Genomic DNA, 72,089 nt, shown 5'->3' on the forward strand with positions numbered 1-72,089 from the left:
GAGAGTCGTACTAGTGGAGTGGTATGAAGAAAGACATTACTGAGTATGTAGCCCAGTGTTTGACGTGCCAACAGGTAAAAGCTGAGCACCAGAGGCCAGCGGGTCAGTTACAGCCGTTATTTATCCCAGAGTGGAAGTGGAATCATATATCCATGGACTTCGTTTCAAGGCTGCTGACGACGTTACATGGCTAGAATGCGATTTGGGTGATTGTAGACCGATTGACTAAGACCACCCACTTTTTACCTATCAAGATTAGCTACTCCCTTAACCATTTAGAAGATATTTACATTCAGGAGATAGTTCATTCTCATGGGGTGTCAGTATCGATTGTATCAGATAGAGACCCGAGTTTTACATCATGTTTCTGGTGGAGCTTGCAGGAAGCTCTAGGGTCTCAGTTTTTGTTTAGCACGACATTCCATCCTCAGTTAGAAAACAAAGTCTCCCTACAGTTCTATCCACAAAGCCACCTTGAGATAACACTAATCTCCTTGTAGTTCTGTCCATGAGAATCTTCAAACCAAGACCCTTCTTGGTCGTACCCAAAACCTTCATGTTAAATACCCATGACAACAAAGTTCCCAACTGATTAGCTTTAGTCAAAGCCTTCCCAGCCAATAACATGTCATTCATAAATAACAGATACATCATTCCCTTGCAACCTATCACCCTCTTCCCCATTGGAAGTCTCACCAACTCTGATACCTAGCTCTTATGGAATATTTTTATTTCCTCCACCATAACACTCGTCCATCTATTTTTCCCTTTGTTGTGCAGTATAACTTGAAAACTAATAGGAACCTTGTTTCTAGTAGTAATGAATGCATAAAACACCCAAATGCCAAATTTATACCCAAGTGGTGGTTTGATAGTACACATGGGCCCAACTTTTTACAATATAAACAGTGTCATCTCTGCCCTGAGTCTGTAACTCCACCTGCATCATATGCCCATTTCTGCTGCAATTTATACTATGATACTGTTGATTAGAGATAAAACTCCCTGTAATTCTGCCTTGAGTATCTAACTCCACCAGAACAACATGCTTATTGTTGCTGTTGCAGTTTTCTGGCATTTGTTTCTCTTCCTTTACTTGAGTACGCTGTCCCATGGCTTTCTCACCAAAAGTCATGTCTCTACTAATCACCACCTTGTTTGCCACAGGATCACCCAGCTTGAACCCACCTTTCTTATAACTCAAAAAAGATGTATTGTCTGGAAATAATACTAAGCCTAAATCAAACATAGCTAGAAACGTGCATCTGTGGACATTCACTCAAAATCGAGTAATCTACTACAAAAACTAACCGTAATTCTCTTGCAACTCTCCCATCTAGTGATACCTTTGGTAATTGGTCAAACGAGAAACGTATCATACTCACTGAATTTACCAAGAAGCTCCCTGCAAGTCCTGTATATAACCAGCCCTGCTCACAAAACTCCTTGAACTAAACTCGCGTACTCAGTCCCAATGTTTGACCTGAGGATCTCTCTTTCGGTTTGGTTCTCCACCTCAACCACAAGTTAAACCTAACAAACAGCTCAAACTTGTGCCACATGAGATACACCAAGACCTTTCGTGATAAACCCATGAAATACATATGTCTACCCCGTGATGTTATCCTCATCGATTCCCAAACATCTGAATACATGTAGCCATCCATATACCTTAAATGCACATGTCATAGAACATCAGACTCAAATTCTACAGTTATAGCTTCACCTACAACTGTATTACCCTGCAGTCCATAGATATTTTCCGCTACCTTTTATCCTTTCATCACCATCAAGTAGCCTTCACACACTTTCATTACCACACTTTCATATTTGTAACTATATCTGTCACAATCTAAAGTGCCCAAAGAAATTACATTCCTCCTTAGAACCAGTAAATATCTTACATCACATAAGGTCTCACAATACCATCAAATATTTTGATTTTGACATTTCCAATGTCAATTATTTTGCATGAAATATGATTTTTCATCAAAACAGAACCAGTATTAATGGACCTGTAGGTGTTGAACCATTTTCTATTTGCTATCATGCGATAAAAGCATTTGAAATCTAGGATCTAAGAATTCGTGAAGCACTCCAAACCCGATGAAACATATAGCATATCACCATTATGGTTCAACCCGATGAAACATATAGCATATCACCATCATGGTTCCCTAAGTCTCCTTCTACTACATTTGCAGATTTTGAAGGACCCTCTTGATTTTTCAGCATTCCCTTTCTTCCACTCCGGACATTCCGGTCTTATGTGCCCAATTTTTCCACACCTAAAACACTTTATGTCGTTCTTCTTGTCGGACTGCAACTGAGATCCGCTCTAGGACTTACGTCTTCCACGTTCTTGGTTACTCTTCACCACAAGCCCTTCACTATGTGAAATGTCATCACTGGCCATTTTTATTTGATGAAAACCAAGCAATGCGCTTGTTACCTCTTCCAAATTTAGGCTTTCTTTGCCCCATGTCAGAGTGGTAACTAAATTTTCATACGTGTGAGACGTAGGTAAGGAATTAAATAGCATCAACACCTTGTCTTCCTCCTTGAACTTTACATTAATACGCATCAAATCACTCACAATCTAATTGAATGTATTGATATGTTGGTTCAAATACAAGCCCTCCACCATCTTAAGTCAATATAACTTTTTCTTAAGAAACAATTTGTTCGATGAAGACTTAGACGTATACCGGCTTTCCAGTTTCCTCCAAACTGCTGCTGGAGAATCCTCATTAACGACGTGATACAACATGTCATCAGCCAAACAAAGTCAGATGGTTGATACTGTCGTTACTTCTAATTCATTCCAACTTGCTTCATCCATGCTTTCCGGTTCAATTCCGCATAAGGCCTTCACCATGCCTTGGTGGAATAAGAGATCTTTCACCCTTCTCTATCACAAAATGAAATATTTGATTCCATCAAACTTGACAACGTCAAATTTCGCAAATGAAGATCTAGAAACCATTACAACAATGCTCTGATACCAATTTGTTGTATAAATTGAATCCACAACGAAATTTGCAATCATACAAATGCAACAGTTAATGGTAAAATATACAGAAATAACATTCACACTGACTGTAAATGAAAGCAATAGATACAATAACATAAGGAATTACATGGTTCGGTAATGCCTACATCAATGGGAGTAAATGACAAAGATTCACTATCTTCTTATTTGAATTACATGAAGAATACATCAACTCTCTCAACCCACTCAACCAACCTTACATATACATCTAAGACAACATATATATAAAGTTCTCAGAGGTTTTCCCTCCAAGCCCCAACCAAATTAACGTCCCCTTATTCAAAATTCAAAAATCTGCACTGGGTTCCCGAGCCAAATCGTCAACGGTTTCAGACATAATGAAATTGTCTGAAATTGGGGTGTCAAATTGTCGATAATTATTGTGAATCCATCGATGGTTTCCCTAATGTTTTCCAGTACTTTGATTTTCTACCATGTTTTCTCCTTTGTACATGCATCATATTCAATATATGAGCTGTACATCATAATAAAATTGACCCAACAAAAAACAATCGACACTTTCCTAGAATCTCCTTATTCTTGAATCGAACCAAAAATCGAGTTCCTCTAGTTTTTCCTTCAACTATAGTGAAACAATGCCTAATCGAGTCAATTCAACCAGTAAAAATGACTTGTAACTTTGGTGATCACAAAGTCACGAATTCAATTATTCCTTAAGGTATTACCTCGTTGAATTATTAGGGATGCGTTAACAGGCGGATGACTATCACTTTCACAAATTTGACGTCACATCATAATATTCAAAGTGACGCGATGAAAACTTGAAGCAATGAACCATCCGTCGCGACTTTGACTTACAAAATGCTTAAAAAAAGAAGGAACAAAAAGAATTCCAAGAATTAATCGATGTTATGCACATGCATGGCGAGAATTCATTTGGCTTTGGGCCACGCGCTTCGAAGGCGCTGCAGCCAATGTTTCAGCCAATTTTTCGAAGTGAAAATGGGGAAAGTTGGTGGGGGAAGTTGGTGGGAGCAACTCGCAGGGACGGTTGGAGGGACTGCAGCACTCCAATGTTTACGATCTTTTTATTTACCATAGCCTAAACTGTCTCGGGTCAGAGCGAAAATGACGTCGGCTCGTTGGGAGTCGGTGAAGTGGGACCCTATGGAGTAGGTGAAGTGGGGTCCACGCATTCCCGGCGTTTAGTTGGTAGCACCAAATTTCCTACGCATTCACACACTTGTAAAATGTCTCAACCAACGGAAAGATTTAAAATGCAATTCTAAAAAAATTCTGCATATTTTATTAAAATATTTTAAAATAAATATAATATATCAATATTATATATTACCAAAAAAAATATATTAAGAATATATATTATTTATTAATATTAGTAGTACGTACGCACATGTATTAAACTGTGAAAAATGAATTTAAAAATCAATCGTGAAACCAAGGCCTTCATCATGGAGAAAATTGTTTTTTGTATTACACTCAATTTTTTTAATATTAAATTTTTTAAAAAAATACTTAATTCACATAAATATAATAACTTATAATATTGATTTAACTACTACACTAGAGTAGTCAGATTTTTTTTTTTTTTTTGTCCACGCTTTAATTTAGGGGTGAACATTCGATCCGTTCAGTGAATTCAATTAATATATATATATATATATATAATAAATAAATATAAATAGCATATATATAATTTTAATATATAAAATATATAAAAAATAAATAAAATTTTAGTATATATAATATATAAAATATTTTAATATATATATACATATATAATTATTTATTATTAATTTTTACTATTTAGTTAATTCGGTTAACCGAATTAACCGAACCCAAAAACTAAACCAAAAATCGAAATTCAATGAAAATGAAAATCGAACCAAACCGAATAATTTTTTTTTTTTCATTTCTAAGATATCATACAAATTTCTAGAATTTGAGTGTGGGCTCCATATGTTAATTTTCAACGGGGGCCAATTTTAAAAATTTATATAACCATTTCATTTACACATATAAGTTGAAAAGAGAAATTTTAAATATGAGTGGGGGCAATCATCCTCACTCATCTATATGTATCTCCACTTATGTAAAATATAAGTGATAATAAGAACAAATTTAAAACAAGAACAATCAAAATATAATGAATTAACATTTTAATACTTTAAATTCCAACTTTAAGACAATATATAGTGGATTTGTTCTAAAGTTTAGGAAGTGTTTTATGAATCTAAACTACAATTATTATTTTTTTTAACAAAAAATATACCATTCAAAATTGTATCAAATTAAAATATAATTAGTCATAACTGACATACTTCCAATCTATAAAAAGAATTTTAATATCTATAAAACTTATTTTATTTTATTTTATTTTACTTCTGTATTTAGAAAAAAATATGAAAAATTTAAAAACCAAAACCATCAACCCACAAAAATTTAAATCTTAATATTGTAATCCAAAATTCTAAACTCCGACCTATAAAAAATGAAAATAAAAATATAATATATTAAAAAAAATGACCTATGACATCGAAGGCTAGACTCTCCATACCAACAAATTCGCATGTCCTTCTTACTACTAAAATATAATCGTCTAGCCTTTAAAATATATATATATATATATATATATATATATATATATATATATATATATATATCGACTTAGGGAAAAAAATGACATGAACTTTACAAAGAAAAAGAACAAAGAGAACCCAAAAGTGCCCCCAACTCACCCTCCCCTCAAAACTTGAATTTGCTTGCCACCATCTTAACTTGGATGAAAAAATTTTCATCAATAGTTTCAAAATACCGATTGTTGTGGGCTATCGTAAAAAAAAAAAAAAAATTGTTCAAAAGGATTCTCGATACACGATGTATCTTCTTAAAGGTTGATGGATATACCATACATGATATTCATATTTCTACATTTATGTGGCGGGACAAATTAAAATTATATTAAAATATTTTAAAGTAAACATATAAATAGGTTATTAATAAACAATAAAGATAAGAATAAATTTATTATAAATGTGTAGAGATACATTTATCTAAATGTAGCATGATATGCCATAGTTTGAATAATTATAAATACTTAATTACAATTTAATTAACAATAATACTTAACGTCACAAAACATAAGGTTTAATAATAACAATATTTTAAGAAATCAATATATTTAGTTAGTTTATAATCATTATAAACCAATGATAATTTTTTTTTTTTGCTAACTCCATCATGTACCATGATCTTGCAAATCATATACCTGTAAGAAAACAAATTATAAGATGCTAGCCTTGAAAAAGAAATTTAAAAGAAAGTATATATACAATGTAAAAGTCTAGTTGATTGGTTTGATTAAGAAGATGTTATATTTATGTTACAATGACGATTACAACTATTCAAGTTAACATAAAAGGTAGCACACAAATGCATGTTTAATATGTTTGCCAGTGTATTTAATTTAGTTTGGTATTAAGAGAAAGAAAAAGAAAAAGCAAACGATCAAGTAAGAAATAAAATCCAACTCCTCATATTATAAGAATAGTACGATGCTTTTAGAAAGCTTTTTTTTTGGTTTTGTTAGGCATGATTTCATATGGTTGAAAAAAAAGTAGATATAATTAATCCAAGCAATAGAATTATTAAAAGAATAATTAACTCTTAAAAATTAGTCCTTCTCCCATCCCATTCTTCCATGAATGTCCCTACCTTGATTTAAGGTATGATTTAAGATGTAGGTAATAGGCACGTACAAGAGATGTAGTTCTAGTTCTAATTGAGTCTAATCCTTCTTATATACTAAATACGTACTTAAAAAACACTTTTAGCCACCTAATGTTCGTAAAAGGAACAATAATCGCTAATAATTATTAATTAATAACATCTTATCTTAATCAACTTAATTAACAAATTATACTAATTTTGTTATTTGTTTGAGGTAGTAACATCTATCGATCATAAGGAATTCTTCTTCAAGCATAATAAGGATGATCCATCATTTATTTCCAAATAATAAATTAACTTTAATAACTTTAAAAGGGCTAAAATAGTGATCAACCCTCACCAACTGAGAATAATGGTGTGGCTCTGCAAGTGGCTTCATTTACAATCCCTCATGGTGAATCATTAACGCTCATTGAACATGACATCACAACACAACCATTGCCCATGACATTAGAAAACAAAAATTTGAGAGAAATGAGAGAAAAAAAAAAAAATAATAATAATAAAAGGGGTTAGTGAGGGAAATACTCCACAAAGAAGAAAATTTGTTGACCCAATTGATCATACCCGATTTCGATTATAACAAATACTCAGGTACTTAATTTCTATCAAGTTTGTGTGGAGGTTCATATTAGTAAGATAATTTGATGACATATGAAAACTTGAAGAATAAAGGCCTAGAAGATTCATTTATTGTAATTTATATTATTTTCATTTCAGGTCTGTAATAATAATATAGGAAATGTTTATAATAATCAGCATATCATGCATGTAGGATCTACAAGCTCAAAGGCCTTAGAACGACCCTAGGTCCCTACACATCACTTGAAAATCGAAAGACTCTAGACAAGACTTTGGTTGACCGACACCGGGTTTTTTAGGCTAAGTTAAAATGCTTAAAACCTTATGAATGACCCTAGGTCCTTGCACACGTAAGATAGTCCCTAAAATCACATATACTATCAGGTGAATCAACTGAATTAAATCAGGACTTAAAAGGCTAAATCACAAGGGTTTCGTGCAACTGAACTAGGCAAGTTAAATTGCCTCAGGCAAACAAGTCGTTGAAAGGTCAAATAGTTGACCAGACTTCGAGCAACCGAATCGAAAAGGGCACCACCATCCTCGATCAACCGAATGTGCACCACCAACTCGGTAGCCCGAACTCTCATGTTCAAAACTGCCTCGGGCTACCGAATGTTCAAGTTCGGTAAACCAAACTTGATATCGGGCGACTGAACCGCAGTCTTTTGGAAAATCACCTAAGTTCAAAAAATTGTCCTCTTTCATAGGCACCCGAACTTCAAAAACGTATTTTTTATCATGTGTTTGTTTGGGCTACCGAACCTCAGGTCAGCCACCTAAAACTCTCGGATTGTTCAATTTTTTATCTCAATTAAGAGGGGTAAAACAGAGTTAATTTTCCTAAACATTTTTTAAACAAATTTAATAATACCCTATGTGTCCCCGACGGTTATAACATTGGGCATGTCTATATATAGGGGCTTGATCATTTGCTATAATTAGGAAGTAATTAGCACATTGATTAAGGAAAAAATTCTCTGAAATTTCTTAAGCCCTATTTCTTCATACACACCTTATACACTCATATACTACGATTCTTTTCAGAAATCAAGCCTTGTGAGTGTTTATTAATTGTTCTAGTGTGATAAAAACCCTCTTTGATTTATTGCATATTTGATTTTCGGATTGAGGGGTTTAGCTAGGTTTTTTCACGATTTTATTTAATAAATCTATGTGTGGGAAAACCTTATAACTAAGTGAGTCTTTGCATTATTAATGCAAGACTCATTGTGCTTGTATTTTTTAAGTGTGCAAAAATATTTTTACAAGCCTATTTTTGAATATCTTTTTGTGCTTTGATATTGAGAAAATATTTTTGAGATATTCTAATTATTCTTGATACAAATCTTTGAAACCCTAAAACTGTGATTAAAATTTTTTTCTTTACATAATTTCAAAGATTAGCTTGTAGATACACTTTTGTGCTTGATTTGAGATAATCATTATTCTGAGTATTTATTGCACACATACACCATTGAATTTATAGTTCTTACATTATTGGTGTGCATTGATTATACTGTACTGAATTGTTGTACAAATCTGCTTGTGTTAGAAGCACTTTTCATTGTACTAAAAAGTTTATCTAATTGTATTTCAGGCGTGGCCTAAGGGGGTTTGATTTAGCCCATAAGGATCATGTTGGGGTCAGCCCTGTGAATTTGACTTAGGGTCTTCTCCGCCCTGTAAGGAGAGTTTGTAAAGGTTGAGGTTAAATGCAACACCCCAACCCCGAAGGGTCTGGGATATTTACTTTTTACTAGTGATTTACAGCGGAAGCAAATAAACTCAATTTTTATTAAACCAGAGCGCTAATTATCCATATAACAATTATTTATTTCAAAAGAAGAAAAATTACATAGGCATAAATATCTGGCATCATACTAATATTTCTAATCAATCTTTAATTTTTCTAATCCCCACCCGCATGCTTGTTAAGACTGATTTCCGACATGCCCTTCAGAGTCATTTGAAATAAAAATATGATTGGAGTGAGACGACGCTCAGTAAGTAAATAAGATTATTATTAGTGTGTGGCCAAAATGAGTTTTTTTAAAAATTTCGTAAAACAATATTTAATACTATAACTTTGAAACTGCTTCTAGAATAAATATAAATTTAAAAATTACTACATAAAACTTTTACCATCAATTATAATAGTAGAATTTTTTAAACTTTTAACTTTAAAACTGTAAAAATATTTAATGATAAGCATACATATACTTTTCCTTATACTTTTTCCTTAGATTCTCATTTAAGTACCATAATGATCATTTTCATGTAAATTTACATTTTTCCTTCAAATCATCAGTAACTTTGTATACGTAATTAATTATGTATAAACATATATTGTAAAAACCACCCTTAGACTTATTTGCCGTAAGTCATGTGTACCCCCATAACTGGGTTATGCAGTCCGAAAACTGGACTTAGCTGACTGGCCGACCAAACTAAATAAACGTACATAAACTTTAAGTGAGATTTTCTTTATTAAGTCCTGGTCCGGAACCAGGCGTGCACTCAGGAGAAATCCACTAACATAAATAACCACTCTATAAATAGTGTGGGTGCACTCTGATCCGTTTAAACTTTAAGCTGCGGTATCGAGCATCTGTAACTTTGAACTTTCGTTGTCATAAGGGATTTTAAAATCATCTTATTATAATTTATACAATTTAAAATAATAGCGTGAAAATCTCATCTTTACTCATATTTTCATAAACACATGCAACGTAAAAATAAACTCATGCCACACAATTTTTGTGGTAAAAATATTTATTTATTTATTTTTGAATAGAAAGAAATGCTGAAAATTACCCGAGTGGTTAGAATATTTCTTAACCAAAAAAAAATAAATGCAAGAATATTAAAATTAAAACTGGTATAATTAAATATGCGTAAGAATAAACTCATGGAAATTTTACAAAACTAAGTAACAAAAACGAAATTTACTTACAAATAAAGTTGGGTATAAATTTTGAATAAAAATACTAATATAATCAAATTTACTTACCTTCTTCTTTTATCTTATGCTACAAACACAATAGCTATCTCTAAGAAATGAGATCAGAAAGAGTGGGTGAGTGAGAATTTACTCAGAAATTCTCTCTCCACCACAAATTCTTTCACTCACTAATCATTCTTTTCCTTGGAAAATTGTTGTGAAAAATGAATGTTTAGAGCTTCCTATTTATAGGAAAATTTTGGAGAAGAAATTGAATTTATAAAAGTGTGGGGAGATGGGTGAAATTATAACTTTTTTAAAATAAAAGAATGGACAAGGGATGGGTAAGGAATGGGTTGAGTATGGGATGGGGATGGAGGCCATGTGGGAGTGCTTGCCACCATTCCCAATAAATAAATTTTTAATTAATTACTTACCTAATTAATTGATCAATTAGTTAATTAATTATTTTATTATTTTTCTTAATCATTATTATAATTATTATTCTTATTGTTATTACTTTTAAACTATTTTTAGTATTCATTTATTTTATTATTTATTTTTGAATAAGAATTAAATTTAAATTTTGAAAACTCATGTAGGTCCCACACAACTTCGAGACCCAAATGGATCCTACGTAACTCGAATAATCTTCATACGATTTTATGCGTCCTACATAGCTTTGAGACTCGTGTAAACCTCTACATGGCTTCGGGACTCATGTGGGCCCCATAGAGTATTGTGGGCCCCGTATAGGATACTTAAATTATTATTATTTTATCATATATTTCTACAGATTATGTCAGTCAAAACATTATTTTATGTACTTATTTACGTATATAAACAGTGTCTACCCTGTTTTATCCTATGAAATTTCATTTTGACCAAGCCGACCTCCAGGGAGCGACTTAGTCGCAATGGTCTCTAAGCACTCGTTTAGTCAAGGTCTTTCTTAGGTATCAAACATGGAATCAAGAATCCTAACAGAGAAACACTTTCGTATTGATATTAACTTAATGACCATTTTTATTATTTTATTATTATTATTATTATTATTATTATTATTATTATTATTATTATTATTATTGTGCTTTAATCGTATATATATTTTTGGGTCATCACATTAGCCTTGTGAATTTGACCTGGATATAATCGGTGTTGCTCCACTCGTTAAGTGAGCAATAGTGATAATCCTCGGACTTATGAGCTAAGGCGAGAACGTAGGCAGTTGGCCGAACCCCGATAACATATCGTGTGTGCACTTTACATTTCCGCAATTCATTTAGTGCACGTGTATGTTATATTATGAATGTTGCACATGATTTTATTTCCGCATCTTACATTTATCTGCGTGTTTGGGTTTATGTGTATATAGATAGACCCTAAGTTGAGTATTACTACTGCTAATTTGGATATACCTAGGAATAAATTTTAAATACCCAATTCACCCCCCTCTTAGGAATACATCAAAGTCAACAAAATCATCAAGCCTACAATAGTCCCTCATTACCCACCATGTTTACATGCCAAGCTAATTTGTAAAATTACTTCTAAATTTTATAGCACACAAAAAGAAATCACATTGGACTATAAGTTTAGTTTGTGGTTGTAACGACCCGAAGAATAATGGTATTTAAATAATAAAAGAAAGGGAAAATGGAAACAGGAGCAGAAGGAGGCAGCCGATGAAGCGTTCGTCGACAACATTGCATTTTGGATAACATAATCCCAAGAAATTCTCTAGGCCTCGTTGACGAACACAGGAGTTTTGTCGATAAGGGTTCTTTAGGATCTCGTCGACGAAGTTTCGTATCGTCGACGAGAAGATGCCGAGAGAGGATTTTTGGAAGCCTAAAATTCGTTGGTGAGGGTTGAAGTTCGTCGACGAACTTTCTACAGGACTCGTCAACGAGGTGACGTGGCTCGTCGACGAATCCCATAGTATAAATAGGGTTAAACGTGATTTTTTAGTTCATTTTCTGCGCAGAACCTCTCTTTCTCTCTCATCCTTTGGTTTCTCTTCCTTCTCTCTAAGTTTTTGGGCCATATTTCTGCCAGTTCGACGATCTAAAGCACCACGATGCTTCTGGGGAAGTTCTCTGTAAATTTGCCGAAGCGAATTGTTGGTGGGGCTGAGTTGGAAACCATCCCAATTCCAGGGTAAGACTTTTTACTCAGTATTTGGTTATTTGAAAGTTGTAGGAAGTGTTGTACGCATAGTAATACTGAACTTTAGTTCTGGGGAATGTTGTTTTCAAGGTGTTGAACAGGGAACCCTGCAGGTGAAGGAGTAGTTCTCTTAAGGGTTTTTTAGGACTCTGGTAAGGGGATAAACTAAACTAATATTTTATGAAAAGTATGTATAATATTATAACATTTGATTTCAGGGAAATAAATCTATTTATATTTGATTTATACTTGAAAAAATACTGTTAAAAATGATGGTATGTTAAATATACAAAAAATCTGTTTAGTGTGGCATGAGTAGAAATTGTTATGAAATACTATTTTCTTGGAATGTGTTAATGATACGAATTTTTATAATGAAAAAAAACCAGCATTCGGGTAGAGATTTTTACATATGTTTGCCGGCATACAGGCCGAGCTATGTGTATGATTTGTTGACGTACGGACCAAGCTATAAAAATGATTTGCCAGTGTATGAGTTGTGCTATGGATATGATTTGTAAGCATACGAGCTGTGCTATGGATATGATTTTTTGGCGTATGGGCCGAGCTATGGAAATGATTTGCCAGTGTACAGGCTGTGCTATGGATATGATTTGTCGGCGTATGAGTCGAGTTATGGTAAAATGTGAAATACCGGCGTACAGGCCGATGATTTTCATGATATACGTATATATATGCAAAATGATATGATTGATTTGATAATTAATGATATGAGATATCCATGTATCACAGTTTCAGTATATGTTATATGATATCAGAACCTAGTTGGCTTGGTCTAAGCTAGCACTTGCACGGTACCGCTGCTATGTGTCCATGGTCATCATGATCATGATATTTGTGTTAACGTTATTGTATGAAGTGGTGTGAAATTGGATGGTCGATGTGGTTTTTAAGAAGTGTGTGAGCGCCCCTGGTGTATGGACCAGGTTTGGTAGACCCATCAGGCTTACAGACTGTACTTTTGACTTAGCAGTGGTCGGTCAACCATTATCAAGTCCCGCCTTCGGGCCACACATCCTAATTATGTGGGGGTAATACATGACAACAGCCAGCTAACCTACCAGGATTGTTTTTGTATTATTATTTATATGAGATGAATTATGCTATGGAAATTATTATATTCTGTCATGTCTTGATTATACATGTTTTTCCCAGAAATGATATATATATAAACAGTTTTAGTGGTTATATTTAAAATTATATGTATATCACAGAAATGCTCATGTTGTCACACACTAGTGTTAGTTTATATTCCTGACTGAGAGGTGTCTCACCCCAAATTTCATAAACATTTCAGGAGTCCCTGATAAGAGAGCGGGTAAAGCCCTGCTGATGTAGTACTGTTGATCTGCCTTTCCTAAAGGGTAAGTGTTTTGATAAGGTCGGATGTATTTTGTGGGATGGCCCTAAGATATCTTTTGGGTTGTGTATTGTGTGTATATAAATGCAATGGATGTAGTAACTCTGGTATTGTGATGGTTAGGTTGTGTTTATGAAATATTGATTTATGTTTCCTGCTGCTTAGGCTTCCGTTATGTGTTTTGATGTATCCCTAGTACCCCATAGGTCTAGGTGGACTATGGTCTACTGAGTTTTGTGATATTGATTTTATTATATTATGGGAAAAAAATGTGGAAATTAAGAAGGTCGTCACGGTGGTTTTGCATATAATGTATGCCTGTGTTTTCATAGGATGTTGATGTTCATTTTTTAATATATGGAATATAAATTTCTTTGAATGAATAATATCATCTAGGGATCTTAGAGTGTGATTGATGTAAATTCATGAAAATTTTGTTCAAAAATTACATGAAAATTGCTTCATTTATTTTTTTTAAGTGGGCATCTAGATGATCGACCGACCTGCAGTCATGATCGACCAACCCTTGGTATTGAAAAGTAGTCGTTGGCTACAAGTCAACAATCAACTAACTGTTGGCTTTTTGAGTTTGATCCTATTTTGATTATGACAAACCACTCATATCTCATGTGTGCAATTTAGTGTTTGAACAGGTTTATGATTCAGCACACACATAAGGTAAAAGAGAAATGGAAGCTCGAAGAACTTAAAGAATACATTGTCCGACATATTCCTTGAAGAATCAAACGAGTAAAGAAGAATAATATATATATATATATATATATATATATTCATATCTTTTAATTTTTAAATTGAATTTAGTCTATATTCGATCTGTAATAATGTTGCTCCACGTGATATGATGCTAAGCTCAAATTGACTATAAACTGACTTAGGGACCTAAATTTTCATAAAAAACTCCCTAACCAAAATGTCATACTCATAAAAGGATAAAATGTTTAAAGTCAAAATCAGGGCAAAAACTCAAATGTTCAAGTATCTCGGTCGACTGACCTATACTCGGTCTAAATGCATTAGTCGACTAACCTTAAATATTTGGCCCATTAAGTAAATGTCTTGGCCGACTAGCCAAATTATCTCTTGATATGGTCAGCCGACCGGCCATTAATGTAACAACCTGGAAAATTTTAACTATTTAAAATAATAAGGAAGATAATAAAAGGAAAAAGGAGAAATAGAAGAAAAGGGAAAAAAACTTTTTAAAGGGTAATAAGTGGGTGCTCGTCTACGAGCTGGAATTTTCTAATCGACGAACAATCTTCTGAGCCTCGTCATCGAGTATGCATGTCTCATCGACGAGGGTTTACAGAGAGAGGTTCTCACATTCTGAATTTCATCGACGAGATCCCGATCTCATCCACGAGTGATGTTCTTGGGCTCATCGACGAGTCCAGATGTCTCATCGACAAGGCCACGTGGCAAGTTGCTTATAAATATGGAAAAATCGGATTTTAGTGGAGGAATTTTATTTTTCTTCTGTTTCTCTCTCTAACCATGGATCCTCTGCTTTCTCTCTTCGATTCCGGGATGGTTTTGACTCGGTTTGACAATCCGGAACCACCACGGGTTTCGTAGGATCGTTCTCTGCAAAGCTGCGGGAGCTGATCGTTGATTTGAAAGGTTAGGGAAACATCCCAAAATCAGGGTAAGTGAGTTATTTTGGAGTTTTCTTAACAAATATTGTTATTTGGAGCCTAGGAAGTATTAGATGAGTATTTTTCTAAGATTTGAGTAAGTTGGAATTTTTGGAATACAGGGTCTTGTTTTGTTGATCTTAGGCCGAATCCCGACGAGCGGGTATGGGGAAATACTTTATAACAGTATTTTTATTAATTTTAAACTAGCTAATTTTGGGTATAATTTCTACATATTTAGGTATAATATTCTGAACCATGCTGGTATTGAAAATACTGTTTTTAAATATATAATACATTGGGAAAAATTGTGTGGCATGAAAATAGCTTTGAAAATTTAATGGTTGCGAGTACTGTGGAGTGATAATTTATGGTGATTGTGAATAATATTTGGTTGTAATTTCTAGTTGGTTGCTAATACTGTTGTTGTGTATACTGTGTGAAATTAGGAATAGCTTCCCAAGAGGGGGGGGGGGGGTGAATTGGAATCTTTTTGATTTTTGATAATTTTTGATCTTTTGCTTAAGATACTAAAGAAAGCACAACTGATAACTGATAATCACACTTTAGAATACTTGTAATTTAAATGAATAAGCCAATCAATAAAGTCAAAACAATTCAATCACTCAATCAAGAATATTTTTGCTTTTGTTGATTTCCCTGTGGATGTTTTATCACCTTCATTGAATAAGCTTTTAGTATGCACTTCTCTTGATCAAGATTTCCGCAGATTAACCAACGTACTCCCTTTTGGGTTTCCGCAAATGGTTAATCAAAACATACTTTCTAAATACCAAGAGTCTTTGTTTCTTTCTCTTTAAAACTTGCGACCTGCACTTTTTAAATCATACAACACAGCAAGTACAATATGTAAAGCAGAGAGAAAGACACAAGATTTTTTACGAGGTTCGGCTTCAACACAGCCTACGTCCTCGCCTTTGGCAAAACACGGAAGGGTTCCACTATAGCAGTTCCGTTATCGGGTGGAACAACACCTGTTTACAATCACTCCTTAGTTAAGGCTAGAGCCTGCCTTCTCCAAACAATATGCCCTTGTTTGGTCAACGATCCAACAGCCTGGAATTGTCTAAAATCTATAAGAGAAATATCAAAGTCTGATGTACAAGAGAAGCTCACACAAAGAGCAGATTAGTACAAATCAAAACTATGTACTTCAAAAGATAAAATATCAAGAATGAAATAAACTTTTGAAGCTTTTCAAAGAATTCACCAAAATCCTTTTCTCCAGATGAGAAATCAGTAATTCTTCAGGATTTGATAAATAAGAATATTAGAACAATCAGTACTTTCAGCTTTGCAAGAGATTGATCAAAAGATATTTTGAGAGCAAGAGAGCTTTGAGAGAATTTCAATGCTTGATGTATTTTTTATTCTCAAAATACATGTATTTGTAGACTCCCAAGTAAGTTTCCTTGTTGCAAAAGTTTCCTTAAAGAGTTTCCCAAGATATTGTAAAATTTGGGGTTCAAACGACTATAATTTAAAAAAATAAGATTTTTAAAATTTTACCCGTTGAACAGTGTTCAGACGTGAAAGGATTCGAGGTCAGACATCTGAAGTTCCTGAAACCCCTTTAAAATAGAACTAAATATAGGGTTAGATGTCTGAAGTGTGAGTTTAGACGTCTGATGTTCCAGGTTCAAATGTCTGAAGTCGTGAGTTGAGACGTCTGAATTGCTACTTCCATTTTCTATCTTGTTCCATAAATTCTTCAGACGTATGCACTTAATCTTCAGACATCTGAAGTAATTCTTCAGATGTCTGAACTTAAAGTTCAATCATCTGAATTCTCTACTTCAGTCACCTGAGCTATTAAAATCCTGTTTTATAAAATATCTTTCTTTAAAACTGTTTTGCTCTCTGATGATCTTTATTAAAACTTAATTCAATATACTTAAATAGATCCTTAAATCTCTATAATCTCTTGAAAAAGCTTCAACGTATATTTCAAATGATATTTTAACTTTTGAAATACTTACAAATATGTTTCCTAAACTTTCATAAAACATGCTTGAGTTCTCTTTCATGCTTTGCTCTTGATGTTCTTTGAAAAATTTGCTTGAGCTTCAAATATATTAGATTCTCTTTGTTTCATTTGAGTAGTTGTCCCATACTTTATTTATACTTGATCTTCTCTTGAACCATACTTGAGCTATACTTGAACTTTGGTTAAACCACACTTGATCCATATTTCCTGAAACACAAAACTCAATCTTTTCAAGTTAAATAGTCCTTTGTTTGTTAACATCAAAACTGATTGAAAGACCTTGTTAGGCCAACACTGTGGTAGAGCTGTGGATGTGTTGAGTGATTGGTTTTGTTATTGATTTGCATTGTGGTTCATGTAAATTGCGATATAGCATTGGCAATGGCATAAGGAGGTCGTCATATCGTACCTAGCATATCTGTCATATAACGTTGGCAGTGGTATGAGGAGGTCGTTATATGGGCATTTATATTGGGAGGTAAACATTGGCAGTGGTATGAGGAGGTTGTTTACCTATTTACCATGAATAGGGTGTTTATCTTGTAATATGTGTGGTTTGAATAGTCCTGTGTGGACATGTATTTTTTGTATGGATGAAAGTCATGTGTGGACGTTGTCTTCTGTGTGTTTTTGGACCCTATGTGGATATGATTGAAGATTGTGTGGATTATCCTGTGTGGGTTGATTGTGGTATGCATATACATGTGGAACACTGTGTGGGATGATTGGAATTGGTTGTGAGTAACTTTAATTAAGTATTTATGGTAAAGTAGATTACTCCACTCGAGGGGTTGCTGAGGAAGGTGAGTACTCTGGTAATTATTTGTGGATACCAAAGTAGAGGGAAGCCACTTGTAAGGGAGGGTGACCTTCCCTATTCTTGGAGACTTTACTTGGATACATAATCCGAGGGCTTACTGAGAAAGGTGAGTGCCCTGGTGTTAGCACTAGAGCAAAAGGAGTCTACTTGTATGGGGAGGTAAACTTCCCTATTCTTGGGAATTATTAGTTAAAATAATCATATATGTAGGCAAGTGATTGAGTGATAGAGATGTTGATTATGTTTTGTGATTATGAACGTGTTATCTTGGCTTCTATTGAATTATGAATGCGTCTATATGAATATTTTAATCATATATTAAACACTTTAGCCGCACACAGTTGCAAATTATTTCTTCCTTACTGAGAGGTCTCTCACCCCGTCGATGATTTAATCTTTTCAGATTATCCAAGTGATCGAGCTTAGATAGCTCAAGTGCGGGGTAGTTTTTGTGAGTTGAATATATCTGAATGGATATGTATCTAGTTTTATGTTTAATATATTTTAAATTTTGGTTTTGTATTATGAAGAATGAGATTGTAATTATATGGATCTACATCTGTAATATAGAACACTTGTAATGACCTGCTTATCTTAATATATAATAAAACATAATAAATAAAATAATCAACCTGAACCCATGGGTAGTGGGGACACCTGTCTTGCACAGCAAAACCTAGACAGCAATAAATGTAAATCACATTCATCAACCATAAATTACATAATACCAGAGTCTACTATATACCCAAAGATACTGTATCCATATACAATCTCCAAAACATCAAAATAAACTTAGGATCTTACAACAAAAATGTCTTGATCCTAGACCAAAACTTACCTTTCTAGCAGGGAAGTTCAACACACTCAGCGGCAGCCTTGACCCGCCGGTCTCTCTGGGTTTCCTAAAAATCATTTAATGTTCAAGGGTGAGATACTTCTCAGTAAGGGAAAATAAACTAAATATGGCTATGTGGCAACATGAATACTTAATGATAATATAGATATACAGTACAATCTTCATACCAGAAAACATTCATCATTTAATAACTGCAAAAATGTATACTTTCATATTTCTAATAAATCATACTAATCATAACTATCTGGTATAGCTAATAATACTGAAAACATACCCAAGATGAATAGCTAGCTAGTGTAATGTATTACCCCCCATGACAGGTTGTGTAGCTTGAAGGTGGGACCCAACAATGGCTGGCCGACCACTGCGGAGTCAAAAATGTCTATAAGAACGATGAACCCACCACACCCTGGTCCGAACTGCCAAGTGGATGTCTACAACTCTACACTGAAAGCCACATCGACTATCCATCTCCCACCCCCTCGTGGGGTGGGTAGCACCAATCTGAACATGGATATCTGATCTATAAGTTACGGTACCGTGCTCCTGAATTGAACTAAACTAACATCCGGGTTCTTATAACATATAATACATGATAATATAGCGTTTAACATAAATAGATTGATAGCATTTTAAATAATTTCATAAATACGGCCTTGCACCAAACATTTTATAAATACGGCCTCGCGCCAAACATTTTATAAATACAACCTCGAGCTGAACATTTCATAAATATGGCCTCATGCCGAAATCATATGTAAAACACAGCCTCGCGCCGACTATCAATCACGGTCGTGCGCCAAATATCTCATACATATCATTCTAAATAATAAATCAATTATCATGTATTTTCAACATCATTATGTACTATATTATTTCATATTCCTGAAAACATGCTTTACTCGTAAAATTGCAATATCATAATACTTTTCATGAAAAATAATATTCATGCCACACAAAACTGAGTAAATTCGTACATTTCATTCTAAAATTACATTTCCTATATAACAACAGTATTTTCCCCAAATATGTATTTTCTTAATAATATTCAAATATAATACATGTTTCCCTAAAAATTAATTTACTGATTAAAAATAACAACACACATGAAAAATCACTGCTTTAGTTTATTCCCTTACCAGGCAACAGAAAAGCTCTTCTATAATACTGGTCTAACACCCGTAGGAAAACCTTGAGCAACACCCTGAAAATGATAACTCCCAGAACTAAACATCAATATTTATTTGAGTACATAATTTCCTTCAACTGTGGAAAGACCAAATTTCGAATAAAAAGTCTTACTTCAACTCAAGGATAAATTTCAACTTGCTTCCACTAACGATCCGCTCTGGCAGATTTGGAGAGAACTTCCCTAGGAGCGTCGTGGTGGCCTCAGATCATCGATCCAGCGAACGACGAAGCCGAAATCAAAGAGAGAGGAGGAGAAACCGTAGGGAGAGAGAGAGAGATTTTTGATCTTCTGCGTTAAAAATATGAGTTTTTGTTATTTATAGGGCCGGATTCGTCGACGATACACGTCACCTCTTCGACGAGACACGTCACCTCTTCGACGAGTCCTGTAGAAAGTTCATCGATGAACCTGCACAATCGTCGACGAATTTTAGACTTCCAAAAATCCTCTCTCGGTATCTTCTCATCGACGAAACTTGTCTTCGTCGACGAGGCCCTTTTGTACCCTCGTCGACGAATCCCTTGTGTTCGTCGATAAGGACCTAATAAATTTCCTTGGATCATTGCATCCCAAAGTGCAATGTCGTCGAATGCCTCCTTCCATTACTATTTCCATTTCCCTCCCTCTTTATTATTTAAATACCATTATTCTTCGGGTCATTACAACTCTAGTATATTTTGTTTGAGGTTATTTTATTAGTTTCGTTGCATAAGTGGTATTAGAGACACGTGTTGGTCTCATAACACCCCGAGCCCCATGTTCGGGTCTGGGGCGTTACAATTAATTCTCGGCCTATTTTATTCCTTGGACGAACGACCTAAATAAACTAAGGAGAGCCCCAGTCGATCAAACCTATGAAAGGTTGGTTTTCTTGTTCGGCTCAGTCGACCGGTACTTGCCTAACCGACCGAGCCTTGCAAAATTTTGAATAAAACAGAAAGGCCAACCAACTGGCATTTTGCCCAGTCGACTGACCCTCTTGGGAAGGCTGGGATTTTCATGTAGCCAGTTGACCAGCACATGCTTTAGTCGACCGACCGTCTCATGTTGCTCAAAATTTCAGCGCTAAACATGCTTAATTTTTTAATTAAACAATTTTAAAATGATGACCGTGTCCCTTAATGGTTAGATTTTCAGAAAATCTATAAATAGCCCATTCATAACTTTAATTAAGTACTTTGAGTTAGCCAAAAATCCTCCCAAATATTTTGGGCATTTTAAATCAAAATCAAAATCTCCACTCCATCCTTTCATTGCCAATATTTTTTGGAGTGCATCAAATATAGTTTTTCTCCTATACTTTGTTTTCGAAAATACTCATCGGAGAAAACATTTTTATTTGAGCTTAGATTATTTAAAGGAGCTTTCATTGCATAAAATTGTTCTCACTCATCCTTCCAAAAACAAGAGTATATTTACACTCTTCTATATCTCATATCCTGTTTTACAAAATCTTTTTGGGTTGTTTTTAAAAGGCTTAAACACATATTTACCCTTATATATATAGTGCCAAAAAAGCCTTATTGCATTTGACCTTTCATATATAAATCTTATGTTTGCAAAAATAATTTGAAAGCATACCCTAGGTTGTCCTATATTTTTATTGAAAATTATTCTTTGGAGAAATATTTATTAGAGTTGAATCTATGAAGCTTTTATTATATATATATATATATATATATATATATATATATATATATCTCAGTCAAAGATCAAAAAAATTATTTTGAGGAAAATACCCATACTCACTTGAGCTTCAATTCATATCTTGTGTGAGTGCATTTTAGAGCTTCAAATGTGTACATCTCCACTTATTTTCAAAAACATTTATTTGTATAAAAATTTATATCTTTGTATTCCTGGCGTGTGGTATCATCGGAAGAGGAATACACCATCCTATAAGGTGTACCGATTTGGCTCTAGTCTGGTTAGGTGAGTTGAGGAGACTCCACCTCGTAAGAAGAAATCAGTTGTGGCTCAGCCCTGTAATTGAGTTGAGGAGATTCCACCTCGTAATAAGAAATTGGTTGTGGCTCAGCCCTATAATTGAGCTGGGGAGACTCCACCCCGTAAGGAGAACTGGTTGTGGCTCAGCTCGTAATTGAGCTAGGGAGACTCTGCCCCGTAAGGAGAAAAGGTGTTGGCTCTACCTAGTAAGTGAGTTGGGGAGACTCCACCCCGTAAGGAGATGTGTAAATGGTTTCTACTTAATTCGTTAAATGAGCAGGGTTAGTGGAATCCTTGGGGGGTTTGCCCAAGGCGAGGACATAGGTTGGTTCAGCTGAACCTCAATAACAAATCACGTCTCTCTCTCTTTCTCAATCTCTCTATCTTATTTATTTTTTGCACTTTAATTTCCATATGTGTATGCTTGTTTATTTAATGTTACAATTATTTGCATACACATATTTAATTTAAATAAGATATGTTGTACACGTGTATGTTCGCATTCATTGCTTATTTATTTTACATATGCACTTATATTGTGAATGGGATATGATCTGTGGTGAATCGATAAATGTTTAAATTAGTGAAATATTTTTAAATATCCAATTCACCCTCTCTTTTGGGATCACACCATTTATATCAATTGGTATTAGAGTCTGGTTGCAATTAACTTAACTGCTTGTTGTATAAAGATTGCAATGGCTCAGTTTTGGTGTATCCCTGTTTTGAGGGTAAATCCTTTACAAATCCTCCACTTGTCTTATCATGTAGATTTTACCATTTGAAAATTGAAAATGAGTATTTGTGTAATATCAATTGATTGGAGGTTTTGTAAAGTGATTATTAAAGGAAATTTTATCCCAATGAAAATATTTTCAAAATGCATAATTTCCCAAAATTTTGAAAATAAAATGAATTAAGGATATCAATTTGAGTGTCATGGATTTTTATATTGTGCCTTAGTTTTAATGTTTTTAAAAAGATCATATCTTGTTCTAAGTGCTAAGGAATTTTGGGAACCATAAGAGATATGAAGAAACCAAGAGAAAGCATGACATGTTTTTAATGCATATCAATTTGATTCATGTGATATTTTTTGTTGAATCTTTTATGAATCGTGACGTGTTTAGTAATAATTGCATGCTATCTTATGAGGAGCTCAAAAAGGATTTTTTATTTTATTTTATATACTCATAAGATGTTAGAATTTATCATAAAAGGGGCAATAAAGTTTAAATGCTTAGATAGTACTTAAAATTCCAAACCTTAGTATACTATACATGTTATACTAAGAACATTAGGATTAAGCCAATGTGAGAATTTTCAAGTAATGTATCCAATCTAAACTTTATATACATACATATATATATATATATATATATATATATCATTATGATTTGATAATATTTGAATGTGTTGGCAATAGCATACTTAAATTTGTGAATCCCCTTTTCATGGACAAAGGAGCTCTATTAGTTGAATAACCTTTAATGCTATATGTACTTCAGTATAAATATCTTAAATATAGCATATTGTTTTGTCCATCACATTGAATAGAGTTTTAGGAAATTAAATTTGTACTATATATCATATTTTCCTAAACTCAATATAAAAAGCCAAAGTCGTGTCATTGAAAACTAAGTAATCTTGGCTAAAATTTTGAAGAATGAAAAGATGAAAAATACATAAGATGGTTGAGCGCATAACTGAGGAGGAGCATCTCTCTTTCATGACTATATAAATAAAATGCTCTCATAATTATATTTTGTACCCATATGCCTTTTGAGATCAGCATTGCAGCATACTATCCATAGTGTAGTAAATGCTTAAATTATTTTTTTTGATGGATGATAATTATATTTTAATCTTGATTATCACATGAACTACCTTGGGCTATTCTAAACTGCTATTGAAAATTCTAAATTGATTATATTGAATTGCTTGCTTGAACTGGAACGCCACCTGCATGGCTGATGCAGTGATGTGTATTGCATGTTGGTAGTTAATTTTAGGAGTGCATGCTATTTGTATGGAACGCCATCTGCATGGTTGTTGCAGAACTTTGTGAACTGCATGTTGATAGTGGACTTGGTTGTTGTGTGCTTAATATGAATTATTTGTTGAAAACAACTAAATTTCAGGTGCATGCTGTAACGCCCTGATTTTCTACTAATTTTTTTTTTCATATATATATATATATATATATATATAATAAACCTACTCTGATATAAGAATAATACTATCATCATGACAACTCTGATACCAGATTGTAATAACCTGTGTAAAATTCTATACATAATTCCTATAGCAAATGCACTATAGAAACCTGTGTTGCCTAAAGTGGCACCAGGTACAACAGTCCTCAAATAGTCTTATAACTCAGCGGAAGCATCTATATACATACAAATCCAATAGCAATACTAGAGTTCTGACCATCATCATGTTTCTACATAAGTCCCCAAGAACTATTCAGCCATATACATCCCAAAATCATACACATACTTTTCTATACAATATGGTGTCTCACTATTACTTACCCTGAATAGTACTCTTAATCTCTACTCTATAGTGTTGACTCTATGAGTCCAATCCAGTTTTTGATAATGACAAATCACTTGATATTTGATTTGTGCATTGAGTTTGTGAACAAGACTTACACTGAGCATGCACGGAAAGATAACGGGTCATGGACGCCATAAAGTAAAGCTGATACATATTAGAAAGTACCATGGAACTCAAAGAGTATGAGAATCAAAATGCAAGCAGCAAAGTTCAAGAATGTCTTGGGAATGGGTATTTAGAACTCATGTACCTACATTTTCGTATGATTTATCTTGAGGCTCAATACAACTTAGAATGATTTTAGGATTCATGCATTTCATGTACATCATTAGAGTACTTACATGGGCTTAGAAATGTGTTTAAAATCATGGAAAACTTGTTTTATAAAAGACCCAAGCAAAGAATTAAAGTAGAATTTTAAACTGGAAATGAATGTGTGTGAAAGAGGGGACTTCGGTAGCTTGAAGTTATCCTCAAGTGCCTGAAGAATTTCTTCGGTAGCCTGAAGATTAAGTTCGGTAGCCTGAAGAATTAAATGGAAAAGACAAAACCAAGCAGAGGTACCTTGGTCGCCTGACATTGGAACCTCAGGTGCTTGAAGTCGAGTTCGGTTGTCTGAACTCGCGGGAAAGCCTAAAAATCAGTTCTTTATTAAAAAGACACGCGAGGTATCTTGTTGATCCAACGGCTGAGATCAATCCTAAGGATAATATACTATATATTATGAATATCTAAAACTTAGAATAAGAGGGAGACATACAAGAAAGAGAAGAACACACCTTGTTGCAAGTTTGTTGATTATCTACTTTTAATGTTATTCGTTTGCCTATACATCAATCTCATATCTTCAAGCTTGGGCAAATCAATTCAGATTTTCAAACGGAACTTGGTTACTCTACTGTACTTCAATCTAGTATTGAGGTTTGATCTTTCAAGTTATTAGTCTTGTGATTTTTACATATCATCTCATTGGTTGTTCTTGACTAGTATTGAAAAGTATTGCTCTTGAGTGTGCCTTTCGTACAAAAATTAATTTTCTAAGAGATCATGACTTGAGAAAGTTTATCTAACTTGGTAGATTAAATTTTGGTTCAAGAGCATATAAATATACATATATTTTCTCAAAGGGCTTCTTATTGAAAAACCTAGTTTTGATTAAAAGAGTGATCTTGAAAGTATTTTTATATATACCAAGCTATTTTAAACAAGATCATTATTTGTTTTATGGTGTGTGACTTATTGAAAGGTTTGATTCAAGTGTGTGGTTTCTAAAAGGATCTATCTTTAGATACATTAGAACTTGATTTAATATCCTTGACACTTATAACTATAATTTTAATTGAGGGATATTTTTCTGCAAATTAATATACTCAGTTTTGTGGTTGAGTACTTGAAATAAAACTTTGTGATTTTGATTGAGTGTATATTCAAGACAAAGTTTTTGCCAACAAGTTCACTTCAATTATATAAGTGTGCATTTTTGCAAAGTGAACCAAGAACCCTAGATTATTCCAAAACGTTTTGAATTCATCTTTACTTGAAAGTTTTGGTTAAAAAGGGATTTGTGTGTTGAGGCATATCATACATAAAATGATTTTATCATTTTCATTCATTCCCGAGCTTCAAGTTATATCATATGTCAATGTTTTAGGAATTTGAATTGTACTCACCAGATTTTGTTAGAAGCATTGTTTTTTAGTGTATTTTTCAGATTCTATTGTATACACGGTTCGGCGTGTGAACTGGTGTGAGAGGAGAGAGCTGTATCTCTTGTAAGCAGTAGAGTAGGAGGAAGTTGTGCCTCTTGTAAGCAGCGGATTGTAACGGAAGCTTCGTCCCACTTTAAGGAGCAGGGTTAGTGAATCCTTGAGTGGTTGCTCAAGGCGAGGACGTAGGCCAAGTAGGCTGAACCTCGTAAAATTGTGGTTGCATTCTCTCTTCCCTTATCTTTATATTTTCCACATCGTATTTCAATTTCCAGCTTGCTTGTGTATGTTGAATAATTTCACACCAACTTGATAAGTGACTAGTTAAACTTAGATATAGGGATTGATTGGTAAATAGGTTTCAAATAATTTTTTAAAATACCCAATTCACCCCCCTCTTGGTACACCTTAATCAACATATAGAACTCTAAGCCTGTCTACCTGGATTTCCTGAAATTATGAAATTATAAAAGTGAGACACCTCTCGGTAAGATGGAACAGATTATTATCAGTGTGTGGTAATATGAGTTTTAATGTTTCAAATACACTTTCATAGTCTATCTTTTTCTTACTCTGTGAACTCATATATAGAACTGTATGTGTACCGATAAAAATACTTTTCAGTTTACATATCTTTCTATCAAATTATGCTATAATTAAAATAAGTATCTCAAACCTTTCTCTGTATAAAACAAATATCTCAAATCATACTCTGTATAAAATAAATATCTGAAATCATTCTTTGTATAAAATAAATATCTCCAGTTATGCTCTGCATGAAATAAGTATCTCAAAGCATGCTCTGTTTAAACTATGCATCACTACTTATACTTTATATAATAGAATAGAATTTCTGCATAAGTAAATGCGCATATAAGTATAGAAGAACTACCCTAGATGGACAATACTGTAACATCATGAATTAATCCCGCATGATTCGAATTGTGCGGCCTAAAGGCAGGACCTAGCCATGGTTGGTCTACTAGACTAGATCAACTATGTCTATATATGTAACTATATTTGTAACTATGAGTACGATTCACCTAGCCAACTGGTCCGGACTCCAGGGGGTAACTCTACACTTTAATGGCATAATCGACTATGCCACCAACACCTTATCAAAGAAGTGTGGTTGCACTGGCAACTATGGGACTACAGTACTGTGCCTAACTATGGTCCATCAGGGTTCTTAAACCATATAATGCGATTTCCAAAAACAATATATACATGATATTATTAACACATTCTGTTAAAAACTGTCATACTATATACATCTGTAGAAAAACATTGTAACTCTATATAAAAATATTATACTATAGTTCCTTAAGGAACGCCGTTTCTCTGTATAAAATTTCTGTGTTGTAGTTCCACTTAGGGAACGTTGTAGTTCCACTTAGGGAACGTTGTAGTTCCATAAGGAATTTTGTAGTTCCAATTAGGGAACGATGTATCTCTGTATAAATATCTGTACTATAGTTCCTTAAGGAACGCTATTGTAACGACCTGCTTAATTAAATGGGTTTATTTTTTTTTAAATACTGTAGCAATTAATATACTTTAATACCACAATATTAACCTAAGCAGCGAGAAGCAGAATCATATAAACATAACCATAGCTATTATATACAATATAGAACCAATATCACTCAATACCAGAGTACTACATGTTTTCCCCATATACACATATATCTGAATTTCCCAAAATACCCTCAACTAGCTAGGGTAATACAAAAATCCTCCCAAAACATACTCACTTTGCTGACAGGGCACTACAGACACCCCTCTATTTGCGAGCCTGATCTACTCGCCTACCTGGATCACCTGAAAAATGTTTCAACACTAGGATGAGCCAACGCTCAGTAAGAAGAAATATGCTATTACTAGTGTGTGGCAAATGAACATATATATATATATATATATATATATATATATATATATCATGAAATCTGTTTCATATAAACATGAATAACTGAGTACAAAAGTATATCACAAATAATAAAGTACACCACCCCTTTTTCCTATTACTTGACATATCAGTATATAGTGTATATAGTAGGATCCCCGTTTTTGTAAATCAATACATAAGTAATAGTAACTGAAACTATTCCCTGTGGCTATCTGTGTCATTACATGCCCCTCATGACGAGGTTGTACGGCCCATAGGCTAGATTTACCATGGCTGGCCAACCAGGAATAAATCACTGAACTCCGTCAGTCAACCTGCCCACCTCAACCCATATCTGGATGAGGAGCCTAACCTCTTCAAAGGCCTAGGTGGTAAACTTTATCACGTATATCTGAATAGGTGGTTGTACTCGTAAAGTAACATAGTATCTGTAGCAACGGTACCGTGCTCTGTAGCTGCAAGTCCAATAGGGTCTGATATCATATAATATATTTCTATACATATTTATCTGATTTACCATGATTCTGAAGTAATCATAATAACCATGATGCTGCAAGACGTACTAAAATTTGAATAATCATAACATGGAACTGCATATTCGTAATACTGGAATTCGTATAATCATGGTACTGAGATTCGTATAATCATGGTACTAAAATCCGTAAAATCATGGTACTGAAGTTCACATAATCATAGTACTTAAATCCATAAAATCATGGTACTGAAGTTCACATAATCATAGTACTTAAATCCGTAAAATCATGGTACTGAAATTCATAAAAATCATGAAACTACAATTCGTAAAACATATCCCCGTACTACATACATATTCACAAGCCACACCATACTTTAATACATAATTTTCGTAAACAAATAAACAGTATCATATTTAGAAATTTCCTAGCATAGCATATTTCCCTTACCTGACTACTATAAAGTCCCTAGGGAATACAAGTCTAACACCCGCAGGGCCTCCTACAAAACACCCTGAAACCAACATATGTCAGAACAAAATATCAGCATTTTTCCGTTTATATCATTTCCTATAACTGCCAAAAAGCCAAAAACTAGTTAAAAAGCCTTACCCTAAATTTGGGATAAAATCCAACTTCGATTTTCTGACGATCCGCTCCGGCAGTCTTGCAGAGAACTCCACTAGGAGCGTCGTAGTAGCTTCGGATCGTCGATCCAGTGACTGGTGGGGCCGAAAATGAAGAGAGAAGGGAGAGAGAGCTGTAGGAGAGAGAGAGGCACGGTGAAAATGAGAAATATCCCGATTTTTAGCTATTTATAGGGCCAGGTCCATCGATGAGACACGTCACCTCGTCGACGAGCCCTTCAAAAAATTCGTCGACGAGACCCTGTGTTCATCGATGAAATTCAGAGCAGCCCGAACCATCTCTTAGTATTTTCTCGTCGACGAAGCCCTGTGTTCATCGACGAAATTCTGAAGACCTTCATTGACGAGACCCCGTGTTCTTCGACGAAGCTGGGCAATTTCTGGAATTTATGATTATTTAATATTATCTCCAAAATGCAATGTCATCGACGAACGCTCCGTCTACGGCCTCCTTTTGTTTCTATTTTCTCTCCCTCTTATTATTAAAATATTATTATTCTTTGGGTCACTACAGCTATAGTTCTATATAGAACACTATATTACTGTATAAAACTTTGTACTATAGTTCTATATAGTACACTATATCTTTGTATAAAATTTGTATAAAACTTTGTATAAATTCGGTTACACTGTAGTTTTATAAAAAGCACCGTCATACTATGGTACTGTATAAAAATCATATCTTTGTCTATATATATACTTTTCCATAAACTATTAAAGTTATTTATGCATAATATTTAACTCATGCGACATATTTTCCTTGATAATTTGAACTTTAATATATTGCTGAAAATATTGATATAATTATCTCTAGGGTTTTACTCAACCCAACCTAACTTACACAAAGTGTATATCATTTCAAAACTCCCATCTCATACATTTGTGTACCCAAGAAAACTTAAATATCATTTCTGAAAGCACCTACTATAATTTTAGCAGTTAACTTCATAAAAACGCCTCACATAATCTATTCTCCTTACCTGATTTCTGGAGAAATACCTGTAAGGATCCTAAAGCAGTGTCTGTGGTATTTGCACAAATCTCTATATTCATATATTTTAGCTTAATCAGCTAAATCCCAAAATAATTATTATCCTAACATCCCTAGGCTTATATGCTCCCATTAACCAGTTAAATTCCAACAAAAATGTAGGTAAGATCCACTTCCCATATTTAAATTTAATTTCTAACATATTAAAAACACCAATATGATCAAATTCCCACAGTTTAATCTAATTCCAAAATACTCCCAAAAAATCTAATTTAATAAAATCCCTGCAGTTTAACTTAATTTTAAAATATTCCAATAATTATATAACATGATTTAACCAAGTGAATTTCTAAAATAACAGACATAATTTGTACTCCTCATCTTAGCCTTGGAGTGGTGCCTAGGATCCCCAAATAAAAAATCTACTCCGAATAACTTGCTAGGAATCAAAGTTGAGACCTCGTGGTGGTGTTCGTTTTTCGATTTGGCTTATGGATAGAAAAATAATCTAAAGAGAGAGTGGGAGAGCGTGAGAGGAGAGAGAGAGAGAGAGAGAGAGAGAGAGAGAGAGAGAGAGAGAGAGAGAGAGAGTTGCTCATGGGTTGGGGGAGAAGGAAATGCTCTCTCTGTAATTTGGAAATCCTTTAGGAAGCTTATATCTTAAGCTTTCATATATATATATATATATATATATATATATATATAATATTATTATATACATATTCCATTAACATTATATACCTATATACACATTACTTTTACCCTTATATATATATAACATTATTTATTTATTTAATTCAATTTAATAATATTTATTTATTTAATATATATGTATATATATATATATATATATATATATTAGTATCATTCCACTAATCTTGTATAACTATTTTTGAGGTCGTTACATTCTTCACTTCTTATAAATTTTGTTCTCGAAATTTGCTAACCTACTCTTATCCCAACCTCCTTTGGGAATCACTGAAATATTTATCTGACTCTAAGAAGAGCCGATAGTCACCCACATAGCGACCCCGTCCCAATTTCTTAGCAACCCTCACTTATGACGTATCTCCTCTTCTAATTCCCATGAGGCTTCCTCAACTACATGATTTCTCTAAAGTACTTCTATTAATGGAATTTTCTTAGTATGAAATTCTTGCTCTTTCTGATCTAAGATCTGAACTGGCAATTCATGAAGTCTAACTATCTCTTGAATGTACAACTCTACCAATCGATTCATGGAGTAGTTAGTCCTAATTGAAAGAAAGTGAGCAGTTTTTGTCAGTCGGTCTACTACTATCCAACTAGCATTTTGCCCATGCAGTGCTGGTGGCATCCCTATGACGAAGTTCATAGAAATATGCTCCCACCTCCATTCGAGAATGTGAAGTGGTTGAAATAGTTCTGCCGGTCTCTGGTGCTTAGCCTTTATCTGCTGACATGTTAAACACTGCTCCACATAGTGGGCAACATCTCTCTTCATATTACTCTACCAAAAGGATTCTCTCATATCCCTATACATTTTAGTGCTTCTTGGGTGCATTGTATAGAGGGAATGATGTGTCTTATCCAAAATAGTTCTTTTAATCTCAACGTCGTCAGGTACACATAACCTGGTATGAAATCTTAAAACTTCATCATCTGAGATAAAAACTAAGGTGTAGTCCCAAGGGAGGGGGGTGAATTGGATTTGTAAAAGTTTCTTTTAAATCTTGTTACAAATTCACAACCTTTTGAAAACCTAGCAAACACACAATAATGATTTTTTAATACTTAATTATACCAACTAAAATCCACACTTAATATTAACACAAGTCAATGATTCTCAATGAGATGCTTTCAATAATGTTTATCGATCATTTAATCAATCACATGATACTTAACCAATTATATAAGTTGCAGCACTTCCTTAATTTAGCGTTTGCAAAGCTCAACTTAGAGTTTAAATAAAGCCTTGTATATATGAATATTGGTGCACTTCCTTTTGACCAAGATTTCCGCAAACGATTAATCAACGTACTCCCTTTAAAGTTTTTGCAAAAGATCAATCAACATACTTGTTGACTCCATGAGTCCAATCCGATTTTGATAATGACAAATTACTTGGTATTTGATATGTGCATTAAGATTGTAAACAGGAACAATATTTAGCTTGCACGAAAGGATAGAAAGTCATGGAAGCCATGAAGACTAAAGTATATACATCTTGGCAAAATCCATGAAACTAAAAGAGTTGAAGAATGAAGATGCAAGCGGCAAGTTCAAGATCGTCATGGGAATGGGTATTTAGAACTGAATGTATTTACATATTTCATATGATTTAATTTGAGGCTCAAAATATACCATAGACTGACCTTAGGACTCATGCATCTCATCAACATCTTTAGGGGATATTTATGGACTTAGAGAATTTTTTCAAAACCCCAAAAATATTTTATAAAAGAGCAAAGAAAGGGAGCATAAACATATTTTTGAAAATAAAAAGAAAATCTAGAAAATGTTCAGTCAAGAAAACTAAACTTCCTGACTAGTCGTTTGAAGATTCAATTTCAGAAGACCGAAGTTAAGCTCAGTCGTTTGAAGAATTTCTTTAGAAGACTGAAGATTAAGTTCAGTCACCTAAAGAATTGTTGGAGAAACACATGAACAAGTAGAAGCACACCAAAAGACTGAACCTTGACTTCAGTCATCTAAACCTGCAACTTCAGAAGTCTGAACCCAAACTTCAGACGTCAAACCCTATGTCCAGGTTAATTTTTTGAAGTTGTAAGGAACTTTAGTCGTCTGAGTTCTAATCCTCAGTCGTTTGAACTTACGGGAAGATTAAAAATTTGATTTTTAATGAGAGAACACGGGAGTTATTTTCACAATCAAGTTTATCCAACGGTTATAAATCATCCTAAGGGCAAGGTGACCTATATAATCAACATCTAAACCTTAGTGCCCCCAAGAAAAATGAACCTTTGGCATACAATTGAGGATATTGTACGTTTAGCACTACTTGAGATAACTTTGAACACATTGTTGAAGTTTTTGCTTGGGATTTCAAAGTTTATACGTCAATTTGAGCTAAGGCTATCTTGATCTTCAAAAGGCAATCTAGCAATCGTTGTGCTTTCATTTTGGTATTGAGGTTTGGTAAATCGATTTGCTTGTTAATGTTCAATCTTATAGAGCTTTTCATCTAAATCGATTTGCTTGTTTATATTTATTCTTATAGAGTTTTTCATCTCAAAACCCATTATTGAATACTGATTGAGAGATTGGTCTTGAGTGTGCTTATATTAAATTGTTTTGACAAGATCACTACTTGAGAAAAGTTTTCGTCATTGGTTAAACGGTTTTGATTCAAGTGTGTATTCAATTAAAGACTCTATATTTTTGATATTACAAAACTACTTGATTAAATATCCATAGAGTTCATAACTATATATATTATTGAAGGATATTTTCTGAAAACTATTATATTAGGTTTTTGATCTTTGGAAATCATATATATATATATATATATATATATATATATTTGCATAGTACAAAGAGCATATTGTGTTTGGATACTTGGAAGAAAACTTTTTGACTTAGATCTTTATAATATTTAAGACAAATTTTTTAATAAGATGACATTTGGTATTCATGCATCTAGTTAGTTGAACTAGAACCCTAATTTCCCTAAAGCTTCTACTTATATCATTACTTGGGAGATTTCATAAAAGGGAATTTGTGTTGAAGCATATCATTCGTATAACGATTATATCGCTACATACATACTGAGCTTCAAGTTTCATCATATGGATATGTGTTAGGTTTTCAATTGTACTTACTAGCTTTGTTAGAAGCAAATCTTGTGTAGTTTTACAGATTTGAAATTATATATTGTAATCACGGTTCGGGTTATGAACCGGGTGAGGAGGAAGCTGTGCCTCTTGTAAGTAGCGGATGTAAGGGAAGCTCCGTCCCGGTTAAACGAGCAGGGATTTTGTGGAATCCTTGAGTGGGTTGCTCAAGGCGAGGACGTAGGCTGGGTTGGCTGAACCTTGTAAAAATTGTGTTTGCCTTCTCTCTTCCTTTTCTCCTTTTATTTTCTACAACGTATTTCATTATCTATCTTGCATGTGTATGTTGAATAACCCCACTCACACTTGACAATTAATTAGGTAAAAAGAATTCATTGATATAACAATTTAAATCAGTCTTAAACCCCTGCAATTAATTTTTTAAATATAAAAATAGGGATTAAGTGATAAATAATATTAAAGGTTTTTAAAAATACCTAATTCACCCCCCTCTTGGGATTACACCTAAATTAACATTTGGTATCAAAGCCGATTTACATAGACTTAGTTGTTCATTTGTAAAAAGATCACATGACACACATCGGTGTAACTCCATTCGGTAAGGGACACTCGTCCATTAGACCACCTATTTTCTGCAGTGTAAATTACACCTACTAGAAAAGAAGGATGAGTATATATCTTTTAAATGGGGATTGGAAAGTGTGGAAAATTGTTTCCAAGGGAAACCATGTCCCTATGAAAGTAGTTGATAAGGTGAATGTACCCAAAATTGAAGATGAGTATATTGAAAAGGACTGGAAATTTGTGCAAATAAATGTTACTGCAATGAATCTGTTATTTTGTGCACTAAATGTAAATGAGTTTAATAGGATAATGGTATGTAACACGGGTAAAGAAATTTGGGAAAAATTAGAAGTTACATATGAAGGTACTAAGGAAGTGAAATATAGTAGGATAAACATGCTCACTAGTGAGTATGAAACGTTTAAAATGACTGCTAATGAATCTATTCAATCCATGTACACTAGATTCACACATATCATGAATTCTTTAAATGCTTTTGGTAAATCTTACCCTACTTATAAGTTGATGAGGAAAATACTCAGGGGACTACCTCCAATTTGGGAAGGTAGAGCTACTGCAATAGCAGAAGGGAGAAATCTCAAGGATATTTCAGTTGATGAACTAATTGGATTGCTCATCACCTATGAGCTTGTAATAAATGAGAGGATGAATAAGAAAATAAAATCAAAGAAAGCTACAACACTTAAGGCATTATCTCACTGCTCCAATGAGGGAAGTGATTCAGAATCGGATGATAACATGGCACTCATCACTAAAATTTTGGAGAGTTTATGAGAAAGAATAAGAAATACACTAGAAAATTCAAGGGGTCAAAAGCAGAAAAGGGAGAGTCTAGAATTAGGAAGCAAAAATATTACCCTCCCATGTGTTATAACTATAGAGAATTTGGACACATCAAGCTGGATTGTCCCCAGCTGAAGAAAGGGTCTAAGAAAAAGAAGAAGAAGGCTCTAAAAGTGGGTTGGGACACACACAGTACCAGTAGTTCGGAATCTAAATCCAGTGATGATGAGATGGCGAATCTATGTTTGATGGCACACAATGACCACGAGGTACAATCCTTTTGTTTTGCTTCATCTTACTATTCAAGTGATTCGAAAAATGAAAATAGCATGCTTTCGTATGATGTATTCCATTAGGAATATTTGTACACCCTTAAAATGCTTGAGAAAATGAATCAGAAAAATTCTAGTTTGAAATTAAAATTGAAAGAATTTTCAAAGTTAGTTGAACGTCAAAATGAATCTCATGCATCTCTCATGAAAGACAAGGATTTGAAAATTGAGGAATTAGAAAAGAATTTGAAAGATAAAACTAAGATTATTTGTAAATTTACTGAAGGTCAAAATAATTTTGAAAAATTTTAGGAGCTCAAAGAAATTCACTAGATAAGGAAGGTCTTGGTTTTAATGGAAAAGATAATCTAAAACAGAAACATCTCTACATGGGATATTTTGTAAGAGAGTCAAAATCATATGTTCCAACTAAAGACTATCATAGAAATATTACATGTTTTAAATGTAAGAGGTTGGGTCGCATAAAATTTGATTGTCCTTTCAAAAATAAAGATTTCAAACTTAAGAAAGTTTGGAAAGTCAAAGGAAAATCTAGTACTAACCCCCATAGACCCAAGAAAATCTGGGTACCAAAAGTAGTTATCTGATCATGTCCTGCAGATGTGCTTGAGATTGTCCTTCGAGAAGGACAAGTGGTATATGGACAACGAATGCTCGTGACACATGATAAGAAATAAAGCTAAATTCGTATCTATTGTAGACACCCTATTTTTGTCCTAACCAAATAGAACAAAGGGTCCCATCTCATTATACTATTCTTATTTTTATTATCATTTTATTGTCACTATTATTATTATTATTATTATTATTATTATTATTATTATTATTATTATTATTATTATTATTATTATTATTATGATTTTTATTGTTGTTGTTATTATTATTATTGTTATTATTATTTTCACTATTATTATTATTATTTTTATTATCTTACTTTATTATTTTTTTAGCATTTATTATTATTATTATTATTATTATTATTATTATTATTATTATTAGTATTATTATTATTATTATTATTACCATATCTATTATTACCATAAAAGTATAAAAAACAAAGAAAAAGAAAAAAATAAAAAGGAAAAGAAGGGGGTGCTAGGGTTTGCAAAATTTTTATAAAGGGGGCTCCTAGGGCAGTAGACAAAGAGGGGGCGTGCACAGCATAGGGCGCACGGGGCAGAGCCAAAAAGAGAAAAAAAAAAACCTAGTCTACACAGCAGCAACCCCCTGCCTCCCTCTTCCTCACGCACATATCTCCTTCTTAGCCACCCACAAGCCTCTCCTGCCTACCCTCTCCCTCTCAGTCTCCTTCACTCGCAACCCGTCTCCGACCTCCAGCCACACTCTGCAACTAGCTGCTCCAGCCACCTGACCTCTTCAATGCACAGCAACCTCCAAGCACCACCGCAACACTCCTTCCAGAACCTCCCACAGCCGTGAACTCACGCACACCGCAAGCCGCTGAAGCAGCCCCTAGCCTTCCTGCAGCAGCAGCAGCTCTGGCACCAGCCCCCTCGGCCTTCTCCCTCAGTTTCTCCATCACCGACTCCACCAACAACTCACCCAATTGCCATCGTTATAGCAGCCCTGACTTTTCTCTCTACTCTCTTTCATCTCTTCCTATTTTAATCTATTTTATTTTATTTTTGTTCTCTCTTTTGGAATATTGTCAGAAGTTAATTTTTTTTTTCTTCCTTTTTGCAGCTCTCACGGACATCTCAGGACAACCGCTGGAGGTAAGGAGAACTCACGTACACCCTCTCATTCATGATGGCCGCTGAAGGAGATAGCCCCCAAAACCCATAGACAGCAACATTAACAACACACACACACAAACTCACGCACACAGCAGCACACAAACACACAGTAAAACACACACTGCAAAATACACACAGCACACACAACAAAACATACACTGCATGCGCACATAGCACACAAACACACACAGCACACACACACACAGCACACACAGCAAAACACACTGCACACACACAACACACACACTGTAAAACACACAGCAGGTATGTACACATACACACACATTTTGTTGTAAAGTTTAAATTTTGTTTGGTTATTATTTTAGGATTTTTAATAATTAATATCCATATTTATAAATACTAATTTGTTTGCTTTCTTTATTGTAGGATTTTAATTTTTATTACAGAGGTAAGATTTCCATTGTTTAATATTTAGATGTAATAATTTTTTTTATCATATTTTTAATGCGCAATATTCAAGTTCTATATATCTATGTAGGGTTCCAGTTTATCATTGTGTTCCCCATTATCAATATGATATTATATTACTATGATATTTGTTTGTGTTTTAGTATTGTAGTACATGTATGACATTATTATGGTATTCTTAGTATTATGTATTACGTTATATATTTGGTATACTCATATGATAGTAGTTATCATGGTATTGTTTTTTTTTTTTTTTTATGTATATATTTTTATTGATATTTTAGTATACGTAACTCATTATAGTATTTTAGGTATATATATGGTATTATTACTACGTTTACATTTAGTATCACTTATTAGGGTATTTTTAGAATTTTAACATATACGGAACTGTTTAATATGGTATCTTTAGGACATCTAATATTACCTATTAGGGTATTTTTAGCCTTTTAATATATAGGGTATTACTTTTTATAATATCCTTAGTATATTAGTATATATAGTATTATGGTATCTTGTTACTTAGTTTGACATTCATAATTTTTTAGTAGGTATGTGTTCCTTATTACCCTATTACCATATATTAAAAACCTCCCAACTAGTATTTTAATACTTAGAAAAATACTAGGAGATTTCTAAAATTCGGGAGTGTATTTTGTAAATTATTTTTAATTTTTTTCCCTATGATTTTAATGCGGGGGTATGAGCCTTCGGGCTTCACGTACCTTTAGCTCTGAGGGAATATGTAAATATTTATATATTACGTATATTTTTGTATTATTTATTTATTTATTTATTTGTTTATTTGACATGTATATTAGTAAATTCACTAGAGGAGTAATTTTAAAGACTTTTTAGATTAACTTAGGGATAATTCCAAATTAATTAGGTACCGTTCGTAAGAATGGGCGCGTAGGGGGTGCTCGTACCTTCCCCTCGCGTAACCGAACTCCCGACCCCAGCTTTAGTAATGTAGACCTATTCTACCCCTAACGGGGTAGTAATCATGTGTTCTAACCACACTAAAAGGTTAGTGGCGACTCCGATATTCCTATTTTTCCTTGAAAATAAAAATTGATTTTTATTTCGCCACCCCAGGGCACACGCGCTCCGGGACGTCGCGACATCTATCATATCCAAAGATAAGGATTCGTTACATTTGGGGATAACTCTAAAGGTAAAATCATTGGAGTTGGTAAAGTTCGTAAGGAACCTTCACTTGTCATTGATAATGTGTTGTTAGTTGATGGATTAAAACATAACTTATTGAGTATAAGTCAACTATGTGATAAAGGTTATAAAGTGTCATTAGAACATGACAAATGCACTGTAGAGAACAAATTTGAAAACAAAATATTGTTTACTGCTGATCGTCATGAAAATGTATACAACACTAACTTCGATAACCTTGTTTCTCAACATGTTACTTGTTTTTCTGCTATAAATGAGATTAGTTGGATTTGGCATAGGAGACTAGGACCCGCAAACATGATCTTAATATCTAAACTTGTTAAGGAAGAATTAGTTAAGGGATGGCCTAAGACTAAATTCGTAAAAAATAAAATCTGTGATGCATGTCAACTAGGAAAACAAGCAAGAATGAGTTTTAAGAAGAAGAAAGTAATCTCTACTACTAGGCCACTTCAAATGCTACACTTAGATTTATTTGGCCCAAACCCAACTCAGAATTTAGGAGGAAAATCATACGCATTCATCATAGTTGATGATTATTCACGATACATATGGGTAGTATTTTTAGGTCACAAAGATGAAAGGTGTGAAAAATTCATAAATCTTTGTAAGAAAATTCAAAATGAAAAGGGTTATATTGTCACTAAAATCCAAAGTAATGGGGGTAGAGAATTTAAAAATCAAAGCATGGAAGATTACTGCAATTCATTAGGAATAACTCATAATTTTTTGGCTCTTAGAATACCATAGTAGAATGGTGTAGTTGAAAGGAAGAATAAGTCTATACAAGAAATGACTAGAACTATGCTTAACGAACATAAATTACCTAAGTACTTCGGGGCTGAGGCAGTAAATACTGGCTGCTATGTTCTAAATAGAGTTTTGATTAGACCATCTCTAAATAAGACTCCTTATGAGTTATGGAATGACCATAGACCAAACATATCATATTTTCATGTCTTTGGCTGTAAATGTTTTGTGCTTAGAGACAATGAACATTTAAGAAAGTTTGATGTGAAATCAGATGAAGGTATCTTCCTAGGGTATGCCTTAGATAGTAAAGCCTATAGAGTATACAATAAACGAATATTAACCATTATAGAATCCATTCATGTAGTGTTTGATGAGTCAAATCCCTTCACTAAGAGGACTAATGAAGAGGAAATTGTGATAAATGAGGAATTTAAAAGAATGTCCATTAAAGATGATTCAGAAAAGAGAAATGAAATTAAGAAATCATCTACTGAAACGAATCAAATTGAAAATGAGGTTAATGAACTACCTAGAGAATGGAAGTACATAAAGAATCCTCTCATTGATCAAATAATAAGTGAACCATTATGTGGAGTAGCTACTCGATCCTCACTTAAGAATATAATTAGTCATTTTGTCTTTCTATCTCAAGAAAAACCTAGGAATGTGAGTGAAGCAATTGAGGATGAATCGTGGGTGTTGTCCATGAAAGAAGAGTTAAACCAGTTTGAGAGAAATAAAGTATAGACATTAGTTCCTAGACCTGAGGATAAGACAATTATCAGAACAAAATGGATATATAAAAATAAGAAAGATGAACATGAGATAGTTGTTAGAAATAAGGCAAGACTAGTAGCTCAGGGATATAACCAGGAAGAAGGAATAGATTTTGAAGAAACCTTTGCACCTATAGCTAGAATGGAAGCCATTCGAATGCTTTTAGCCTATGCTACTTTTAAGGATTTCAAGCTATATCAAATGGATGTCAAAAGCGCGTTTTTAAATGGCTGCATAAGTGAAGAGGTATTTGTAGAACAACCCCCAGGCTTTGAAAACCATAAGAATCCAAATCACGTTTATAGACTAACAAAAGCCTTGTACGGTTTAAAGCAAGCTCCTAGAGCTTGATATGAGAGACTAAGTGGCTTTCTATTGGACAATGGTTTTATTAGAGGGAGAATATACACAACACTTTTCATAAAGTCTAAGAAAAATGACTTGCTCCTAGTTCAACTATAGGTAGATGATATTATATTTGGAGCTACAAATAAAGAAGACTTGTGCAATGAGTTTTCTAGTACTATGCAAAATGAATTTGAGATGAGCATGATGGGTGAACTAAATTTTTTCCTAGGACTTCAGATCAAATAAGAAAATCATGGAATCTTTATAAATCAATCAAAGTACATTACAAATCTGCTAAAAAAGTTTAATATGGAAGATGAAAAAAATACTAAGAACACCTATGAGCTCTTCTTTGAAATTAGACAAAGATGAACAAGGTATACCAGTAGATGTCAAGCTCTATTGTGGAATGATCAGTAGCTTACTTTATCTGACTGCCAGCAGACCTGACATAATGTTTAGTGTATGTTTGTGCACAAGATTCAGGCTGTACCGAAAGAGTCACATTTGTTAGCTGTCAAACGAATACTTAGATACCTGATAGGAACCGTGGAACTTGGGTTATGGTATCCTAAGTATACATCTTTTGAGATTATCAGTTATTCAGATACTGATTTTGCTGGTAGCAAAGTGGATAGGAAGAGTACGAGTGGTACATGTCATTTCTTAGGACATTCTTAGTTTCTTGGTTTTCCAAGAAGCAAAATTCAGTAGCTCTTTCCACAGCTGAGGCAGAATATGTAGCGGCGGGAAGTTGTTGTGCTCAAACACTATACATGAAGTAACAACTGATGGATTTTGGATTAAGTTATGACATAATACCTATAAGATGCCACAATACGAGTGCAATAAACATCTCAAAGAATCCTATATTACATTCACGAACTAAACATATAGAAATAAGACATCATTTTCTTCATGATCATGTGCAAAAAGGAGATGTGACACTTGAGTTTGTATGAACAGATGAACAATGGGCAGACATATTCACAAAATCACTTGCGAAGGATAGGTTTATTCAAATTAGGTGTGAATTAGGCCTAATGCATAGTCAAGAGGTTGCTTAGAATTATATTAGATGACTAATTCAGGGGGAGTAACGTCACTCAATATTCAAAATTGGTTAAAAATTTCAAATTTGGCTCATTTGTTTCCATTTGGTATCACATTTGTTCACATGTGGCATTAAATTCATATCATGATAAGAGCATATTGACTTACACATGTTAATCCTCACATAATCATTGAAATTTAGTGACTGTGGTTGCTTATACATGTCTATGAAATTTGCCACACTGTGTATGTTCCCATTGCAATTTACAAGTCAACAACACAACTTTCATGCATCTCATGAACATCTTTAGGGGATATTTATGGACTTAGAGAGTTTTCTTAAAACCTCAAAAAATATTTATAAAAGAGCAAAGAAAGGGAGCATAAACAAATTTTTGAAAATAAAAAGAAAAATCCAGAAAATGTTCAGTCCAGAAGACCGAAATCCCTGACCAGTCGTCTGAAGATTCAACTTCAGAAGACCAAAGTTAAGCTCAATCGTTTGAAGTGTCCAAGTTAATTTTTTGAAGCTCTAAGGAACTTCAGTCGTCTAAGCTCTAATCCTCAGTCGTCTGAACTAACGAGAAGATTAAAATTGTGATTTTTAATGAGAGAACATGCGAGTTATTTTCACAATCAAGTTTATCCAACGGTTAGAAATCATCCTAAGGGCAAGGTTACTTATATAATCAACATCTAAACCCTAGTGCCCCCCAAAAAAATGAACCTTTGGCATACAATTGCGAATATTGTACGTTTAGCACAACTTGGGAGAACTTTGAACACATTGCTAAAGTTTTTGCTTGGGATTTCAAAGTTTATACATCAAATTTGAGCTAAGGCTATCTTGATCTTCAAAAGGCAATCTAGCAATCGTTGTGCTTTCATTTTGGTATTGAGGTTTGGTAAATCGATTTTCTTGTTAATATTCAATCTTATAGAGCTTTTCATCTAAATCGATTTGCTTGTTAATATTTATTCTCATAGAGTTTTTCATCTCAAAATCCATTATTGAATAGTGGTTGAGAGATTGATCTTGAGTGTGCTTATATTAAATTGTTTTGACAAGATCACTACTTGAGAAAAGTTTTCACCATTGGTTAAATGGTTTTGATTCAAGTTTTTATTCAGTTAAAGACTCAATATTTTCTATATTTCAAAACCACTTGATTAAATATTCATAGAGTTCATAACTATATATATTATTGAAGGATATTTTCTAAAAACTATTATATTAGGTTTTTGATCTTTGGAAATCATATCGTTTATATATATATATATATATATATATATATATATATATATATATATTTGCATAGTACAAAGAGCAAATTGTGTTTGGATACTTAGAAGAAAACTTATTGATTTAGATTTTTATAATAGTCAAGACAAATTTTTTAATAAGATCACATTTGGTATTCGTGCATCTAGTAAGTTGAACTAGAACCCTAATTTCTCCAAAGCTTCTACTTATATCATTACTTGGGAGATTTGATAAAAGGGAATTTGTGTTGAAGCATATCATTCATATAACGATTATATCGTTACATACATACTGAGCTTCAAGTTTCATCATATGGATATGTGTTAGGTTTTCAATTGTACCCACTAACTTTGTTAGAAGCAAATCTTGAGTTGTTTTACAAATTTTAAATTATATATTGTAATCACGGTTCGGGTTGTGAACCGGGTGAGGAGGAAGTTGTGCCTCTTGTAAGCAGCGGATGTAAGGGAAGCTCCATCCCGTTAAAGGAGTAGGGATTTAGTGGTATCCTTGAGTGGGTTGTTCAAGGCGAGGATATAGGTCGGGTTGGCTGAACCTCGTAAAAATTGTGTTTGCCTTCTCTCTTCCTTTACTCATTTTATTTTCCACAATGCATTTCGTTATCTATCTTGCATGTGTATATTGAATAACCCCACTAGCACTTGACCCCTGCAATTAATTTTTTAAATATAAAAATAGGGATTAAGTGGTAAATAATATTAAAGGTTTTTAAAAATACCCAATTCACCCCCCCTTAGGATTACACCTAAATTAACAGTACTCTCTTAAATTAAAGGTTTTCTCAATCTCAAACTTTCAACTTCTTGCACTTAGATACACAACCACACAATTTATATATGCAGAAAAATTAAAAAGTAAGGGTAGAGAGTGAGACCGAGTTTTTTTCCAAGGTTTGGCTTATACCTTGCCTATGTCCTCTCCTTAAGTAAGACCATCTAAGGATTCCACTATAGCATTCCTTTGTGGGTGGAACAAATCGTTACAATCCCTCCTTCAATTAGGGTGGAGCCCCCTCTCCAAGCGTACCCCATGCTCGGTACAACGATCCAATAACCCTGAACCATCAAAGAAAACAAGGAAACAAGGAAAGATTCTTGTGTACAAGAGATGCTCTCAGATAGAGCTGGTTAGTACAAATATATCACAACTAATACTTCAAAGTAAATATAAAATAGAATTGAATTGAAGCTCAAAGAAGTATGTCACCGAGATTCTTCTTTTGATTTGTGTCAAACCTCTGAAGATTAGCTTTCAGATCAATGATCAAAGACTCAGTTTATCTCAAAAAATTCTCAGCATGAATATGTGTGCAAAAGGGCTTTGAGAGAGAGTGAGCAATATATTTTGAAAACTGATTTTCAATTCTTGGTATATGATTTGATTTGAGAAACCATGTATTTCTAGACTCAAAAAGTGTTAAATTCGTATTGCCCAAGTTACTTAGAGTGTTTCCCAAGTTTACACGAAGTTTGGGGCACATGTAACTTGATTTTGTAATTTAAAAAGCTGTTTTAAAAATTAGTCGTTTGAGGGTCTGTCGCTAGAACCCTTCGGGGTCAGTCGTCTAATCCTTTTGAACACATTGCAAATTTCTAGTTTAAAATAGGGTCAGCGCCTAAGGATTCAGGGGTTATTCGTCTGATCCTTCTTTTCCTATTCAAAATCAGTTTAGGAAAATCTTCAGTCGCCTGAATAGTTATAAAATCTGTTTTTGAGGTTTGTTTCCAAAATCTTTAGCCATTTTGCTTTGATACATTTAAAAAGAATTTTCTGAGGTTTTCAAAGTAAGGTCTCCAAGTCCATATCAACCTCTAATGAGCTTCAAAGCATTTAAAATGATATTTATAATGAAGTACTAGCATAAGACTTCCTAAAGACTTAAAAACTCTTTAAGCTTGAAGTATTCATATATATCTTTGCTTTGAATCCTCTTAGACTTAAGCTTCAATATTCTTTAAACTTCCACATATTTTTAACATCTTGGTCTTCTTAAGCTTTCTTTTGATCACTTTTTTTATGAAGTATAGCTTTATGGCACTTGTGATCTTGGACTTTCATTTCTTTGAACCTTTTGAACTTTGTCATGCTAGGTTTCTTGAAATATTATCACTTAAATAATAACTTGTTAAATTAACCTTTATTTATTATCATCAAAACAAGATTTGAAAGTCATGTTAGGCCAACATGAGATATTAAAATATGATCCCATTTCACCTTACACTTTACCCATAATCTTTATTAACTCTGTACCTTTCATCTGAGTAGTTTTAATCCTTCCCAATAGTGCTTGGTTGAATGACCAGATTAGCAATGAATGTTTGGTGATTTCCTTCCACTAATTCCACACCAAACCTTCTAGATCTGTTCTAATATGATATTAATCTACTACTACTGATACTGATGCACTCCCTGACCTCCAACTCAACGTGTCGGTTACCACATTAGCTTTCCCTATATGGTAACTGATGGTACAATCATAATATTTTATTAATTCAAGTTATTTCCTCTATCTCCTATTCAATTCTTTCTGTGTGAAGAAATATTTCAAACTTTTATGATCTATGAATATTTCACTTCCCTTCATACAGATAATGCCTCCAAATTTCAATGCATATACCACTGTAGCTAGTTCCAAATCATGTTTGAGGTAGTTCTTCTCGTATTCTTTAAGTTACCGAGAAGCGTATGCCACAACTTTTCCTTGTTGCATCAATACACACCCAAGTCCTTTCAAAGACGCGTCACTGTAGATCACAAAATCTCCATCTCCTAATGGAATAGTCAAAACCGGTGCAGTGATGAGTCGCTGTTTCAACTCCTGGAAGCTATGCTCGCACTCATCAGTCCATTCATATTTTACACCTTTCCTCATTAATTATGTTAGAGGACCTATTAGTTTTGAAAATCCTTCCACAAATTGGTGATAGTATCTTGCTAATCCCAAGAAACTTCTGATCTCCTAAACATTCTTTGGTCTTGTCCAATCCACTACCACCTCTATCTGGCTAGGGTTCATTAAAACACCACCCCCGGATATTACATGTCCAAGAAATGCAACTTTCTCTAACCAAAATTCACATTTCTTGAATTTAGCGTAGAACTTCTTTTCCTTTAGCAATTGTAGCACTAACCTTAAATGATTTTTGTGCTCCTCTTTACTCTTCGAATATATCAGAATATCATCAATGAAAACCACCACAAACTAGTCTAAGTATTCATGAAACACCTAGTTCATTAGATCCATAAACGCTGCAGGAGCATTCATCAGTCCGAATGACAAAACTAAGAACTCATAATGTCCATACCTCATTCGGAATGCTGTCTTTGGAACATCCTCTGTAATAATTTAATTTTTTTTTACTTGGTGATACCTTGACCTAAGATCAATCTTAGAGTATACCTGTGTTCCCTAGAGCTGGTTGAACAAATCGTCAATGCGGGGAAGTGGGTATTTATTCTTAGTTGTTACTTTATTTATTTCTTTGTAGTTGATGCACATTCTCATTGACCCATCTTTACTTTTTATAAACAATACCGGTGCTACCCACGGTGACACACTAGGCCTAATAAACCCCTTGTCCAACAATTTCTGTAGCTGTTCTTTTAACTCTTTCAATTCCGTTGGCGCCATTCTATATGGGGCTTTAGAAATTGGTGCTGTTACCGATGATAGGTCGAGAGATAATTCTACCTCACGATTAGGAGGCAGTCTCGGCAAATCCTCTAAAAACACTTCAGGAAAATCCCTCACTATTGGGATATCTTCCAACTTTAATTTCCCTTCCGATACTTCCAAGTACCCCTAGCATCCCTCCATAAGCAACCTCCTCACCTGAATGGCTGATAATACCTGTGGTGGGGTACGCACACATGTCCCCACAAATCTGTACTCCTACATTCCTGGAGGTCTGAATACTACCTCTTTTTTATAGCAATCAATACTGGTATAGTGGGCAGCTAGCCAGTCCATTCCCAAAATTATCTCGAAACCATGCATGTCTAGAACCACTAAGTTAGCTGGCAAGGACCTCCCTTGAATATTGATTAGACAATCTTTGAGTACCTTCCTACACAACACTATGGTCCCAGTTGGTGTAGCCACTGATAAATTGAAATCTAGTAGCTGAGCTTCTATATCACATAACTTGATGAATTACCAGGTTATGAAGGAATGAGTCGCCCTTGAATCAAACAAGACAATAGCTTTATATGATAAAATTGAAATAATACCTGTCACTACATCGTCGGCCGCCTCTACGTCTCCCGATATCAGTGCGTAGACCCACGCCGGGGTGGTATTCCTTTGCTGATTTCCTCAAGGTGCTTGATTGTTCCCCGAAATTGTCTAGGAGTGGGTAGATTAGCTGGATGTGCTTGGTAGTCTCTCACAATATGTCCGGGCCAACCACACTGGTAGAAGGCATTCATCCCAACTCGGCATTCTCCCTAGTGCCTTTGATCACACTTAGCACAAATAGGGGGAGCTGGATTATCTTGAGGGACTTGGTGTCCTTCTGCCTATCGTGGACCCACATTGTGCCTCCTCCACTCACTCTGACTGGTGCTCATTGGAACCCAAGAGGCGTAGGCCTCTTCCTCTAATTTTGCATCCAGCACCTCTCTATAGGCTAGTATCTATCACTGTAGCCTTATCTACTAGTTCTGAAAAGGTCTGTGTAGTGATCCTAACAAAAAAAATTAAATTAAATTAATTAAATAATTAAATAATATAATATATTATATTAATATATTAATATAATATAATATATTATTATAACATATATATATATATATATATATATATATATTAGTCAACCTTCTTGTAGAAGCTTTAATTGAATTTGGAATTCAATTGCTGAACAAAAGAGCCCCCCCCCTGAACGTCTCACGCTCTCCTCTGCCGCCTCTTCTCTCTCCTCATTTTCTCGACAAATATTTAGCCGATCGGAAAACGGAAGATACTGTTGGGTTCCTATCTCCGCCACTAACATTCCTACTAGAGTGGATTTTTCGTAGGAGCGTTGTTGGCACCACTCTTGGAGAAAGATATACTCCCTCTCTTTTCTCAATTTCTCCTTAGATCTTCAGCTAAGTTGATGCTCGGGCACCACCATGGGGTCCTAGTCTCGATCATCGTTATTTTGGCCAGAGCAAATTTTCAATTTGGGGGCCTAGGCACCACTCCAAAGCGAGAGTGAGATTTAAGGAATTAAGAAAACTGGTTATTTTTGGGAGTTCAATTGTTTATTTGGAATTTATGGGCGTAGAAAATGTTAAAATATTATTTTATTTAGGGTTGGTTTGATTAAATTAGGGTTATTGAATCAGGGTTCGGGTGAGCACTGCAGGCATCATTTTGGGGTCTCTACTAGTGTAGTTCACACCATTTACATCACTAGCCTCTGTTGGCGGTCGATCGATTTGTCGAAAGGCCAAATATTTATCCATTTTCTTAAAATTTTCTTGAATTTTTAGATGTTCTTGGGTTTAAATGCTCTCAAGAGTGTATGGTCAAGTCTAAGTGTTGATATCTCAATATGGTTTTTATTTTAAAAGCAATTTTTAAGAGGTTTCAAGTATCTTCAAGTTTTAAAATAAAAATCTTATACATGCCCATGACGTGTCTTTTGGGCATTCTCCAAAGTTTTCAAGTTTTCTAAAATTAAGCTTTCAAAAGAGCCGGGGGGGGGGGGGGCCCACAAAAAAGTCCACTTTGTTTTTTTTTTTTTTTAAGTGTAGGTAAATATAATACCATTTTCAAAGTAAACAACTATGAAGTGGCTTAAGGATAGAAAAATGTTATATTTTCAAACTTGACTTTAAATCATTGTTTTTTAGAGGATTCATTGGAAAATCAATGTTTTTTTTTTTTTTTTTTTTAAAACCAAAAAAATTTCAAATCAAAACTCCAAAGGTTTTCAAGTGAGTTCAAGGATTCCATTTAAATGTTTTCTAAATTAATTTTAAAAATATTTTGATGAAGTATAAATGACTTGATTCCTCTCTGGAGGATATGAAGGTAATCTACACATGTAGAACCATAACAACAAAAAACATAAAATCCTTTTCTTTTCTTTTCTTCTTCTTTTATTTCTTTCTTTCTTTCTTTTTTTCTTTTTATGTATAAATGTGTGTTGTATTGAAAGGGCATGAAGTAGTAGGGTTTTAATACATCCAAATGTATCATTTAGTTATTATCACCATCATCACTACTTTTTTTTTTTTTTTTTGGGTTACATCGAGTGTTCTGGCACCCTTATCTCATCCAGTTACATGATATATGATCACTGGTGGCGCCACGAGGTACTCAGATTAATCCCTCGCCCATGCCATCTGACCCCACAGCCAACCATTATCACTACTTTATTCTTTAGTCATCAAAGTCACAATATTGGGAGAATGGGCTTCAATACACCACTACATCACATAATTTTATTGAAAAATAAGTTAAAAATAAGACATGAAAAGCATCACTTAAAAGTCGTTCTATTTATAGTATTTTTTTAAACATCATCATGTGTTGAATAAGCAAAATAAATAAATTATTAAAAATGAATCAAAAACCTTTTGGATCATTTTTTTGTGTTTAGAGTTTATTAAAAACATAATAAGAATGTTGTGGATTTTTTTTTTTAATTTTTAGTCAGTAAAAAACAAAAAAATAATAGTAAATCAATAAAATAATTTTTTTTTTGGTAACATTTCACCATTTTATTTATTTATTAATCTTCCAATGTATTTGAAAAAATTCAATTTTATTTTCTACTTACCAAAAAAATTTTAGCAACATATTTTTATTTTTCCTTTTTTTTTCCACTTCCTAATGAAGTTATGCTTAGCCCTAACAGGTAATATAAGCCTTGAAATCTCACCATTAATGTTAATTGTCAACAAAATGAAGTCAACCTACAAATTAAAAAAAAAAAAAAGTAAAAATTCAATTCTAGGGTTAATGATTTAAAAATTGAAGTCACTTTCTCAGATTCTCAAAAGATCACATGGGAGTTTACACAGAGGTGACACATCTTGCATCCTATATCTCTTATCACCCTTTTTAAAATTTAAATCTAGGACCCCTAGCATGAAAGTCTCATGTTTGAACTATTTATGACTCTCTCTCTCTGCCCCCCCCCCCCCCCAATTGAAGGGCCATATAGGTCATAGAGTTACACAATAAGAGTAACTAATCTCCTACCTCATATCTCTTTAAACCTTTCTTATGATTCAAACCTGTTGAAATTCTAAATTTGTTGACACACTTATATCATTCACCCAAATGCCCAATTACAACTTAGGACATTGATCCTTATTGCACAGCTTGAGGACACACTTATAAGATTCGAACCTAAAATAATGGTTGCATTTCAACAAGCTCCTAGATTAGACATTGGGCAATGTAAATTAAGGGATTTCTAGAAAATTTATAGGAATGTGTTACCATGGATAAGGATGTTATGGAAGCCATGAGGAACTTGAAGCGCGTAAAGCTTGGCTCATTCCATAGAGAATGCAATAGCAAATGAGTGAACACGTGTTTTTATTTCAGTTGTATTGTTTTAGATTGTATTTGTAATATGCATGTCTCATAAGATATGATAGGAAGCTCAAAATAACCAATAGACATACCCTAGGATGCATGCTTTTCATGACATATTCATATGCACTTGTCCTAGGCTGGATTGGCATTTTACAGACTGAATAATAGGGAACTCATCAACTAGTCTTGTAACGACCTCAAAATTATATCATTTTATTATTATTATTATTATTATTATTATTATTATTATTATTATTATTATTATTATTATTATTATTATTATTATTATTTTACATAAACACAAGTGAACTACTCTGATACCCCTTCTATGAAAATCTCATGCCTCAAAGGGGCACTGGGGTCTTTGTGTATACAATATTCATACCTACGCAGTGAAAACATAAACCATACATCCATATATACCATACAATACTAGAACTTAGTATTTTCAACACATAGTCATATAATACATCTCTCTTTCCAATTTCATCTACCCAAAATACCATACTCTGTGCAAACTTACCCTATAACCAAGGTAACTAAGAAGTCTCTATCCGCGAGCCTGATCTGCTCGCCTAACTGGCTCACCTGAAAAATATTAGAATAATAGGGTGAGTCGACACTCAGTAAGTGGAAATATGTTATTACTAGTGTGTGGCGACTAAGTTATATATACTTTAAATAACATCTGAGCTGTAATAAATGACAGATCTATAAAACATATCTTACATTTTTCGCAGTTTAAAACATAATTGTATCATCTGAGTTTTCTACTTTTCATACTGCTAATATCATACTATATTTATCAAATACTGTAAAACTGTATACATATACATAATTGTGCTTTATCCCTAGAACTCTGTATGTCATGATTTGTCCCCTCATGACATGGTTGTGTGGCCCGTAGGTGGGACTTAACGTGGTCAGCCCTCCAGGTGAGTCACTATACTCTACACTACCTTAGCTCGGCCAAACTGCATCCACTCCTAGGCTCGGGACTGGCTACTACCTCATCAAAATGGCCCCCTCAACCTAGTGAATTGGAGATCTGCATCCTCTCCGAGCATAGTTTGACGGTACCTACACACTATTTGAGATATGTGGTTGCACTCTATCTGTATTGGCAATGGTACCGTGCTCTATATTCTGTATCTGTATCTGTCTGTAATCTTTTCATAGGGATCTAATATCATATGACTCTTTTACTATTTTCATCATGTTTCCAAAATAACCATAACACTATAATTTTGTACTGTAAATACTGTAATATCTGAATAACTGTAACATCTTGATGCTATACTGTGTAATCTATCTATATCATCTATCTGTATCATCTATCTATATAATTTGTTTGTATACTCTGAGTGTTATAGCATTTAGGAAGACATGACTTTCTATAAATACTATGCTTACTAATCTGAATAAACATTTGTATACATACATACATACATACATACATATATATATATATGTATATATATCTGTGTGCAAAACTATCTGAATAAAAGTTGTATATGCACATATATCTATTTGTATAATATCTGTAAATATCTGGTTATATCTGTATGTTCTGTATAACTTCATATACTAAAAAAACTGTATAAAATTCTACATCAAATATTATCTACTCATGCCACACATACTTTAAAAACACATATTCTGTAAAAACTATATAATAACTGGTATACATGCACATTTGTAAAATTTCTATTAATATAATCAAATCTCCTAGCATAGCATATTTCCCTTTCCTAGTTTCTGAAAAGCCCTCACTGAACTCTAGCCCTACACCCGCAGGGTTCTCCACCAAACACCTTGAAAACGACATCCCCTAGAACAAAATATCAGTATTTTCCTACATACAACATTTCCTATAACTGCAGGAAAGCATATTCTAAATAAAACACCTTACCCTGAATTTGGGATGAATTTCAAGCCACTTCCACCAACGATTTGCTCTGGCAGACTTGTAGAGAACTTCTCTAGGAGCATCGTGGTGGCTTCAAGTCGTCGATCCAATGAGCAACGAGGCCGAAATCGAAGAGAGAAGGAGAGGGGTGAGTTTTAGAGAGAGAGAGAGAGGAAGTTTTGCGCCATAATACATTGAAAAAATTCTGGTTTTAACTATTTATAGCCTCGGATTCGTCGACAAGACACATCATCTCGTCGATGAACCTTCTCTCCTTGTCGACAAATTTCAGACCTCCATAAACCCCCTCTCAATATCTTCTCATCGACGAGATCCTCTTATATCCTTGTCGATGAATCCCCTGTGTTCGTCGACGAGAACCCTTCTAATTCTTTGGGTTATTACATTCTCCCCTTCTTATAAAATTTCGTCCTTGAAATTTACTATCTGTATCATCATCTATCATCCCATATAGGCAAATGGTCTACTTATTTTATTACTTACCCTCACTTATGGTAGAGGAATACCGTGGTTACAATCTAAGTTCAGGGAGATTACCCATATAAAACTAAAAGACTACCTACTAGCTAAATCATTACATGTACCTGCAAAAGAAACTTTATCTAACTATTTATACTTTGCCTGATTACTATTACTTTTCTTGGAACAAATGGGGATATTTTTGTCTCATTTCATCCTCAAGTTCCCATTAAGCTTCCTCTGTAGCATAGTTCCTCCACCAAACTTTCACTAGCTGAATTTTTTTAGTGCGCAATACTTGGATTTTTCTATCAAAAATCTCTATTGGTACTTCTTCACAGGCTAGTGAATCTTTAAGCTCTATTTCTGTATAGCTAATTATGTGGGATAGGTCAGGGACGTATTTCCTTAACATAGCAACATGAAATACATCATGTATTCTGGACAGAGCTAGCGGCAAAGGTAGCCTATAGGCAACTAGCCTTACTTTCTCTAGTATCTCAAAATGACCAATATATCTAGGGCTCAACTTGCCCTTCTTTCCAAATCTCATAATTCCTTTAAGGGGAGCTATCTTCAAGAATACCCAATCCCCCACATCAAATTCTAATTTTTGGCGGCGAGTATCTACGTAACTTTTCTTCCGACTCTACACTGTACTAATTCTTTCTTTAATTAGTTGGACCTTGTCAGATGCCTGCTGTATTATTTCTAGACCTAACACTCGCCTCTCACCTACCTCATCCCAAAAGAGATGAGAATGAAATCTCCTACCATATAGTGCCTCGTAAGGTGTCATGCCGATGCTAGCCTAATAGCTGTTATTATAAGCAAACTCGACTAACGGCATAATCTGGGTCCAAGTTACCCCCAAAATCAGGCACGCAAGCACGAAGCATATCTTCTAATGTCTAGATTATCCTCTTGGTCTGTCCATCGGTCTGGGGGTGAAAAGCAGTGTTGAAAGCTAACTGTGTACCCATAGCTTCTAGAAAACTTTTCCAAAATCATGAAGTAAACCGAGGATCTCAGTCTGAGACTACGGATACCGGTACCCCATGGATGTGAATAATCTCTTGAACATATATTTATGCCAATCTATCCATGGAATAACCGATTTTAATAGGGATCAAATGGCCAGTCTTCGTCAAACGATCAACAACCACCCAAAATTGCATTCAATCCTTGCTGCACTGGTGGTAACCCCGTAACAAAATCCATGGAAACGTGGTCCCACTTCCACTTTGGAAAGAAGAGTGGCTGCAATTGTCCTGCTGGTCTCTGGTGCTCAGCCATAACTTGCTGGCACGTCAAGCACTGTTGTACAAACTCTGCTTTCTCCCTCTTCATTCCACTCCACCAAAAGTACTCTCGTAGATCCCGATACATTTTAGTACTGCCGGGACGGACTGTGTATAGTGATCTGTGAGCCTCCTCTAGTATAGTTCTCCTGGTCTCAGTATCTGTAGGAACACATAGCCTAGTACGGAACTGCAAGGCTCCGTCATCTGATATGCTAAACTCCTCTCCCTAACCATCATGTACTCTAGCCATTACCTCTGCTAACTCTGCGTCATCACCCTCAGCGGCCTTTATCTTCTCGTATAATGTAGGTTGAACTACCAAGCTAGCAATAAACGCTTGAGGACTATCCTTAACTAGTTCTATACAAAGTTTCTCCAAATCCATCAAAACTAAATGCGAAATTTTCATGGCTGCTAGAACTGGTCCCACTGATTTCCTGCTCAAGGCATCAGCTACCACATTTGCTTTCCCTGAGTGGTAACTAATGGTGTGGTCATAATCTTTAATGAGTTCTAGCCACCTTCTTTACCTCATATTTAGTTCTTTTTGGGTAAAGAATCGCACTTCCCACCATATAAAGAATGCCTCTAGATCTTAAGAGCGTATACAACAACAGCTAACTCCAAATCATGCATGGGATAATTCTTCTTATATTCTTTAAGCTATCTAGAAGCATATGCAATGACTCTACCGTGCTGCATCAATACGAACCCAAGTCCCTTCAAGGACACATCACTGTATATTATAAACCCGTCCTCCCCTGAAGGAATAACTAGTACTGGAGCTGAAACTAACTGCTACTTTAACTCTTGAAAACTCTATTCACAGTAGTCGGTCCAATCAAACTTCACATTTTCCTCGTAAGTCATGTTAACGAACCAAATAACCTGAAGAAGCCATCCATGAAGGATCAATAATAGCCTGCCAATCTCAGAAAACTTCCGACTTATTGAATACTTCCTGGCCTTTCCCAACTCACCACAACTTCTATCTTACTTGGATGAACTGATACTCCCGCTTCAGAGATCACATGGCCGAGAAAGGTAACCTGCCTTAACCAAACTCACACTTCTTGAATTTTACATATAATTTTCTTTCCCTTAATACCTGCAACACTAGTCTCAAATGATGTTCGTGCTCCTCAAAACTTCTCGAATAGACTAGTATATCATCAATGAACACAACCACAAACTGATCTAAGTATTGATGGAACACCCGATTCATTAAGTCCATAAATACTGCATGTGCATTAGTCAACCCAAATGACATCACTAAGAACTCGTAATGCCCATATCTGGTACGAAATGCGGTCTTCGATATATCTTCTGCTCTAACCTTCACCTAATGGTAACCCGACCGCAGGTCAATTTCAAAGCAAACTTGGGTCCCTTGAAACTGATCAAATAAATCATCGATTAAAGGGAGAGAGTATTTATTCTTGATTGTCAGTTTGTTTATCTCCCTGTAATTGATACACAACCTCATGGTCCCATCCTTCTTTTTCACGAATAGAACTAGTGCTCCCCAGGGCGACACACTAGGTCTGATAAAACCTTTATCTAGTAACTCCCGTAACTAATCTTTCAATTATCTCAGTTCAACCGGAGCCATACGATACAGTGCTTTAGATACCGGTGCTGAACTTGGCATTAGATCTACAATAAATTCAATTTCTCGGTCTGGTGGTAAGCTAAGCAATTCATCTGGAAAGATGTCTGGAAATTCTCTCACCACTGGTAAATCAGCTTATTTTAATTCTTCTTTTGACAAATCTTTTATGTACTCAACATACCCCTGGCAACCATCCTGCAGCAGTCTCCTCACCTGAATAGTTGACACCATCTATGGCGAGGCGCGTACACGGGAACCCACAAATATGAATTCTTGCTCACCCGGGAGTCTAAAAATCACTTCTTTCTGATGGCAATCAATGCTAGCATGATAAGTAGCTAGCTAGTCCATACCCAGTATCATATCAAACCCTTGCATATCTAGGACCACGAGATCAGCTGGTAATGCTCTTTCCTGAATACTTACTGGAAAGTTCCGAAGCACCTTCCTGCATTTTACCACCGATCCCATCAGCGTACCCATAGATAATTCTACATCTAATTACTGTGTCTCTACCCCGGTTATTCTTATATATCCTACCGATATAAAGGAATAAGTGGCACATGTATCAAATAAAACAACAACTTTATATGATAAAGCAATAAGAGTACCTATGACCACCTCTCCGGCCATATCAGCGTCACCCGGCGTCAATGCATAGACCCTTGCCGGCGCAGTGTTCCTCTGCTGACCTTCGCGGGGCATCTAGTGACCACCCCGAAATGGTCTGGGAGCTTGTGCATAATTCGACAGCATTTGACATGATCGAGCCATATGGTCAGGCCTTCCGTAACGATAACAGACATTCTCCCCTAGCCGACACTCACCTGGGTGTCTTCGTTCGCATCTAGGAACAATGGAAGAAGGCTATCCACCCTGAAATCCTCCATGCTCTACCATCTATCTCTAACCCCCACTAGATCTACCTCCTCTCCAAAGGCCTCAGCTGGGACCCGCCTAAAAACTCGAGGGTGTTGTCCTCTTCTTCTGACTTTGAATCTCAGTCTCTCTCTATAGACTCTCCTCTGCTATAATAGCTTTATCAACCAACTCTGCAAAATCCTAGATCCTTAATACTGCCACCTGCCTGAAAATATCTCGCCTTCGATTTCTCTCGAACATTTTGGCCTTCTTCACTTTATCTGGGACAACATAGGGACATAAATGCGATAGCTTGATAAATCTCACAACGTACTGCTAGACAATCAATGATCCCTGGGACAGACTCAAAAACTCCTTTACTCGAGCCTCTCTGAATGAGGCGGGATAATATCTATCGAAGAACATATTCCTGAAACGGACCCAAGTCATCGACACTGGAATCGTCCTCTACTCCTCCAACAATCTAGTTGTCATCCACCATCTCTCAGCCTCTTTTTCCAATTTATACGTGGTGTACATAACTCTCTGCTCATCTATGCAGTGAAGTACTATCAGAATCTTCTCTACCACCTATATCCAGTTTTTTGCCACTGCAGGGTCAGTTGCTCTAGAAAACGCTGGCGGGTTCATCTTTATAAATTTCTCTATGGTACATCCCTGAGTTGGAGATGTCCCTCTTTGCTCTTTAGAGCTCCGAGCTATCTCAGCTATAACTTGCTGAGCCATACTGCGTAGCACTGCATCTGAATCCCCGCCTGCTACATGAGAAGGACCAGCTCCATCATTGCCATAAGCATGAGCACTACTACCCCCTGAGTCCATCCTACAAATACTTTGCACACCGTATTAGAACTCTATTTCCTCATACAAATCTAACTTATTACATGTAACTAAAAATTCAGATTTTCTATTAACAATCACCCCTATTCCTGACCCAAAATCCCATCCTGCAACCTAAACACACAACTCGTCAGTAGTTTACCATGACTTTCTTGAAATCGTCACTCCAGGAAAAACAATGAAACCATTACGAAAATCTTGTATCTAGAGAACAGAACAAACCTTAAATTTTTTTCCTATATTCTGGTATTATTTCCCGCTGCACTTTAGAGTCTGCAGAACCTAACAACCTAGGCTCTGATACCACATTATAACGACCTCAAAATTATATCATTTTATTTTATTTTATTTTATTTTATTTTTTATTTTTACATAAACACAAGTGAACTACTCTGATACCCCTTCTATGAAAATATCAAGCCTCAAAGGGGCACTAGGGTCTTCCTGTATACAATATTCATACCTACGCAGTGGAAACATAAACCATACATCCATATATACTATACAATACTAGAATTCAGTATTTTCAACACAGTCATATAATACATCTCTTTTTCCAGTTTCATCTACCCAAAATACCATACTCTGTGCAAACTTACCCTATAACCAAGGTAACAAGAAATCTCTATCCGCGAGCCTGATCTGCTCACCTAACTGGCTCACTTGAAAAATGTTAGAATAATAGGGTGAGTCGATGCTCAGTAAGTGCAAATATGCTATTACTAGTATGTGGCGACTAAGTTATATATACTTTAAATAACATCTGAGTTGTAATAAATTATAGATCTGTAAAGCATATCTTACATTTTTCGCAGTTTAAAGCATAACTGCGTCATTTGAGTTTTCTACTTTTCATACTGCTAATATCATACTATATTTATCAAATACTATAAAAATGTATACATATACATAACTATGCTTTATCCCTGGAACTTTGTATGCCATGATTTGACCCCTCATGACAGGGTTGTGCGGTCCGTAGGCGGGAGTTAACCTGGTTGGCCCTCTAGGTGAGTCATTATACTCTACACTACCTCTGCCTGGCCAAATTGCATCTACTCCTAGGCTTGGGACTGGCTACTACCTCGTCAAGTTGGCCCCTTCAACCCAGCGAACTGGGGAGCTGCATCATCTTCGAGCATAGTTTGACGGTACCCACACACTATATGAGATATGTGGTTACACTCTATCTGTATTGGCAATGGTACCGTGCTCTGTATTCTGTATCTGTATCTGTATCTTTTTGTAATCTCTTCACAGGGATCTGATATCATATATATATATATATATATATATATTGAATCAGGTGTAATCCCAAGAGGGCGGGGGTGAATTTGGTATTTATAAAATTCTTTGACAATTATTTACCTCTTAAACCCTTCTTATATATTTACCAATGACTTATTGTCACTCAATTACTTATGTGTAAGGTTATCCAACCTATACATGCAATATACACAACTTAAATGCAGTGTTGAAAATAAGGAGTAAAGGGAAGAGAGAAGATAAACACAGTTTTACAAGGTTCATCCGACTTGGCCAACTTCCTCACCTTGAGCAACCACTCAAGGATTCACTAAATCCCTGCTCCTTAAATTGGGACGGAGCTTCCCTTACAATCCGCCACTTACAAGAGATACAACTCTCTCCTCACACACCGGTTCACACACCGAACCGTGTATACAATAGAATTTGAAAAATAACACTCAAAACAATGCTTCTAACAAAAGCTTGTGAGTACATTTCAATTTCCTAGTACATTAACATATGATTCAAACTTGAAGCCCATGAATGTATGAAAACGATACAATCGTTTTATGTATGATATGCTTCAACACACAAATTCCTATTTAACCAAAACTCCCAAGTAATAATATATTTAAAATGTTTTGGAATATACTAGGGTTCTTGGTTCACTTTGTAAAAATGTACAAATATATTTGAAGTGAACTTGTCAACAAAAACTTTTTCTTGAATATTAAATCAATCAAAATCACAAAGTTTTATATCAAGTATTCAATCACAAACTGAGTATATTATTTTTCATAAAATATCCCTCAATAGAATATATAGTTATAAGTACCAAGGATATTTAATCAAACGTTAATATATCTAAAATATAGATCCTTTAGCAAACACACACTTTAATCAAACCTTTCAATCAATCACACATCCTAAATCAAGTAATGATCTTGTTTACAATAACTATGTATATGTATAGACACTTTCAAGATCAACCTTTTAATCAAAATAGGTTTTTCAATAATAAGCTCTTTGAACGATAAATATGTATATTTATATACTCTTGAATCAAAAATCAATTCACCAAGCTAAACAAGCTTTCTCAAGTAATGATCTTTTCAAAAACCAATTTTTATACGAATATGCAAACTTAAGATCAAAACTTTTCTAATGCTAATCAAGATCACGTAATGAGATGAAGAGTTCTTAAGAATAATAACTTAAAAGATCAAACCTCAATACTGGATTGAAGTACAGTTGAATGAATGAATGCTTTTAATTTTTGGAATAGATTTGCCCAAAGACAATGAAAGTAGAATGAAGTGCAGACAATCAGCTCAAGTTTCTCTACAATCTTGCAATACGATGTGTTCTTCTCTTGTTGTGTCTTACATTCGTTCTAGGGTTTAGATGTTCAGTATATATAGTGTCTTACCCTTATAATTGATATCAATCGTTGGATCAAAGAAAAAGCTCATGAGTCCTTTAAATAAAAATCTGATTTTTTAGACTTTCCCGCGACTTCAAGCAACCGAAGTGGGGTTCAGGCTCCTGAAGTGACAAGTTCAAGCGCTTGAGGTCCTCAGTTCAGGCGACCAAAGTGCCTCTGCCAGGTTCTGTGTTTCCCATTAATTCTTCAGGCTATCGAACTTAATCTTCAGGCTACTAAGGTGGAGTTCAGGCTACTGAAGTCCCCTTTTTTTTTATTTCCTTTTTCTAATTTAAAAAAAAATGCTTTACTCTTTTTCTTGGGCCTTTTATAAAACATATATTCAATGATTTCAAAAACATTTCTAGGTCCACGAAGGTTCCCTAATGATATATATATGAAATGCATGAATCCTAAAGTCTTTCTAAGTTATGTTGAGCCTCAAATTAAATCATATGAAAATGTAAGTACATGAGTTCTAAATACCCATTCCAAAGTTGTTCTTAAACTTTTCCGCTTGCATCTTGATTCTTGTACTCTTTGATTTTCATGGAGCTTGCCAAGATTTGTTAACTTTACTTTGTGACTTCCATGACTCGTTATCCTTCCGTGCATGCTTAATATAGTTCCTGTTCACAAACTCAATGCACGGATCAAATACCAAGTGATTTGTCATTATCAAAACAGGATTGGACTCGTAGAGTCAACAATATATATATATATATATATATATGTATATACTCTTTTACTATTTTCATCATGTTTCCAAAATAACCATAACACTATAATTTTGTAGTGTAAATACTGTAATATCTGAATAAATGTAGCATCTTAATGTTATACTATATAATCTGTCTATATCATCTATCTGTCATCTATCTGTATAATCTGTCTGTATACTCTGAGTGTTATGACATTTAGGAAGACATGGCTTTCTGTAAATACTATACTTACTAATCTTAATAAACATTTGTATACATATATATATATATATATATATATATATCTGTCTGCAAAACTATCTAAATAAAAGTTGTATATGTGCATATATCTATCTGTATAATATCTATAAATATTTGGCTATGTCTGTATGTTCTGTATAACTTCATGTACTGGAAAAATTGTATAAAATTCTACATCAAATATTATCTACTCACGCCACACATACTTTAAAAACACATATTCTGTAAAAACTATATAATAACTAGCATACATGCACATTTGTAAAATTTCTATTACTATAATCAAATCTCCTAACAAAGCATATTTCCCTTACCTAATTTCTAAGAAGCCCTCATTGAACTCTGACCCTACACCCGCAGGGTTCTACACTCAACACCCTGAAAACGACATCCCCCCGAACAAAATATCAGTATTTTCCTGCATACAACATTTCCTATAATTGCAGGGAAAGCATATTCTAAATAAAACACCTTACCCTAAATTTGGGGTGAATTTCAAACCACTTCCACTGACGATCTGCTCCAGCAGACTTGTAGAGAACTTCTCTAGGAGCGTCGTGGTGGCTTCAGATTGTCGATCCGGTGAGAAATGGGGCCAAAATTGAAGAGAGAATGAGAGGGGTGCGTGTTGACCTGATTGGTCACACCCAGTTTTGATTATAACAAATACTCTTGGTACTGATGGTTGTACTAAGACTAGCATGATGGTTCACCATGCACGTGTATTTGGATTAAAAGACATATCATGATGGCGTGCGGTGTTCGTGCCGAAGAATGAAGAATTGTGTTGTGTCTTTGTATTTATTATTTCATTTCTTCATTTTGGGATGTAATTATTATGGACTGTGCACTCCTATGGCTTGTAATAATTTACATTATACATGATAGGTAGGTATGCTCAAATTGACCTTAGTTGGACTTTAGGTACATGCACAAACCATAGAAAGACCTTAGGTAACACCCTTCGGTTGACTGACACCGAATTTTTTCAGTGCACTCAAAAAGGCCTAAAATGACCCCTAAGACACTCATGTATGTATGGCTAAGTGAATAGGGTGTTTGCATAATCAAACTGGACCGAAATGCACAATATATGCATGTTTGGTAGATCGACGCTCCACGTATAATTGCCCCCGGTCGACCAAACAAGGACCGAGTCAACTGGTTGACCACAGCCTGGTCGACTGAACCCTTATAGTTCATTTGACCCCGGTCGACTGAACTCCCTAGGAGTTAACAATTTGACCGCCTAGTCGACCGAGCATATTTTGAATACCACCAACCTAGTCAACCGAGTTCCCACGTGTGGGAACTCAACTGTTCGATTGACCAACCAGTTCAATTCAAATGGTCCCGGTCGACCGAACCTCACAAAAATGGGAAAATCGCCTTGGACTTACAAGTCCGGTCAACCGATCGAGTTAGTTCATTTTAGTACCTGTCAACCGAACCTCGCAAAAAGGCTTCGGACTTACAAGTACGGTCGATCGAGATTACAGTTCATTTTTGGCCCAGTCGACTGAACGACAAGAACTTCGGTCGACTGAACTCGTCCTGGTCGACCTATGCTCTCGGGTTGCCCCTTATTTTTTTACCGCAGTTAACTTTTTAAATGGGTTTAACTTTTGTAAACTTGTTTAAAACTTTTTAATTATTCCCATTAGGTCCCCAACGGTCAAAAATTCCTCCTTACCTATATATACCCATTCATTTATCATAATTAGAGAAAGGGGTTAGCAAACTTGATTAGACAAAAATTCTATCAACACCTAAAATCCATTATTAGCCAAATAATACTTTCAAAACACTCACATAATCCTCATTGTTGATTTCTACAAGCATTGTGAGTATTTTCTAAGGTTATTGTGCTTGATCTTTGTAGCTAAAACTCTCAGTTACATTATTGTTTGATTGATTTTATGTGAGAGTTTAGTATTAAGGTTTTTCCACCAATTTCATTTGATAAATTTAGTGTGGAAAAACTTGGAGGGTTGTGGTTCTTGCATTGTTGTCGCAAGATACCTAAACCTAGATTTTGTGTGCAAAAATCTTTTTTGAAAGCTAGTGCTTCAAACAACTCTAGTGTGCTTTGAATATTAGAATATTGTATTGAGTTTGTTTGTTTGAACTTGCTTAGCATATTTTGAAACCCTGATTTGATATTGTCTTATTCACATAGTGTGTTTCAAATATTGCTTGGGTATACACTCTAGATCTAAACTGAAAACTTATACGTGACTGAGTGTTTAGCACACATTAAAGCACTGAGCATAATTACATATCATTTGTGCTTGCATTATTGATTGAGTTGTATTGGTGCACACATCTGCTTAGCGAGAAGCGCATTTCCGTGTACAAATATTTTATACACATTGTTTGTGTTCCAGGTGTGGGCCTGAAGAGGGAGACTAGCCATGTGGAATAGTCCCAGATTGGCTTGGACTCGGTTAGGAAAGCTAGGTGCACCATCCTGTTAAGGCGTGTCGGTTGAGGTCAACCCCTTGAATTGACTTGTTTGTATTAGGTGCCACTCCACCCTTTTAAGTGAGCATTATAGTGGTAATCCTTGTGCTGGTGTGGCCAAGGCGGGGATGTAGGCACTATTGGCCAAACCTCGATAACATATCGTGCGTGTTCATTTACATTTTCGTAATTTAATTACTGCACGTGTATGTTATATTGTGAATGATTGAGTTTACATTTGCATAGATAGACCCTAGGTTAAGTAATACTGTTTATCTCATTCAACCTAGGCTATAATTTTTAAATACCCAACTCACCCCCCCCCCTCTTGGGATTGCACCGTTTCTATTTGTGTGTTTTAGAGAGAGAGGAAGTTTTGCGCCAGAATACACTGAAAAATTTGGGTTTTCACTATTTATAGCCTCGGATTCATCGATGAGACACGTCATCTTGTCGACGAGTCCTTTAAGAAGTTCGTCAATGAACCTTCTCTCCTCGTCGACGAATTTCAGACCTCCATAAACCCCCTCTCGGTATCTTCTCATCGACGAAACCTATCCTCGTCAACGAAACCTATCCTCGTCGATGAGATCCTCTTATATCCTCGTCAACGAATCCCCTGTGTTCGTCGACGAGAACCCTTATAATTCTTTGGGTTATTACAAGTCCCCTGGCCTTGTCGACGAATGCATAAAGGCCACTCGCCGACGAATGCATATTCTCGTCGACGATAAAATACCGAGACCCTAATTTTCTTTGACAGCCACACGTTGCCGAGTCCCCTGCTCCCATCAACAATCAAGTGTAAGACAATCATCGACTAGTGTGTCCACTCGTCGATGAGTTCGTCGAGTAGATTGACGCTCCTATGTGTAATTGGCGAATTATTTTTAAATTAAAATATCTTTTAATGATCCAACGGTCAGAAAACATCTAGATTTCGAAAGTATGTATGAATATCAACCCTAAAACCTAGTTTGTAAGCTTTTGCCTTCAATCTATCGCATGAAGACATCTTTGGGCATTCTCTCAGTTTTCAAAGAGCATTAACATACATATCTTACAAACATCTTTGGTATTGAGGTTTGATAAACAAGATTTATCTTTTGAGCATTCATATCTTCATCTCAAAAGTTTTTCTTGTCTCATATTTGTATATTTAATATTTTATTAAGAGCAAGAACCCTAGGTTTCCAGATATCCATTGTTTGAAAAATCTTTTGGGAAAAGTTTAATGCTAAGGCTTAAATCTTTGAAACATTCACTTTTATATTTTTACTCAAAGATTTTCTACTATCTTATTTTTGCAAAAGCTAGCTGTGAGCAAATCCTAGATTCTCCAATACATATTATTTGAAAAATCAAATTTTGGAGATATATCTTATTGGGCTTAGATCTTTGAAGAAACTCATTATACATATTTTTATAAAAAGATCATATTTTTTATTACAAACATCATATTGAGAAAACAAAATCTACTCCATTGAGCTTCAAGTTATATCTTGCCAGAGTGTTTACGATTTTACTTGTACACATTAGCTTATTAAGAAGCATTTAAGTGTATCCGAAAATTTTATTTATCTATTGTATTTACGATTTAGGTTGTGAACTGGGGTGAGGTAGCTATGCCTCGTGAGCAGCGGATTAGGAGGAAGTTGTGTCTCTTGTAAGCAGTAAATTAGGAGGAAGCTACGCCTCTTATAAGTAGCGAATTGTAGTGGGAAGCTTCATCCCAGTTTAAGGAGTAGAATAGTGGAATCCTTGGGTGTTTTGCCCAAGGCGAGGATGAAGGCCAAGTTTGGTCGAACCTTGTAAAAACAGTGTTTGTATCTCTCTTCCCTTATCTCATTTTAATTTCTGTTTGTGTTTACTTATTTGGTTATTATGTATGTATGAAATATTTATTACTTTTGTGCGTGATTGGGTAATATTAATTGTTTGACAAAATCATACTTTGAAGTTGCTAAGTTGTGTAATACTGAACTGTTTGTCACCTAGCTTGGCTCATGTAGTTGAGATTTTTCAAAATTAGAACTTAAAGACTAAGATTTTTTAAAATACCCAATTCACCCCCCCTCTTGGGATTGCACCTAAATTCACATAGCACTATTCATTATTCAGCAAGATGATAATGAAAATATATTCAAGCACGTAGGTTATTTCTTGTAGAAATAAAAAGAGTAAGGAAGAGAAAGCTAAACAACGTTGTTTTTACAAGGTTTGGCTACAGCCTACGTTCTTGCCTCACGCAACGCACTATGAGGATTTTTTTCCCCAACTTCGTTACAAGGTGAAGTTACAACCTTTCTCCCTTAAAGGCGGAGTTTTCCTCTCTAATGAGAACACCCTCTTGGTGGGCAACGATTCAATACCTAAATCGTTAAACAATACAACAAACATCAACAATTGCTTGTACAAGATAAAGCTCCTTAAATGAGCAGATTAGTACACGTTAGTATATAAAGAAATACTTCAAATAAACAATATGAAAGTTGAAGCTCAAAAGTATATCACCAAAACTGATCAAACGTGTGAGATTCAAAAGATCAGATCAATTTATGAGAGTATTCGTAAAGAACACAGTAGTAGTATTGTAGAGACCCACATAATTATCGTGATTTAATAATAGAAGGAGGGGAGAAAAAGGAATTTAAACAGGGTCTCGTCATTGAACACGGGGAGTTCGTTGATGAGCACACATGTGAAACTCGTCGATGAGGACACGTGTCTCGTCAACGAGAAGATACCGAGAGACTATTTTCAGCTCTGAATTTTGTTGACGAGGAATGAGCATTCGTTGACGAACTTCCTTCTTGACCTCGTTGATGAAGTGACGTGGCTCGTTGATGAAGGCTAGTGTATAAATAGCCTAAACTTGATTTTTCAACCATAAATCTCACACACAAAACCCTTTTCTCTCTCCTATTCATTTCGTCCATCTTCTCTCTAAGTTTTCAGGCCGGATTCTTTCCAGTTTGACGATCCAAGGCAACCACAACACTCCTTCGAAAGTTCTCTTCAAGTCTGTTGGAGTGAATTGTTGGTGGGGCTGCCTTGGATTTCATTCCAAATTCAAGGTAAGACCTTTTATTCAATATTTGGATTTTACATAATCATAAGAAATGTAGTACACAGAGAAATACTGAAATTTTGTTCTAAGAGATGTTGTTTTCAGAGTGTTGAACGGGGAACCCTATAGGTATACGACCAGTCATATTAGGAGCTTTCCAGTAGTCAAGTAAGGGAAATATACTATGCCAGTTAAAATAGAGATTTTTACCAGTAAAATATAATATATGTTTATGGGTTTTCAGAGTAGGAATTTATACAGTTTTATAAAATATATTTAATGAGTTTTAATTATTGTGTGGCATGAGAATATTGATATAGTATAGAATTATACACAACTTTTTATAGAAATATGATTATATAGTTTCTAAAAAATCAAGATATACAGATTATACAATTTATTTACAAAGCTGTGGCTACATAGTACTTACATAATCATGTTTTACGGTATATATACAGAAAGATGTTTTTATAGTATTTTCATGATCATGATTTACAGTATACACAGATAGGAAGATGTTTTTACAGTTTTCATAGTGCCATGATTATACAGTTTTACATAACCATGACATATAGAAATACAGTTGATACAGAAATATAGTTTATTACAGCGTCATGGTTAATACAGTTGATACAGGATCATGGTAAAATAGATAGATTTTATATAGAAAGGTATTATATGGTATTAGACCCTGATGGACCATTACAGATCAGTTTACAGAGCTCGTTACCATAGCTATTTACAGTTCATAGCGCAACCACATAACTCAGATAGTATGTGGATTTACAGCAATCGATCGTGCCAATATAGTGGACAGGCTCCCCGTCAGTTAGGGCTGAGGAGGCTAATCTGACTTTTGGAGTATAGTGACTTATCCTAGTAGGCCAACCAGTGATAGGTCCTGCCTATGGGCCGCACAACCCTATCATGAGGGGTTAAATCATGAGTTACAGTTATTCAACCAGGGAGATTTTCTCAATTATTATATGTATAATCAGATTTACAGAATTAGTAGATGTATCTATGAATATTAGAAGTATTATGAATAAAAAGTCATAAAGTTTAACGACCTCAAAAATTAGATCATTTTTTTCCTTTAAATAACATATATGAACTACTCTGATACCCTACTATGCAATCTCAGGCCTCATAGGGCACTGGGTATTCCTGAATACTATAAATATACCTATGCAGCGGAAACATAAATCATATAGCCATATATATACATACAATACCAGAATTCAGTATTTCTAGACTATAATTATATTTTACATCTCTCTCTAGTACCATCTACCCCAAAATACAAAACTTTGTATGAACTTACCCTATATACAAGGCAAGTAAGTAATCACTCTATCTGCAAGCCTGATCTGCTTGCCTAGCTGGCTCACTTGAAAAAATGTTAAAGTAATAGGGTGAGATGACGCTCAGTAAGTGGAAATATGCTATTACTAGTGTGTGGTGACTAAGTGGCATACTATTTTAATAACATCTAAAACTATATAAATGGTAAATTTGTACAAGGTACATCATGTATTTTGGCATAGCTTAAAATATACTTGTGTCATCTGATTTTCTACTTTTCATACTGGTAATAATATACAATAATTATCAAATGTTGTAAAACTGTATACATATACATAACTGTGCTTTTTCCCTAGAATTTTGTATGTCATGATTTGACCCCTTATGACAGGGTTGTGCAGCCCATAGGCGGGACTTAACACTAGTCGGCTCTCTGGTAAGTCACTATAATCTACAATACCTCAGCTTCGCCAAACTGCATCCACTCCTAGGCGTGGAATTGGACTGCTACCTCGTCAAACCGGTCCCCCCAACCCAACGAACTAGGTAGTTGCATCCACTTCGAGCATGGTTTGACGGTACCCACACACTATCTGAGATATGTGGTTGCACTCTATCTGCATTAGCAACGGTACCGTGCTTTATAATCTGTATCTGTCTATAATATTTTTACAGGGATTTGATACCATATATATATATATATATATATATAATACTATAATCTTTCTACTGTTTTCATTATGTTTCCAAAATAACCATAACACTATAATTTTGTACTTTAAATACTATAATATCTGAATATCATAACTATAGCATATTGATGCTATATCTATATATCTGACTGTATAATCTGTCTGTATAAACTGAGTGTTATGGTATTAGGAAACATGACATTCTGTAAATACTGTATATACTAATATAAATAAATTGTGTTATACTTAACTGAGTAAAAAACTGTAATATACTTATCTGAATAAATATCTGTGTATATTAGTCTATTTCTGTATATACTGGATAGCATGATATGCTGTAAAATGTTGTATAAGTCTGTTTCAAATAATTATCTACTTAGGCCACGCAAACATTAAAACTCTTATTCTGTAAAATTGGATATTAAATTGGTATATATATATATACAAAAATCTCTAATAACATTGTTAAAACTCCTAACATAGCATATTTCCCTTACCTTGTTTCTGCAAAGCCTCTTTCTATATCTGGTCTCACACCCGTAGGGTTCTCCACTCAACACCCTGAAAACCACATCTCCCAGAACAAAATATCATTATTTCTTCGTATACTATATTTCTTATAACTGTGAGAAAGAAAAATATTGAATAAAATGCCTAATCCTGAAATTGGGATGGAATTCGAATCATTCCCACCAACAATCCGCTCTGATAGACTTGTAGAGAACTTTCTCATGAGCGTCATGGTGGCCTCATATCGTTGATTTTATGAGAAACGGAGCCAAGATCGAAGAGAGAAGGGGATAGGGACGTTTTAGAGAGAGAGAGAGTTTCCTGCGCCAAATTCTACATAAAATCCGGGTTTTCAACTATTTATAGATCCGGATTGGTCAACGAGACACATCATCTCGTTGACAAGTCCCTAAGAATTTTGTCGCTGAGCCTAAACCCTTCGTCAACGAATTTCATACTCTCAAAAATCCCCTCTCGGTATCTTCTCATCGACGGGACATATCCTCTTCGACAAGGCCCTCATATGTTCTCGTTGACAAATCCCTTGTGTTCATTGATGAGACCCTATTTAATTCTTGGGTTATTATATTCTCCCCTCCTTATAAAATTTCATCCTCGAAATTTTCTATTTGTATTGAACGCCATTCACTATCCTTTGAAGAAAATTGTCTACTTATTTTATTACTTACCCTCACTTATGGCGGAGGAATACCGTGGTTACATCCAAAGTTCTAGGAGATTACAAATATTTCAAAAATAAAAATTTCCCCCAAAACCAAAATACTACCAATCCTATAATCTAAGGAAAATTCAGCTATACACTTATTACTATATACTTAACAATATAAAATGATTATTCTTGAACTTTTACAACTCACTACTAGACCTTATTAAACAAATGCGAGTATTTCTATCTAATTTCATCTTCAAGTTCCCATGAAACTTCCTCAATAGCATGGTTTTTCCACAAGACTTTTACTAGCTGAATTTCCTTGGTGAGCAATACTTGTGTCTTCCTGTCTAAAATCTGTACTAGTGCTTCTTCATAAGTTAATGAATCTTTAAGCTCGATTTCTGCATAACCGATAATGTGGGATAGGTCTGGGACGTATTTCCTCAGCATGGAGACATAAAATACGTTATGTATCCTGGCTAGAGCTAGTGGCATAGCTAGCCTATAGGCTACTGACCCCACTTTCTCTAGTATCTCAAAAGGGCCAATAAACCTAGGTCTCAGCTTGCCCTTCTTCCCATACCTCTTAACCCCTCTCAGAGGAGCTACCTTCAAGAATACTCAATCTCCCATGTCAAACTCTAATTCCCGATGGTGAGTGTCTGTGAAGCTTTTCTACCGACTCTGCGCTATATTAATTCTTTCTTTAATTAGTCGGATCTTATCATACGCTTGTTGTACTATCTCTGGACCCAAAACTGGCCACTTGCTTACTTTATCCCAGAAAAGAGGGGAACGACACCTCTTACCATATAATGCCTCGTATGGTGCTATGTTGATGCTAGCCTGATAGCTGTTATTATAAGCAAATTCAACTAGCGGTATAAACTGGGTCCAGCTACCCCCAAAATCCAACATGCACGCCCAAAGCATATCCTCCAATGTATAAATTGTTCTCTCAGTCTAACCATCTGTGTGGGGATGGAAAGCGGTGCTGAATGCTAACTGCATACCCATGGACATGAACTATTTCCTATACATATATTTCTGCCAATCTGTCTATGGAGTAACCAACTTTAATTGGGATGAAATGAGTGGTCTTCGTCAGATGATCAACAATCACCTAGATCGCATTCAGTCTCTGTCGTACTGGTGGTAACCCAGTAATGAAATCCATAGAGACATGATCCCATTTCCACTCTAGGATGAACAATAGCTGCAACTGCCTTGTTGGTCTTTGGTGCTCAGCCTTAGTCTGCTGGCACGTCAAACACTACTGTACGAATTCGGCAATTTTCCTTCTTCATCCTGTTCCTCCAGAAATACTCTTGCAAATCCCTGTACATTTTAGTACTGCTAGGATGAACTGTGTATAATGATTTGTGAGCTTCCTCTAAAATCGTTCTTCTAATATCATCATCCGCAAGCACACACAGTCTAGTACGAAATCTTAGAGCCCCATCATCAGAGATGTTGAACTCCTCTTCCTGACCATCTCGCACTCTAGCCATTACCTCTGCTAATTCTACGTC

The sequence above is a fragment of the Malania oleifera genome, chromosome 11, assembly GCF_029873635.1.
Source record: "Malania oleifera isolate guangnan ecotype guangnan chromosome 11, ASM2987363v1, whole genome shotgun sequence".
In the NCBI taxonomy this organism is placed as follows: Eukaryota; Viridiplantae; Streptophyta; class Magnoliopsida; order Santalales; family Ximeniaceae; genus Malania; species Malania oleifera.